General features: G+C 36.1%; 3 protein-coding genes across 3 annotated transcripts; 2 read left to right on the top strand and 1 right to left on the bottom strand.

Annotated features, from left to right (window-relative positions):
* Positions 1–4,068: 4,068 nt before the first annotated feature.
* On the top strand, positions 4,069–16,426 carry klhl20 (kelch-like family member 20). Its single transcript, XM_084120763.1, has 12 exons — positions 4,069–4,203; positions 5,381–5,747; positions 5,895–6,101; positions 8,306–8,464; positions 9,518–9,612; positions 11,913–12,028; positions 12,171–12,354; positions 12,481–12,624; positions 12,740–12,873; positions 14,299–14,507; positions 14,584–14,690; positions 15,147–16,426. Exons 1-12 carry the CDS (start codon positions 4,109–4,111, stop codon positions 15,229–15,231), a joined length of 1,902 nt encoding a protein of 633 aa, XP_083976889.1. The 5' UTR covers positions 4,069–4,108; the 3' UTR covers positions 15,232–16,426.
* A 212-nt stretch (positions 16,427–16,638) lies between these two features.
* Positions 16,639–20,918, bottom strand: cenpl (centromere protein L). Its single transcript, XM_084120764.1, has 5 exons — positions 20,870–20,918; positions 19,253–19,412; positions 18,913–19,164; positions 17,919–18,470; positions 16,639–17,828 (listed from the first exon to the last, which is right to left on the bottom strand). Exons 1-5 carry the CDS (start codon positions 20,884–20,886, stop codon positions 17,754–17,756), a joined length of 1,056 nt encoding a protein of 351 aa, XP_083976890.1. The 5' UTR covers positions 20,887–20,918; the 3' UTR covers positions 16,639–17,753.
* Positions 20,919–21,155: 237 nt separating this feature from the next.
* dars2 (aspartyl-tRNA synthetase 2, mitochondrial) lies at positions 21,156–42,277 on the top strand. The gene is made up of 17 exons (XM_084120762.1): positions 21,156–21,736; positions 21,819–21,918; positions 22,318–22,384; positions 22,509–22,610; positions 22,709–22,804; positions 25,316–25,439; positions 25,539–25,585; positions 28,130–28,236; positions 30,071–30,140; positions 31,418–31,597; positions 32,633–32,740; positions 33,276–33,338; positions 35,643–35,795; positions 37,154–37,372; positions 38,487–38,597; positions 39,069–39,144; positions 40,463–42,277. The coding sequence occupies exons 1-17, from the start codon at positions 21,559–21,561 to the stop codon at positions 40,657–40,659; spliced, it is 1,998 nt and encodes a 665-aa protein (XP_083976888.1). The 5' UTR covers positions 21,156–21,558; the 3' UTR covers positions 40,660–42,277.
* Positions 42,278–63,512: the final 21,235 nt, after the last annotated feature.

The raw sequence follows: 63,512 nt of genomic DNA, 5'->3' as shown, positions 1-63,512 counted from the left end.
GTAATTTTATTCAGAATTAAAGGCAAGTTATTCTGCTGTGATTCTACAGCCTGGTTGTCGACATAAGGTCATACTACAATGTGTATGTGTGTTACAGTTATTGATTATACACACTACTATTCAAAAGTCTGGGGTCAGTAAGATATTTCTTTTAAAGAAAATAATTCTTTCATGTTGCAAGAATGCATTCAACTGATCAAAGATGACAGTAAAGACATTTATAATGTTACAGAAGAGTTATATTTCAAAAAATTATGAAAACTCAGAATCAGTTGTATCAGTTCCATAAAAATACTAAGCAGCACAACTGTTTTCAACATGTGTTGAAAAGGATCATGTGTAAAGGCTGCTGAAAATTCAGCTTTGCCATCACAGAAATAGATGACATTTTAATATAGCTTTGAAGCTTGAAGATCCTGCCTTTCAGCATAATGAGCCTGGTTTCACACATCTGTGACTCCTGATTAATGATTGCCCTCTGGTGGGAGACTCAGACGATGCTTTCAGTAGCTTCATTCATATGATGCCTTAAAAGAAATGATAATCTCTTTTCTCTGTTATGATCTACAGTAAACTCAGGGTTCTCAACCAAGGTCCAGGGAAATGCATGGGGACATATCTATAACATTTCTGTAACACATTTCATGATATTTTAACTATTTGAATGAACATTATCTAAGTGTTAATGTAATATAATTTATTTGTTTAGGCTACTTTTTATTTATATACTTTTAAACTATTTATTAATTTAACATTTATTGTTTTTAACATCTCTGGCTCCTCTGGATATATTTCTATAGTCTTACACACACACTACCATTTGTAAGTTTTTAAATGCACCAGGGCTGCATTTATTTTGATCACAAATACAATAAAAGAAAGCAGTATTATTGTGAAAAAATTAAAATTAAAATAACTTTTCTATTTTAATACAATTTTAAATGTAATTTATCCCTGTGATGGCAAAGCTGAATTTTCAGCATCATTAGTCTTCAGTGTCACTTGATCCTTCAGAAAACATTCTAATATGCTGATATGGTGAGAAATATTTATTATTATTGTTAATGTTGAAAACAGTTGTGCTGCTTAATATTTTATGGAAACCGTGGTGCATTTTTAAGAATTCTTTAATAAATAGACAATTCAAAAGACCAGCATTTATTTGAAGTGGACTGTGGACATCTTTTGTAACGTTATAAACTTTTGATCAATTTAATGCATCCTTCCTAAATAAAAGTATTAATTTCTTTCAAAAAAAGAGAAAAGAAATATTCCTGAACCCAAACTTTTGAACAGTAAATGTCTTATTTCTTTGATATCTTGAATTTGCCACTTATTGTAACGTAGCTATAGCATATAGTGGAACAACCTGGTAAGAATAAGTCATTTGCCCAATTATAACTCAGCCCTTACGTCCTCTCAAGAGTGGGCCCTCCAGGTCCAGTGGCCCCTCCCCCCCACCCAAACCTCAGCTGCCCCACCTCCTCCTCCCGCTCACCCTCATGCTCTTTTCTCCTGGTTGCCTGGGCAATGCCTAACAAAGCCATCATTTCACCAATTTCCACAGAAACAGGTGCTGGTACAATGGCCGCTTCCTTCTGCACTGAAAGAGAAGGTTAGTGAGGTTCATGGGAACTCGGGCGGACAATCTCAGGGCTGTCCAAGTGTCGTCCTTAGGCTCTGACATAAAAGAAGGCTAATTTGTTGTCGCTGTTTTCCCAGGAGGGGGGGAAAGGAGGGGGACACACATTTTTTGGAGAAACAGACCTTGTGATATCAATCTCAGAGTAGCCGAGAGCTCTTTTTCTGATGTGCTTGACGTCCAGTGTTTTGCCTATGTAGAATGACACATGTTTTATGTGTATGGTTGTAAGTCACAGAAGCCAGGACAAAAGCAGAAGTGATGTCATTGCTATGAGATGTTTCGTTGGCTATTTGATGCTGGGATCCACCTGCATTGCACACTATTCCTGGTCTCTTCTGCCTTCCTCACACCTCAGAACTGAAATCCAGGCAGTACTGCAAAGTCTGGATATTTGGGGAAGGGGAGGATCCTTTTTGCATAGTCTTAAATTATGATTTGTGGAAAACATTTCAGAAAACTTTCACAACTGTATGAGACAATATTTGAAATACTTCTCTCTCTCTTTTTTTTCAGCAGTTGAAAGGCCCTTCAGGTAAAAGTGAAAATACTAATTAAACTTATTTTGCAATATGAAGATTCAAATGAATCACATTTTATTGTATTATAAAAATATATATTATGAACTCTATTTGTTTTATAAACATAAAAACTTCAGAAAATGTATGTATTATAAAACTCTCATGACTGTAATAAAAAAAAAATCAGTTTAATTTTCATCATGAACATTAAATTTGTTTTGTTTAACAATGTTTTGATTGATTGTTTGATTGTCTTATGAAATTCAGGCATAGTAACATCTCTTCTGTTCATTTATGGCATTTGCAGAGTTCAGGCTGATTAATGCAGTGTCTATTGAGAAGGTCTTGTTTACCTCTATTAGTGGTGTTGTTTCCCCCCACATCAGGCTCCAAAGCACTGCCTCCTATGGTTCAACTTGGGGGCCACCAATGCACAAAGTAAAACACACTACAAAAGAGTATAATAAAACATGCCACTGAACAGAAACGGGGAGAGAAAGAGAGAGACTGCAGGAGAGAGAAGCGAAGGGAGGGGAGAAGTCGAGCGAGTGTGTGTGTGTGAGACAAGGAGGGAGGGAGAGAGAGAGAGAGAGAGAGAGAGAGAGAGAGAGAGAGAGAGAGAGAGAGAGAGAGAGAGAGAGAGACACTTGTAAACCTGTCTGAAAACATTCCAATAAGAATGTAAGCTTATTTGAGTCTCGCCTATAGAATATCTTTCTACACACCTTAAAGACAGACAGACACAAACAAAGTGTAGCATATTCTTAAAAGGCAAACATCAAGTGCAAGTTGAAAATAAAAAACAACCCATGATCTTATAATGCCATAACACCGTTTAAAAGATGTTTCAGATTTAAATGTATAAATGTCCATTAACACAGCAACAACAGGAATTTCAAAAAGTAATTTTAGCAACAAAAATAACTGCACTGAACAAAATTATGTTGAATTTACTTAAAATATAAATGCACAATTTTTGCAACACACTTTTTAAGTAAAGCCAACTTGGACCAATTTTAGTTCAAATTAACAAGAAACCCTTTGTTATATATACTTAAATATATGATTGCACTCAATATTCTAACACAATAGAATATACTAAGTAATTGCAAGTTGTGTTAACTTAACATTTAAGGTCATTTACATTAAAAAAAGACAATTAATTGAGTTGAACCAACATAAAATTGAGCTATAGAATAAAACTGGTCTTGAAATGTGATTTTGCATTGACATCAGTGTAATTTGTGTGACTAGGTGTAAAATTATTCAAGTTTTATTCAGCTTATTCAAGTAGATAAAAATAAAGAATAAATAAATTTTTTAAATGAACTCTAGGGAATCTACCCAAAAGGCCACTTATATATCAAATAGCCACATAAAGAGAAAAAGTGTGATTTTACTGCAAACACTTGAATGTGCAACTAATATAAAGTGAAATTTGCTGAACCAAGCTCTGAAAACATTACACGTGAAGCAGTGTTATTTTATTATAATTACTCTATACTATTATGGTATTTATTAATATTTGAATTATCTTATTTTATTTCAGTTAGTTTGCCAAGTTCATCTAATATTTATGTTTTATTTCAATTAACAAAAATACTGACGTGATGAACATTCCCAAACAACTCCCCAAAAATCTACTGTAACTGTATATACAATAGATAGCTTTTTATTTGCTGTTTTAATATGGCTGGTAACAGGAGATTGCGATTTTTTTTAAAGTAAATTATCCAGTTGAAGTATTTGTAAATATTATATAAATATACAGGTGCAAATACCCCTATAAAGGTAAAAAAATAAATAAACTGTCTCTTAATTAAAAAAATATTTCTGGCACTTCTGGTACCGCAGTCGTGGGACAGGGTACTTGTATTTTAAAAAGCTTATTTCCGGTCTTGTCAGGAAACTCTCAGTCCTCGGGAAAATAAAAAAATAAAAGTGGATGGTGTCCCGTAAACCGAGCGGTTGTCTTGATATTATCTGGTTAAATCTCGACGACTTAAAATTCAACCTGGACCGATTAAATGGACAAATAAGGTGAGGGAATTACGCATCTTTTGCCATAGTCCCTACAATAAGTATCGCCACCTTTGAAAAGCTACTAAAACAAAACAAATCCAGCACTTCGATAAAGCTAAGCTAGAGCTAAGGGACACTCCGTTAGCCAGTGTGTAAACAGTGAGTCTCTCTCACAAATATAACTTACTCAAAACTTTGACGTTATGTGTATTAAAGCTGTCCAGTTATTTTCTTGGTTCTGCCTAAAGGAGATCTGCTAGTGCGTAAGGTTTGTAGCAAGGGATACTCTGGGCCCTGTCAAATTGGTTATCATTATCAACACCACGAGAGCAATATTTCGTACTTTAAAATGTCATTCCAACGTCCATAACATCGAGTTAGTTTGTGTATATATTTGCCTGATTGAAGTCACATTTCTATTTTGCTGCATTGTCTTAATTCAGCATTTCATTCTTCAGATCAACCATTTAACTCACACGAGTAGAAGTTGTGTCATGAAACTTAATTAAATAGGTTTTACACGGAAAGCACTGCGGTTAAATGTCAATTTATAACACGTCTACTCATATATTTTATTGTTAAGGAATGTTCATCACATTCCGATAGAGTCAGTGAATTAAATTGTGATGTATGCTATGGCGTGTGTTGCTGTCATATTTGCTTTTCGTGCTGTTTTCAAACTTGTTTGCATAGAGTTCAAACTGCTTGATCTCTAGATAATCATTTTTAGGTAACAACATTTTTGGTGCAATGTTTAGATTGCTCATGCATGCACAGATGTGCTTGCAATCATGTTGGTATGCTTTGAATGTATTTTTAAGTAAGGGTTTTATTAGGGAAGTATTTAAAGTCACCATGAAATCAAAATGGACAATTCGTATTTTTTATGGAATTTTGCAGTATTTATTAACTGAATGATTTATCCATGCACTTCCCCTCTCTCTTGTAATGACATTTCTTCTCTGATGATGTGTTTACTGGCGTGAGGGCGAGCACATGAGATCACAGCAATAGCAAACCACAACAATCCAATCAATTCCCGCCCTATGTTTTTTCTTCTATGAGAAGCAGTTACTTTTGGATGTACATCACAATAGTTTGTTTTCATTTAGCAGATACATCTGTTTAAATTGACTTCTTACAGCTTGTGAGTATCAAATTAGCATAAACAAAATAAATAAAATTTGTTCCTAAGGGGTACCAGTGCACGCCTAGATACCACAGGAATGGATATCACAAGTCGTTGCACCCTGGGTGACCCCAACAAGCTCCCAGAGGGAGTGCCTCAGCCTGCCCGGATGCCCTACATCTCGGACAAGCACCCTCGGCAGACCTTGGAAGTCATCAACCTGCTCCGCAAGCATCGAGAGCTGTGCGATGTGGTTTTGGTGGTGGGAGCCAAGAAGATTTATGCACACCGTGTGATCCTGTCCGCCTGCAGCCCCTATTTCAGAGCCATGTTCACGGGGGAACTGGCCGAGAGCCGGCAGACGGAAGTTGTCATCCGGGATATTGATGAACGAGCCATGGAGCTGCTCATCGACTTTGCCTATACCTCCCAGGTATGCATTTATATTGCTGTATGTTCAATATTAGAGCTGCACTAAATGTTCAACTGTTGTACATTTTTATATTAAGGTCCAGTGCTTGTATTGAAGTTCAATATTAAACTTTAAACCAGCTGATGTAAATTGTGTGGTGGCCTGCAGGTGACTGTGGAGGAGGGAAACGTGCAGACTTTGCTGCCCGCTGCTTGCTTGTTGCAGCTGGCAGAGATTCAGGAAGCCTGCTGTGAATTCCTCAAGCGACAACTTGACCCCTCCAACTGCTTAGGCATCAGGGCCTTCGCCGACACTCACTCCTGCAGAGAGCTGCTGCGTATTGCTGATAAGTTCACCCAGCATAACTTTCAGGAGGTAATGGCTGACCTCCACACACCCTCTATTGTTTTGACACTGAATGTACCATGACTTTGAACTTGAGTCTTTTTGTTTTCTTTTCTCATTTGTTTTTGCTGTCTTTTGTTGTCCAGTATAGGTCTTAATGTACTCTCTCTATTAATCATAAATGCAATGACAATGTAAACTGACAAACATAAATGCAATGACAATGGAGAGCCACCATCGTGATGCCACGCCCCCCACCCTGTCAGACCAGCACAGTCTCACGGCAGTTCGTGAAATGGTCACGTAATTTAATCTATTGATTCGTGTACACGGACGCGTTTATCTGTTTTTTTTTTTGTTTTTTTTTGTGATGGTCAGCACGATTCCGTAGCATTAAGAGCGACTATGGTAGCGAGTAGTATGAAAGGCCGAAAATCCGGTTGGTTGGGGTGGTAGATGGGTCAAACAACACAGGACTTTCACCCAGGAGACCGGGGAATCGTGTCCCGCGCGTCAAGTTTTCTAAACTCAACCGTCCCGTTGTTCTTTTACTAAACCCAACCATCCCGTTGTTGTTCCGCGTGTCATGGAAACGTAAGCCCACCCACAACCTTTTCCTTAACTTAAGGGCCCGTGTTCATTTCACAGAATTCTTCTGTGGGCCCATCACTGAATTTTCGGCGATTCTTACAAAGAAAAACCTATTGGAAAGCCCGGATGAGTAATTAGTTGGGTTCGTAAAATAACGAAATGATAGTTTTTAAGTAGAAAAAATATTTATGTAAAGAGATATAGTAAAATAAAAAGTGCTTACCCAACCCCCCCACCCCCCCGACGACATTATCATCGTCCATCACGATGTTTTACTGTAAACATTGTCAACTGCCAATTTAGGGGTCATCGCCCAACCCTACACTTTACTGTAAAGTTCAATAAGTTAATTTTAGTTAATAAATTAGGTCTCTGAACAACAATTTTAATCATTTAATCAATCATTTATTAATTTTGTTGTTGAAATTAATTTATAAATCTATTGTTCACTGAATCACTGCTAATTTATTTTGTTCATAATACGTTAATTTTAATTTATACAATGTAAAACACTTTTTAAAATATCTTTAAAATGTATTCTTTTTTTTTTTATTCAGAAGAAAAGAAAGAAATGAAATTAATCCTTTAATTCAGCAAGGATGCATTAAACTGATTAAAAGTGATAGTTAAAGACATTTATAATATTACAAAAAATATATTTCAAATAATTGCTGGTCATTTAAACTTAATGTTCATCAAAGTATCCTGAATAAAAAAAATACATATTAAGATATTAAAATAGAAAACGATTATTTTTACACACACACACACACACACACATATGATGTAAACAAAAACTTTTGTTAGAATTAATTGCGATTAATGATTATTTTAAATTAAATTAAATTAATATTAAATTAAATTAATTTTCCCAGAATATTGCTGTATTTTTGATAAAAAATGCAACCTTGGTGAGCATTAGAGGATTATTTCTAAAACATTTAAAAAATCTTACCGACCTCATACCTTTGATGTTATAAATGTTGTGTAAGTATTGTTCTTGTTAGTTCAAGATAGCTAGTGTTTGAACTGAAGTTAATGAAGCCTTACTGTACATTGATCTTGCATGGTTTTGTTTAAAAAAGAAAGCTAGATTCAAGAAGTAGTTCTGTTTGTAATCATAAGGATTGTCACAATCCTGGAATACCTGTACATTTCAGACATATTAGAAAAAAAGTTGATTTCCAGGCTTGGAGAAGTCATCGAAATAAATAGTCAATATAAATGTTTTCTAAAAATACTAATTGAAATATTTCTTTGGTTTTTACTTTGAAAATTACACTGATCAGAAAGAACCCTGTATGTGCCAAGTGTGACTTCCCTGTTACTAATTTTAGCCATGGACTTAACCTTTCCTTCAACTAGTTTAGGGTTTCCCTGATGGCCGTTTAACCCTGTTATTTTTGACTCATGGGAAGAACACCCATTGCTGGTATCAAATGAACACCCTCCTTATTTCTTTATTTAGTTTAAAAGGGTCATATTCACTGCTGGTGTTATGGGTTCAATTCCCAGGAAAAATATTAACTATATATGTGTGAAACTGTGAATGTGTTTTTACAAATAATTGTGATCTGCTTCTTGAAAGGAATTGATACCTGTCACGTGGCCTGTTCATGTTTTTAATCATTTCTACCTTTTAGGTGATGGAGAGTGAAGAGTTCATGCTGCTGCCAGCCAACCAGCTGATAGACATCATCTCCAGTGATGAGCTCAATGTTCGGAGTGAGGAGCAGGTGTTTAATGCTGTAATGGCCTGGGTTAAATACAGCATTCAGGAGCGCAGGCCTCAGCTGCCACAGGTCAGATATAAGCATATGAATCACTATAGACATACTGCTTGTTGTAAACATAATTTGGAAGAAAATTAAACTCAAGTAGTTTTGTATATGTAGTATATATCAATACATCTATCTAATATATATATATATATAAAACTGCATGCATTTTGTAGAAGAACATTGTTTTGGTTGTGCTTCGGCTCTGCGTGACTCTGCGGATGAATATAGCTCTTCCTTATTGCTAAAAAAAGAGAAGAGAGATTATCCTACTGCTCATAAAACATTTACTACTAGGCTTGAGAGATATAACCAGTGAGTTTAGATGGAAAGGATCTCAAGCTGACTAGCTGAAGATGTTACTATATCTATACCCATTAATAGTCACGGTACTTCCTTGAAAATAAATTCCAGCACAGCGCTACAACAACCACAATGAAATTACAGTTCACAATAGATAATGTTTTACAATGAACTCTGTTAAGAGCTACATATTGCAATTTATGTGGTCAATAAAATACCCTACTACCTGTTGAGTAATAAAAACACCATCTCTTCATCGCTATTTCAAATCCCTTAGTTCTCGCCATCTCTGAAAAGCCAAGCCAATGTAGATTCTGGTTTTATTACGAGCTCTGTCGCATTCTTTTTGCCAGCAGACTCTCCTCTGTTCTGCGTTTTTTTTTAAAACGGGTGATTCCCCAGAAGTTCGAGATTTAGCTAACCTATGCCACTCTCACACCATACATGCATCATAGTAGCCAGAGCAACTTTTTTTCTATTTATGGATATGAGGAGACATGCACAGGCGAGTGACGTACGTATGCAATTTCCTGCGAAAACCATCCCGCTAGGTCTAAAATATAAACACTCTTAATAGGCCATAGTAAATCAGGGTAAGACAAAAACACAATTTGGAAGAAAGATTGATGATGTATTGACTTATGTAATTTTTTTTCATTTTGAACAAAAAAAGGTTACATAGTGTACAAATTCTTCTCTTTTACATGTATATTATGTTATTATTTAGACTTAGAATAATTCATGAGACGTCATCCGTTTTTGTCATGGCAACAGGTTCTGCAACATGTGCGTCTTCCCCTCTTGAGCCCGAAGTTTCTGGTTGGGACAGTGGGTTCGGATCCTCTGATCAAGAGTGATGAGGAGTGTAGGTAAGTGTGAACAACAGTGCTATAAATTACTTCAATAATTGTACTATTGTAGTATTTACCATATAATCTACACTGGCCACTACAGATTAAATGTACGACTTTATGCCCCTTTTGCCAGAGTCCGATATCTAATAAAGAGCATAATTGAATTTTAACTGCTATAGTTCTCTTCATTTGTCAGTTCATTCTTATGAAAAAGTTTTTAATGTAGTGAGACCAGACTTTTCAAAGACAAATTTGAAAACCTTATGTTAATACTTAATACGATAGCTATTTTGACAAAATTGTGTGTGTATTCGACATTCAAGCGCAATAAGCCATGAAAGAGCACTGAACTGTCTGGGTTTATATAAACTGAATATTATGTTCAATAAATAGTATTTAAAACCTTGTGTTTTGTAGGTCATTTTGACGTAAATCTCTCCTATTAAAATATAATGTCTTACTGAGCCGTTTGCAATCAATCTGAACCATTCAAATATATATATATTATATATACAGTGGACATATATATTATATATTATATATACAGTATATATATATATATATATATATATATATATATATATATATATATAGTGAGGAAAATAAGTATTTGAACACCCTGCTATTTTGCAAGTTCTCCCACTTGGAAATCATGGAGGGGTCTGAAATTGTCATCGTAGGTGCATGTCCACTGTGAGAGACATAATCTAAAAAAAAAAATCCAGAAATCACAATATATGATTTTTTAACTATTTATTTGTATGATACAGCTGCAAATAAGTATTTGAACACCTGTCTATCAGCTAGAATTATGACCCTCAAAGACCTGTTAGTCTGCCTTTAAAATGTCCACCTCCACTCCATTTATTATCCTAAATTAGATGCACCTGTTTGAGGTCGTTAGCTGCATAAAGACACCTGTCCACCCCATACAATCAGTAAGAATCCAACTACTAACATGGCCAAGACCAAAGAGCTGTCCAAAGACACTAGAGACAAAATTGTACACCTCCACAAGGCTGGAAAGGGCTACGGGGAAATTGCCAAGCAGCTTGGTGAAAAAAGGTCCACTGTTGGAGCAATCATTAGAAAATGGAAGAAGCTAAACATGACTGTCAATCTCCCTCGGACTGGGGCTCCATGCAAGATCTCACCTCGTGGGGTCTCAATGATCCTAAGAAAGGTGAGAAATCAGCCCAGAACTACACGGGAGGAGCTGGTCAATGACCTGAAAAGAGCTGGGACCACCGTTTCCAAGGTTACTGTTGGTAATACACTAAGACGTCATGGTTTGAAATCATGCATGGCACAGAAGGTTCCCCTGCTTAAACCAGCACATGTCAAGGCCCGTCTTAAGTTTGCCAATGACCATTTGGATGATCCAGAGGAGTCATGGGAGAAAGTCATGTGGTCAGATGAGACCAAAATAGAACTTTTTGGTCATAATTCCACTAAACGTGTTTGGAGGAAGAAGAATGATGAGTACCATCCCAAGAACACCATCCCTACTGTGAAGCATGGGGGTGGTAGCATCATGCTTTGGGGGTGTTTTTCTGCACATGGGACAGGGCGACTGCACTGTATTAAGGAGAGGATGACCGGGGCCATGTATTGCGAGATTTTGGGGAACAACCTCCTTCCCTCAGTTAGAGCATTGAAGATGGGTCGAGGCTGGGTCTTCCAACATGACAATGACCCGAAGCACACAGCCAGGATAACCAAGGAGTGGCTCTGTAAGAAGCATTTCAAGGTTCTGGCGTGGCCTAGCCAGTCTCCAGACCTAAACCCAATAGAGAATCTTTGGAGGGAGCTCAAACTCCGTGTTTCTCAGCGACAGCCCAGAAACCTGACTGATCTAGAGAAGATCTGTGTGGAGGAGTGGGCCAAAATCCCTCCTGCAGTGTGTGCAAACCTGGTGAAAAACTACAGGAAACGTTTGACCTCTGTAATTGCAAACAAAGGCTACTGTACCAAATATTAACATTGATTTTCTCAGGTGTTCAAATACTTATTTGCAGCTGTATCATACAAATAAATAGTTAAAAAATCATACATTGTGATTTCTGGATTTTTTTTTTTAGATCATGTCTCTCACAGTGGACATGCACCTACGATGACAATTTCAGACCCCTCCATGATTTCTAAGTGGGAGAACTTGCAAAATAGCAGGGTGTTCAAATACTTATTTTCCTCACTGTATATATATATATAAAAAAAAAAATTTTTTATTCTCTATAAAACTTTAAATGTAAAATTTCCATTCCAGTCTCTAAATTGTGTCAGCACATATTAATCAACACTTCTTGCCCTTACAGGGACTTGGTCGATGAAGCAAAGAACTACCTTCTGCTACCCCAAGAGCGCCCCCTAATGCAGGGACCTAGAACCCGGCCCAGAAAGCCTATTCGTTGTGGAGAAGTACTGTTTGCTGGTGAGTGTTTTAGCAAACAGATCTTAGTTCTTATTCCATTGATTGATTTTTGTTCACTTTCCAAGATTTTCCCCTGCCACATCTGACTCAAGCAGTCGTGTGATGCGAGTTCTGTTTGTGTGACTGTTGTCCTGTCTGCCAGTGGGAGGTTGGTGCAGTGGTGACGCCATCTCAAGCGTTGAGCGCTACGACCCCCAGACCAATGAGTGGAGGATGGTGGCATCCATGAGCAAACGGCGCTGTGGAGTTGGTGTCAGTGTTCTGGATGATCTGTTGTATGCTGTTGGCGGACATGACGGCTCATCTTATCTCAATAGTGTGGAAAGGTGCTGCTTGAATTATACAAATGAATCAGCATTTATCTAGAATCTAATGAATAAATCTTCACAAAATGAAATAAATTAAATTTGTATGGATAAATACGAATGTCCGCCCTCTGCTGGCTCTGTCAGGTATGACCCAAAGACTAACCAGTGGAGTAGTGATGTCGCCCCTACTAGCACCTGCAGGACCAGTGTGGGTGTTGCTGTATTAGGGGGTTACCTGTATGCTGTGGGAGGTCAGGATGGCGTTTCCTGTCTCAACATTGTAGAAAGGTTAGTATTAAAATAATTAGATGATTATTATCTAAATATCTCCATGGGCATGGCTTGCATTTTCCTTTGGTAGGGGATATAATGAGATATGTACTTTTTTCCATTTTTTTTTCAGGTATGATCCGAAAGAGAATAAGTGGACTCGTGTTGCCTCAATGAGTACCAGACGGTTGGGTGTGGCTGTAGCCGTATTAGGAGGTTTTCTTTACGCAGTGGGCGGCTCAGATGGCACATCCCCACTAAATACAGGTAAATACAGGAAGATGTAGAGGCAAAACTCAGTAACATTGGAGTCAGACCAAAGTGATCAGATATTGCTATGATTGCAATTAATATTTTATGTGTCTTCTGTACTTCTAAGAATAAATGCAGTTGAGGAAGGTTTTGACAGTTTCATGTTGGCAGTATCAGATGCAATCCAATAAATGACAATTACTAAGTTTGAACTTGTCAGTTCAGGTAAATGTGTTATTGTTTAAAGTTGCAGTAGTTGTCTAGACCATACCAGTACCAAATATGATATGAATATAAAATCAATATGTAATTTCTCATTACAGATACCACAGATAAATTAATAAGCTATTGAATACAGTCCCTTTTTAAGTCAAATAGGAACATAAATATTTATTATTTTCAAGAATAGCTCAAGTAAAAATTGCTTCAAGTTTTTTCAAATAATTAAACAGTTATTAATAATATAAGAAGCAAATTAATGAATTATGAGAGGCGAGTAGTTTTCTCTTTTTTGTCAATATTGCTTGATTAATATTAACATGGTAATAGACCGGTTCATAAATGACTGTAATTACATTTAAAGGGATAGCTCACCCAAAAATTAAAATTATGTCATCATTTACTCACCCTCAAGCTGTTCCAAACCTGTATGAGTTTCTTTCTTCTGTTGAACACAAAATAAGATATTTTAAAGAATATGGGTTACCAAACAGTTGGGGAAAAAATCCATCAACTGTTTGGTTACCCATATTCTTCAAAATATCTTCTTTTAAGTTCAACAGACAAAAGAAATTCATACATCTTTGGAACATGAGGGTGAGTAAATTATAAATTTTCATTTTTGGGTGAACTATTACTTTTTCTGTTTAGTATCAAATTGATAAAGTGCTAGTATTTTTGTGATGACATTTTTTTTTAATACAAAAACTGCTCAAATGTTTGGGTTCAGTATGATTTTTTTATTATAAAAGAAATCAATGCTTTTATTCAGCAAGAATAAATAAATTGATCAAAGGTGACAGTAATTAATAATGTTACGAAGGATTTCTATTTTAAATAAATGTTGTTCCTTTGACCTTTCTATTTATGAAAGAATCTTGAAGAGATTTCAACATTGATAATAATAAAAGATGTTTCTGGCTGCTGAAAATTCAGCTTTACCATCACAAGAATAAATTACATTTTTAAATAACTGTTTTCTAGTTTATTATATTTTAAAATGTAATAATGTTTCACAAAAGTACAGTTTTTATTGTATATTTCATCAAGTACATATTTCATCAAGGCATATTTCATCATGCCTTGGTGAGCATGAGAGACTTTCAAAAACATTTAAAGAATCTGACTGATCCCAAACGTTTGAACAGTAGTGCTGATTGCTGAATTTCAGGTATTCTAAAGGAATTGCAGAATGTTTATTAACAGTTATTTTGTTGGCAGTGGAGCGGTATAACCCGCAAGAGAACCGCTGGCATACGGTGGCACCCATGGGGACCCGTCGGAAACACCTGGGCTGTGCCGTGTACCAGGACATGATCTACTCTGTGGGCGGCAGAGACGATACCACAGAACTGAGCAGCGCTGAGCGATACAATCCCAGAACCAATCAGTGGTCCCCTGTGGTCGCCATGACGTCCAGAAGGAGCGGGGTATGTGATTCTTTGATCTCGTTTCAGCCTCTTATAAAACAATTGCCCAACAAACAAATTCTCTCTTTTGTTCTAGGTTGGTTTAGCAGTAGTAAATGGCCAGTTGATGGCAGTTGGAGGTTTTGATGGTACCACATACCTGAAAACTATAGAAGTCTATGACCCTGATGCCAACACATGGAGGTAAATATGCACCGTTCAAAAGTTTGGGGTCAGTAAGATGATAAAAAAAAGGTTTATTCAACAAGGACGCATTAAATTGATCAAAAGTCATAGTAAAACGTTTATGTTGTTGTTTTTTTTACTTTCTATTCATCAAAGGATCCTGAAAATAAAAATGTATCAGCTTTTCATTACAATGATTTCTGAAGGGTCACGTGACATTGACAAATGGAGTAATGGCTGCTGAAAATTCAGCTTTGCCATCACAGGAATAAAATACATTTTAAAATATATTAAAGTAGTGAAAATTTTTATAATATTTCACAAGATCACTGTTTTACTGTATTTTTGATCAAATAAATGCAGCCTTGGTGAACATAAGAGACATTTAAAAACATAAAGACCCTAAATGTTTGAACCTGAATCACATCATATGTGATTTGCCAGTCACTAATTGTTTTTTCCCACTCCCTTAAGGCTCTATGGTGGAATGAACTACAGGAGGTTGGGAGGTGGCGTTGGTGTAATAAAAATGACTCATTGTGAATCACATATATGGTAACAACTACAGTATCCATCTCACAGATGCCTCACCATAGCTCGTTCCTCATAGAGACATTGTGCATCATGCAAGAGGAAATCCTGGTTAAAAACTGAGTATTGTCTCCAGTTACTGAGATGGCAAACCAAAGGTATACCATCTCTGGAAGCTGCTCTGAGGAGACTCACCTGTACGGCCATAGAGCATCACTCCATTTTGTTTTTACATTTGGTTTCTCTTTCGTACTTGAGCATAGCCAAAGGCAACGATTTGAAGAGAGAAACAGCAGCCGGGAAAAAAAGCATCAGCCAGTGCGTTTGTTTTTATGGATGGAACTAGGCTTCTGTCGGTCTGTTTGACTGCTTTGAAGAATGACAGTAACCTGAAACACATTACTGGGGATTAGTGTGAATGATGCTTGTGTTTCCCTGAATTGGATGCACTGTGATTTCTTTAACTTTAGTTTTTTTATGAGTTGTACACTGAGCATTATCTGTTTCTGCATTCTTACCAGATGTAAGCAGATTAGTTGGTCTTTTGTTTCAATCCTTGGTGTACTGAAAATGCAGTTCCTCCCTGAAACATTGCAATTTAACGAAGGCTGTTGCAGAAGAAAAGAAGTTATTTTTGAAGCAGTCAAAAACAGGTTTGACGTATTATCAATTTGTTTACTTTTATACAACCGAATGAATCAGTCCATGCACTTTAATCCACTAAGATTTTTTTCTATTGAAGTCTGTATTTTTTTTTTCTTTAAAATATAGTTGGATGTATTGCTGGGTTCCTCAAATCCAACCCTGGAGGGCCAGTCATGCAGAGGTTAGATCGAACTCGCCTACCTGCAATTTTCTAGTAACTCTGAAGACCTTGACAAGCTTGTTCAGGTGTGTTTGATTAGGGTTGGAACTCAACTCTGCAGGGCAGTGGCTCTCCAGGACCGGATTTGAAAAACCCTGATGTATTGTTTTATGCAAGTTTGAGGACTAAGGTAAAAAAGTTTCTGAAATTTCAGAACAAACAGGTTTCTAGTTTTAGCAGCCTGCACGTATGGTCAGAAATTTAATGTTAAACTTGTTACTGAATATGAGATATGAATCTCTTTGAAATGTACAACTACCCTTTCATTTTTTTTTTACAAACACTCATTTTCCCACAGGACAGTAATGCGTTCTATTTTGGTGTTGAAATACGGTTACATAAAGTATATCTTCCATGATCTTACCTTATTTAATTTTAAAGATGTCCAACTGTCTATACATTTCAAAACTTTTAAAAGTTGAAATAAAACAGGAAAAAAAATATTAAAATGCTTTCAGTCGATTCTGAAATTAACAACTGATCAACCTATTTAATGAGGTTTAGATCAGTGGTTCTCAACCTTATTGACTCTGGTACTTTTGCTGTAATGATGACACAGCTGCATGTTTTAAAATATTTTTATTTCTGAAACTAAGAGTGACAAATTAATTCGATTTAAAAAAAATATAAAAAAAAGGAATATCTTTAAAAAATAAATGTCAAAATATGTGTTGATCTGTTTACAGGTTAGACATTTAAAATGTTTATAGTGTTTTTTAACTTATTATTAGCATAAATTATTTGAAGTTAACTTTAGGTTGAGAACTACTGGTTTAGATTCTTCAAGTCTAGATTAGTAAAACGTGTTCATTTAAACCAAAAATGTGTTTCTCATAAAAATTGGGGATTTGTTAAAATATAAATAAAAAAATTCAACTTTAGATCTGTGCTTTATTGTAAGACAATTCAAAAACATTTTGTTATGCACATCCTAGGTCATTTTCTGATGTAAATGTTTAAATGAAGGATATGTCTTGAGTGCAGATGAATCAAAGTAATATCCAACAACAAAAACAATTAAATTTAAAATCCAAAATAACTTTTAACTATCCTTCCAACAAAAAATCTGCTTGCAAGTTCTACCTACATACTTTGTAAAACATTATACATTTCGACTGTTAGATGCTGACATTGTTGGCACCAAAAACAAAACTTAATAGGATAATTTCAGAAACCATGAATCCTGCCAAAACATAAACATCCAAAAATCAAGCTAGCCGCAACTCATTACTAAAAGATGACAACTGTCAAAGTAAGTGATTTACACATTTTTAAGGGTACAAAATGTTTGTATTAAATATCAACATATGTTACAATATACTAATTACAGATATTAACACATTTGTGTGAACTATTTATAAGCACCTATACATATAGTAGTGATACATTTACAAAGTTGACAATCAAATTTATTTGTGTTAAATGAGTTGTATCACATTAATATTAGCCTTATGGACCGATATAAATGTTATTTGTCTTGATAAACAGTCTTGGGAAAGAAAACGGGGATTCAAAAGCAGAATAAAAACTTAAATTTTAAAAGCTGGAAAACAGACATAGACATTTTACAGCACAAAAAAATAAATATGAGACGATAAGCCTTAAAAGATATAAAAGTTTAGATGTCATGAAAAAAAAAAAAAACAGTAACAAAAATATATTTACAAATCTAAAATAGAAAGATTTTAGGTTAGCATTTTAAGAAGGGCACATTCTGTCAGGAGGCTAAGTAAGGTGGTGATGTAGTCACTGTTTCCGATCTAAAAAAGAGAAAAATAGTTTAAAAAAATCGTAATAAGATATAACAAAAGCTAAATATACAATGAACAGATAGGACACATAGCAATTACCTTGATTTTCCCATCAAGCTGTGCTGATCCCAGAGCGGTAGATACTTTTACAAGCGTACCAGCAGACAGGTAGATCTTGAAGTGTCTGAAAAAATGAGTCTCCAGCCCGTTCATGAGAGAATGGACCTCTTTAATATCGATCCGGTCATCTGTACTCTCCTCTGAGTGAATACTGTTCCACAGCTCCCATGCATCCTGTGGATTCACCGTGTATGAGACATCCAGGGGTGGCTGTGTCGGAAGGCTCCAGGCCAGTTTCAGATACCTGATATTGCAGGTGGGATGGCAACCAGTCCACAAAGCAGCCAGCCAATTGAGAGTGGTGGAGTTTAAAGCCAAAGAACCAAAGTTGCAATCAAAAGCCCTCTCGAACCAGGATTTAACCAGGGTCGTAAGAGACTCCGCTCCACTCGTGCAAAACAAAGGCAAGCTGACAAAATCTGGAGGCAGCGACCTCAGGTACTCTGGATTCCCATTGACACACGTGAGCCAACCGCGCCAGACAACTTTCGGTGCATCTGCTGCTGCGGCAAACACCGGTTTGGATTGGATCTGAGGGAATAAGAATAAGAGAAAAGAAAAACAGCATGAATGCGGTGTATTTATACACTATTGTTCAAGAGTTTGTGGTTGGTGAGAAGTCTTAATGTTTTTAAAGATGTCTCATATTCATAAATGATGCATTTATTTTATTAAAAAAAACAACAAAAAAGTAATCAGTAATATTGTGAATTACACATTTTCTAAAATGTAATTTATTTCCATGATGGTAAAGATAAATTTCAGCAGTCATTATTATGCTGATTTGGTGTTCAAGATTTTTTGTTGTTGTTATTATTAATGTTGAAAATGGTTTTGCTGCTTAATATTTTTTATGGAAACCATAATGCAGGTTTGGAACAACTTAAGGGTAAGGGACCATTTTCATTTTTGGGTGAACTATCCCTTTCATTTTTTTAAAAACAACAACAAAATATTATCCTGTTAGACTTACCTGAATGAAAACAGTCTCAGCATCCTCATCTGTCTCAGCCAGTCCAAGAACTGCAGTAAATGTGACCTTAAATCCCGCCTCTAACCCGACTTCAACTGCAACTCCTTGCTGTTTCTCTGCTACGATGAAGGCTGAGAGATGCTTGGAATATGATTTCAGCTGTGTATGTCTGAAGCAATGCAAAGGAGTGACATATGACAGCTTCCACTCATTTTTCACCAGAAGAGCAATATGTTCAGGGTCAACCTTATTCTGTAGAAAGAATAAAGATATTTGTCACTCAAGCTACTCTATGTCAGAAACAGCATTTTTAGATGGAGTCATTTCCATGGTCTCTTACAGTGATGATTTGTGATTTGGCAGCCCCTCTACTGGTTGGGATCTTCAAGACTGTTAAATGTCCTGGTGTTTGCCAGAAATATGAGGGTGCTTCCACACAGCTCCGGCCATAACTTTTGCTTCTACGAGTTACAGGTCTGCTGGCAGGTGTACCGACGGCACTGCATTGGTAAAAGATGCAACAGAAAAGGGTTATTAACACAGACTCTACTACTACTAATGGGACATGCAAAGTTCAATCCCTTCAGTGTTATTTAATAAAATGTTAATGGGCTGGTTTCACAGACAGGGCTTAGATTAAGCCAGGATTAGTCAGGACCTTAGTTCAGTTAAGAGGTTTGTTCTCACGTGTCAAGCAGGTTCGGTTGAGCTTCTGTTTATGTTCGCTGATCGATGTTTACGTGAACAAAAGCCTAAATTCAATCCGTTCATCATTATATAAAGTGACCGAGTCTCTTCAGAGAATTTCGACTACATCACTCAATTCATATGGATTAGTTTTACAATCTCTTTATGAACTTTTTGAAGTGTTAATTGCGTAACATTAGCTGTCTATAAACATGGACAGAAAGCTCTCATGTTTCATTAAAAATAGCTTGATTTGTGTTCCGAAGATGAACGAAAGTCTTACGGGTTTGGGACGACATGAGGGTGAGTAAGTTAGGCTAATGGCGCTTTTCCACTACACAGTACCAGCTCGACTCGGCTCTGTTTGGTTTTCCACTGTGTAAAAGTTGTACCTGTACCTGCTTCCAGGTACTTTTTTTCGTACCACCTCCGGCGAGGTTGAGGCGATACTAAAATGTGACGTGAAAACACGGCAGACTGCTGATTGATCAGAGAGAATCGTCACTATTCACTGCGTCATCATTGCACGCGCCAGACGGAGTATCCTGAATAAAAAAACAGCAAAAACAAAAACAGCATACACTCGATTTCCTCCATTGTCCTGTGTGTGTGGGTAGCGGGTGTCTCGCGTAAAAGATTAAGTCATGGCAGTTTCCTGCGGCGTCGCTATGACGACCAGGTACTATTGTGGAGGTACTATCTGCAATGGAAAACGGAGCGAAAAGTGAGCCGAGCTGAGCTGAGCTGGTAACGTTACTGGTAATGGAAAAGCGCCATAAGACAGAATTTTTATTTTTGGGTGAACTAGCTAACCCTTTAAGTAGCTTTTATAAACGTGCCTTAGAAAAAATAAACATTACTGGTGTGCATCTTGAGACAAAATAATGGCACTGAGATATTTTAAGATATGTCAGTGCAAGTTGCTTTCAGTTAAACAGCTCAAACATGCACTTTAGTCTGGGACTAGGCTTAAGCCTTGTCTGTGAAACCGGGGCTATATGTCGTAACTATAATACGTTCAAAACATAGCCTACTTAAAATGTCATTTTGAGGTTTAAAGCATTTAATCAAACACAACTTGATCAGAAAACAAAAGACAACAGTTCAGACAATCGCGACTAGTATTAGCAGTTCGCTTCCACCACTAACTACGTTACAAGATCCATTTTCATCGTATTAAGTAAAATGCTAAAACGTGTTGTGTTTTAAATAAATCATTCTGCGTGGCAAATTTCTTTTTAAGACAAACTAAAACTTGAATCCGCCGTACCTGCCTCTCCCCTCCATGATGAACAAAAACACACCGAGCCAAAAAAAATCAGGAAGAGGATTTGAACATCCCGCTTTCCCATCGTGCAACGGGGCGGCGCAGGAACACTAATCGATTGCTGCTAGCGAGGGAAAATGTGTATCATATATTTCTACATTTAGTTGACTTTAGACCATATTTACCAAGATCAGTAATTGGCGGTGATCAAAGTAAAAGCATGGCACATAAATGTAATATAAGTAAGTAACTAGTTGCCATGTTACAATCGATTAGATCTTGTTTGATTAGTCGTGTCAAAGTATTCCATGCGCCTGACTTCATGTAACACACGGATACACTTCACAACTGTCATGATTCAGAATGTCATTGAAAATTCAACAGGATTTATTTTGATTCACTTATTGTTATACGCCATATTATCCTACTATTATATGTATTTGTATTTTGTAGATTGGCGTATGTGCTACAAGATTAACGAAAGGAAAGAAAAACAAAGGTGACCGCCAGTGTTACATTAACTGCAAAAATGTAACTGGATTTATAGAACTACAACCGCGTACACAAAGAAGACATGAACAAAACATGTACACAGTCAAGTGGAATAACAGCTCTGAAATGTATATTTTCATTTGTTAAAGAGAATAAAGGTTAAATGTAGCCAGAGACACTAAGACCTCTCATAACGGACAATGGCAAACAAATACAGATTATTTTTTCTTAGATCAGCCCAGCAGGTGTTGAGGTGTGTGTACAGCACGAGATCAGTACCTTCCATAAATCAAATTTACTCCACAAAACCATCTCTTCCTCCAAACTCTTTGGCATGGGCTTATGAATTCTCCAGAACCTGCTCTACTTACACTTCAGGTAATGTGACCTTGAACAAGACTTTGTATTTGTTATTGCCTTTTTTTTTTTTTTTTAATCTATTTTCTTCTTCTTCTTGTAGGTCAAAGCAGTTTTTCACAGAGAAGCCACACATGTGGAGAACTGTGCTCCAGTCAAATAGATGAAGAAGTTACTTTATGTGGCTGGATTCAGTACCTGAGGTTTGTATGGACGCTCGTTTCCATCACAGAATAGAAAAAAGGTAGTTGCAACGTTTTATCTCAAATTCTGACTTTTTTCCTCACAATTGCGAGTTTATAGCTCAACTCAGACATTTTTTTGTTCACAATTTTTAGAAAAAGCATCAGAAGCATATAAATAGACTTGTGACAAAAAAGTGAGAATTGTGAAATATATAATATAGCAGCAAAATTGCGAGAGGTAAACTCAGAATTTTGAGGGAAAAAAGTCACAATTGTGAGATAGAAAGTCACAATTACCATTTAATTTTTTTGTTCTATGGCAGAAACAATCTTCCATAGGTTAGAGACAAGGCTTATTCTTTTCGAATATCACTGGGCCACATCACTATAACACATTCTCTGTTCTTGACTTGTTAGGCAAGATCTTTTTGTGATCTTGAGAGACTTCAGTGGATTGGTGCAAATTCTTATCCCACAGGAAGAGGTAGCAAACCAATTCTCTTTCTTGTTTTGTATTTTATAAACTAATTCTGATGCTGTCCACATGTTGGTTTATTTGTTGGTGTTTTCACCATAACATTTTTCTTTTGACGCTTTAATTTTTTTAGTCTAAATCTGAACTGAAGAATGCTTTTCTTGGCCTCACGGTGGAGTCGGTCATCATGGTAAAAGGACGGGTCAGGCGTAGACCAGAGGGACAGGAGAATAAGGTTGTTATGCCTGTTCAATTGCACGTAAAGAGAAAAGTCTGACACTGTACTGTTTATTGTGAAATGTGTGTAAAATTGTCCTTTTTATTCAATATTAGACAATGTCCACTGGAGACATTGAGGTCTGTGCTGAGAGCATGAACGTGCTGAATACCTGCCGAAAGCTGCCGTTTGAGATTAAAGAATTTGTCAAAGTAAGTAAATATGATAAAACAAAGTGTTGCATGCATGACTTTTTAAAATAAAATTTTGCCTGCAATATTTCTAGGGTGAATCTCACGAAGAACAACATATCATTCAGAAGGAAAAATGATGTGCATCACCATTCAAAAATGTTGGTTCCTTCAAAAATATTATTTTAATGTTTTTGAAAGAAGGCTCTTATGCTTACCTATTCTTCATTTATTTGATCAAAAACACAGTAAAAACAGTAATATTGTGGATTGTTATTATTACAATTTACAATAGCTGTTTTCTATTTTAATATATTTTAAGTAAATATATTTTATTCCTGAGCTGAATGTTCAGGAGCCATTCTTCCAGTCTTCATTGTCAAATGATCCTTCAGAAATCATTCTAATATGCTGATTTGGTTCTCAAGAAACATTTCTTTCTATTGTCAATGTTAAAAACAGTTATGCTGCTTTATATTTTTGTAGAAACCGTGATAGATTTTTTTCATTTTTTTTATAACAATATCAAATAATTATTTTTATCAATTTAATGCATCCTTAATGAATAAAATTAATAATTTATTTTTCAAATCTTAGTGACCCCAAATGGTAGTGTATGTTTTGCAGAAAAAAATCATATTCAATCAAAAATATATTTTTAGGATTTTTTGTTGTTGTCATTTTTATAACCATTAAACAAATGTATATTGTAATACAGTAATTGTGTCTTGTCTGGAGACAGTGTTTTAATTTGTATTGCTATTATTATTAAAATTAGTGTTAATTAAAGGCTAGACCTATAGTGCAATTTTTTTGTTGCATTTTTTTGTTTCTATTGGCTTTAGCTAAAGGCTTCAGCCTACACCATTTTCAGTTATTACTGTATGTACAGTGAGGAAAATAAGTATTTGAAAACCCTGCTATTTTGCAAGTTCTCCCACTTGGAAATCATGGAGGGGTCTGAAATTGTCATCGTAGGTGCATGTCCACTGTGAGAGACATAATCTAAAAAAAAAAATCCAGAAATCACAATATATGATTTTTTAACTATTTATTTGTATGATACAGCTGCAAATAAGTATTTGAACACCTGTCTATCAGCTAGAATTCTGACCCTCAAAGACCTGTTAGTCTGCCTTTAAAATGTCCACCTCCACTCCATTTATTATCCTAAATTAGATGCACCTGTTTGAGGTCGTGAGCTGCATAAAGACACCTGTCCACCCCATACAATCAGTAAGAATCCAACTACTAACATGGCCAAGACCAAAGAGCTGTCCAAAGACACTAGAGACAAAATTGTACACCTCCACAAGGCTGGAAAGGGCTACGGGGAAATTGCAAAGCAGCTTGGTGAAAAAAGGTCCACTGTTGGAGCAATCATTAGAAAATGGAAGAAGCTAAACATGACTGTCAATCTGCCTCGAACTGGGGCTCCATGCAAGATCTCACCTCGTGGGGTCTCAATGATCCTAAGAAAGGTGAGAAATCAGCCCAGAACTACACGGGAGGAGCTGGTCAATGACCTGAAAAGAGCTGGGACCACCGTTTCCAAGGTTACTGTTGGTAATACACTAAGACGTCATAGTTTGAAATCATGCATGGCACGGAAGGTTCCCCTGCTTAAACCAGCACATGTCAAGGCCCGTCTTAAGTTTGCCAATGACCATTTGGATGATCCAGAGGAGTCACTGGAGAAAGTCATGTGGTCAGATGAGACCAAAATAGAACTTTTTGGTCATAATTCCACTAAACGTGTTTGGAGGAAGAAGAATGATGAGTACCATCCCAAGAACACCATCCCTACCGTGAAGCATGGGGCTGGTAGCATCATGCTTTGGGGATGTTTTTCTGCACATGGGACAGGGCGACTGCACTGTATTAAGGAGAGGATGACCGGGGCCATGTATTGCGAGATTTTGGGGAACAACCTCCTTCTCTCAGTTAGAGCATTGAAGATGGGTCGAGGCTGGGTCTTCCAACATGACAATGACCTGAAGCACACAGCCAGGATAACCAAGGAGTGGCTCTGTAAGAAGCATATCAAGGTTCTGGCGTGGCCTAGCCAGTCTCCAGACCTAAACCCAATAGAGAATCTTTGGAGGGAGCTCAAACTCTGTGTTTTTTTTTTTTAGATTATGTCTCTCACAGTGGACATGCACCTACGATGACAATTTCAGACCCCTCCATGATTTCTAAGTGGGAGAACTTGCAAAATAGCAGGGTGTTCAAATACTTATTTTCCTCACTGTATATTTTGTCATTTATCATGAAAAGTTGTCTGATTTTTTGTTGAATTGAAAAAATGTAATTAAATATGGCCCTGGAGTGTTTCTTGACAGTGTTTGATAGTCACTCTCTGTCATTTGCTGTGGAATAGCCAATGCATTTAATTCCAGATGGATGTTATTTTTATTATATGAGGTTCATTGACCAACAGTGTTTGTGATCCAGACAAAAATTGTTGTCCAAGCAGCATAAAAAAATCCATTGATACATTTCATCTTAATTCTTTTTTTGTTTTCCTTGAAGAAATCAGAATCCCTCAGGATGCAGTATCGTTATCTTGATCTTCGGTCACCCGGGATGCAGTATAATTTAAGACTGAGATCACAAATGGTGATGAAAATGAGGGAGTACCTTTGCAATTTGCATGGTGAGGATTAACAGTGGAATTTTCAAACTTGTGCATACAGTACATTTGCTTAGTTAATGTACCCCAATACTCACTGAGCATTACCTGTCTTTTCCCAAGGATTTGTGGATGTGGAAACACCAACGTTGTTTAAAAGAACACCTGGGGTAGGTATTTTTTTACGATATGAATTAGTTTAATTCGTATAACCAAAACCAAAGACTTTAGATATACAAAGACGGTACATTTATATCACTTACGAATGGGACAAAGTACAAAGTGCAATATGGTGGGATAAGTCCCATCCTCTAAACAAAAAAGTCAATCAGTATTGGTAAAGTCATCGAGTCACCGCTGCTGCTGTTAGAAGTTTCGGCATAGAAACAGTCAGTGATCTGAGACTGCTAAGGACTGCACATGCGCATTGGCTGGTCTAGCATGAAAAATAAGCTTTTTTAAATGCTATTTGAACAACATTTATGTGACAGTCCATGTCAGATGTTGTTTCTGATTTGAAATATGTTATTTAAATGCGGCAGTTTTTGAGATTTCAGGATACCCCTATTAAAATAAATAGGATGCCTGAAATAGCTGCCCAGAGGCATTGCAAATATGGCTGCCAAGTGAACAGACTTTCCTTGAAAGGGACTTTGCCAAAACTTAAGACCATTTGCTAATTCAGATACACAGTATTTTGTATTTCATAGGAATCTATGCTGTGCTACTCTGCACATTGTTTCAGTATGGAAATGTTCAGAAAATTATACATAAAGTTACAACAGCTGTGCTTATGATTCGGATGTACTCCAAGTTATTTCAGGAATTAAAAAACCTGGCACTAATGAGCACTAAGAATCTAAGAGTGTTTATTTATTTCTTAACTTCCAACATTGTAAATTGTATTTATAATCAAATAACACAAAAACAAATATAATACTTACTGAGCTAAATCCAAAAAATGAAGCTTGTATGCTTGACATACTAAGCATAAAAACATTTGTAATTGCAGAAACGTTTCATTCATGATAACTTATTTTCCAATGCTTCTATGGTGACTCATGCTTCTGTTTCTTGTTTCCTGCAAGACCCCCTTGTAAGGCTTGCCCAAACAACAAACTACAGCTGGTGCAAAATATTGCCAGATCATTACCCGAAATTTTGTGAGCAATCACATCACTCTGGCTTCCTCCCTCTGGCTTTGTTGTGCTGAGAACTTGTACATCTGTTTCAAAGTTTTATAACTTTTAAAGCTTTGACACATATGTATGATCGTTTGAATGCTACCCACTTTATCTGGTGTTACTGGAAACTTTAGGTTGTGGAATAAATGAATCATGGCTGAGTGAGAATAGTGAGTGAATTTATACAATGGCATCGGTACTAAAATAATTTATTATTATTTTCTAGCTTTTTTTACTTTTTTTGTCACGCATAATGTGTAACATGATAAAACACACTTAAAAACTATTGCATATTCCAACATTGAGATATGCATAACTACAGTGTTTTTTTCTATACTGTTGTCACTTTCATTTCAGTGCATCACAAGAAAGCATAGATAGATAGATAGATAGATCAATCGATCATTAACCCTCTGGTGCTCCTCATTTGGGTGTAGTTCAATTATATTTTTTCTTTTGTATTTTGAGAGGATTTGATGGTACTTATTAATATTTATGCAATAATTATGGTAATTTTTTGCCATTGAAAATAAAAAAAAATAAAAAATTCTAATTTTAAAAATATTTTTTCAATTAATGCAGAAGTCAGATTAGCGCCATCTGTTGAGAGAAAATAAAATAAAACATGTAATTTCATGGTGTAACCACTAGATGCCTGTATAGCTCTCTATGGAGAGGCTTGTGAATTCTCTAATAGTTTTTGGACAAAATGACTTGCTTTTAAGATGTGGATTTAAATTTTTAGAAATCCTCAAATAATACTTTTTGTCAAGGTTTATAAAAAGTGTACATGTTTTTGCATTAGACTATTTTTACAGTCAAACCTGAATACAGAGAAAGCATTTTGTTACACGTAACATTAAAATTCTATAAAAAATGTACAAAAATAGACAGGAATGCTTTATCACAGCTTAATCCATCTGGATCCGATCTCATTTCAACCTCTTATTTCAGTCTTCTGACTCAATTATGCTGCATGGTATTAGCCCTACCAGTTCATTTGTGTTTATAATTGTGTATGTATGTATGTGTGTGTGAGTGGGTGGGTCTGTTTTGCACTATTGATGTTTTAGAGTTTCACCCCTTCATTGCTGAGCACTTTTTTTCTGCATCGTGGCCGATTTGTAGATTGTACATTTTTGTCGATTTCCCATTCATTTCCAATGGTTGTAATTTTTGACCGAAGAGCACATGTGTGACTATTTGTTTTACAACCACTTAGCCTGCTCGAATCATGCCCTCATTTTTTGTGTGTGTTCACATTCCAAATGCCATAAAAGTCACCGATTTTTTTAAATAAAATTTTCCGAAAATGTTCCAGTCAGAAATGACCGAAGAGCACCTTAAAACACTTTTAAAAATATTTTCCCATGCTTTTTCTCACCCTGTGCTACATTATTTTTGCTTCTCTCTTTTATATTTCATAATGTGACTTTCATTTATCAGATTGGCTTGGGATATTCTGGCTGATTTAGTTCTCAGTCAGAGGCAGGAATACACACTGTTTATTCAAGTGTAACTGTTTTTCAGGGTGCCAAAGAGTTTGTGGTGCCATCTGGAGACCCTGGGAAGTTCTACTCTCTTCCACAAAGCCCACAGCAGTTCAAACAGCTTCTTATGGTGGCTGGCATAGACCGGTAAAAATCATATTTCTTATCACATTTTCTTGCCTTTTTCTAATTCCTTTATATTCATAGATTGTTGTCAGATGCTTGGCACATTCACTAAACTGCTTTCACTGAATGACAGCCCCTTGAAAACAACTTTTGGCCATTTTGGCCAACATACTCTTGGAATCAGATGGTATTATTCGTAGCTTTTAGCAGCTCTGGAATTTGCAGAACTGCATTTGTTCCAATGCTGTATGAAATGCCAAAACAGTGACATGTATGCGGCATGTACAGTGTGATATGCTTTAGAATGCAAGGACACGTTCATTTTAAACTCAAATGACGCTTCGCAGTCCAGCCAGTGAAACTCTAAATAAGATGTTGGAGCCCAGCATGTGTACTCAGATATGTAAACTGTTGTAATGAGCATAAGAAGAATTTTTGATCATCTAAAAAAATACACAGTGATTGTAAAAATTTTGTATTTTAAAGCAATACTTTTTTCTAAATAAATTAAAAGATAAAACACTGAAAATTTAAATCAATGTGTTTATCAATATATTGCTACAATATATTTACTAGAGATATGCTAAAGAGTATTTATATATAAATAAGTTATTATTGTTTTTTATAATTTACATTTTTTTTTATATACAATTTCAATAAATTAAGATAGTGAGATGATGGCAAATGTAATATGAATGTAAATTTGTAGGTTCATCTTTTATGATTTCTCCTTTTATTTGTATTTTTTATTATAAATACAAAAGTTTGTAAATATTGTTTTTAGTTTGTAATTTAAAGTTTAAGTTTGTAAATTGTAAATATACAAAAATTTAACTATTCAAAAGTTTAATTTGATCAAAAGAGACTGAACAATGTTACAGAAAGTTACTTTGAAAAGTAATAAAAAATAACTAATTGTGTTACTTAGTTCCTTTTTTACTTTTTACTTAGTTAAACTTTTTCTCATCTGGGCTGGGCTTGCTTGTTTAGTTTTTAATAAAAAAATTGATTCTATTGAAAATGATTCTATTTATTAAATTTTTTTGCAAATGTATCAGCCTAAAGGCCCCAATATACCCACAGCGAAGTTCTTTTTCTTTCTTAAGTTGATGTAAATGTATCATGGCTTACAACATTTTCTAACATTGACAATAATGAATGTTAATATTAGAATTATTTCTGAAGGCTCATGTGACACTAAAGACTGGAATAATGGCTGCTGAAAATTCAGCTTTCCATCACAGGAATAAATTACATTTAGCAATATAATGAAATCAATAAAAAAAAAGTTATTTTAATTTGTAATAATATATCATAATTTTACTTATTTTACTGTATTTTCGGTCAAATAAATTAGCTGTGGAGAGCATAAGAGACTTAAATCTTACCAACTCCAAACATTTGAATGGTAGTGTAAATTATTTATGAATTTATTATAAATATTAAATGATTTTTCTGAGTGCACCTTTTAAATACTTAAAAAGTTCTTCGTGAAATAAAGTTGGAGTGAAATCAGGCAAACAAAAGTGTGAGAGAGGGTGGCAACCACCCAGAACACACTAGCATTGTGTTAACATTTTTATACAGGCAAGCAACTCTGTCATTGTCAAATCAGAAAATGCATAAGTCTGGTTTCTATTAGATTTTGAAAAATGATAATGACCACAATAGAACCATTTTCATTTAAATTTTGGCAGCACGTCTCTTTGGATTAATAGTTGCGCTAAGCCAGGACTGCGGGCTAGTTCTATGAAAAGTCTGTCAAAGGAAAATGATATGCTATGCATGATTTAAAAATGTCATTCAATATTTGGCCCACAGTCACTTGCGTGTTGGTTATCTCCTGCAATCTCAGGTACTTTCAGCTCGCTCGCTGCTACAGAGATGAGGGCTCCAAGCCTGACAGACAGCCTGAATTCACACAGGTAATGATGTGCTAAAGGTTGGGAGGAAACATGTAGCACATCTGACGATATCTGTGAAGCTGGGGCTCGCTTCTGATGTAGATGAATATTGAGTGTTTTAATGACGTGACTTGCTCTAACTCCCATTCATGAGGGTTAGAGCTGCTAATAGGCTCACTCATGAACCCCAAAAGACCATTTTGGTTTTGTTCAGACAGGCAGCAAAAATCTGATTTTTTTTTGGTTGGTGCATTTAAGTCAAATCCGATTAGTTGTTGATGATCTGAATTGCAAAAAAAACACAAACATATAGGGCCCTATCTTGCACCCAGCGCAATTGACTTTGTACACCGACGCATGTATCATTCCTATTTTGCACCCACGCACAGCGGACTTTTCCCTCCACAGACGCATGTCGGTAAATTAGGAAATGAACTTGTGCGCAAAACGTTCCCTGGTGCTATTTTGCAGGTTTAGAAAACAATTCCGCCACTGACCAGGAAAAACCTAGTTGCGCATGTATTCATATGCTATTTTAAGGGCGCATGCTTGGCCATAATCAATGTAGCGTCTACACAACGCGCATGCACTTTGCTTATCTCATCTACACACAGACACAGCAGTTCTCATTTTTAGAAAACCATACATTATTACATGGAAAAATATTAAGACACGAGGGAAATCATTGTTGTGTCCATGAAGATGTGAAAAAATAGGCATAAATCTAGCTTACACATTTACCCAAATTTTTATACGCCTGTTTAACCGAAGCTAATTTGGGTGAGTTTCTCCCATCCCCATACAATGTCACTTCTCTGTCTTTTACGGCCCTGACGAGAACGTTGTTCTCCTCGGCTGTGAACCGCTCCTGGCGTGCGCCTGGCAAATCCGCCGTTATAATAGCAATCCGCCATGGAACAAGCGCGCCTGCTCTTAAATGGAATGTGAGATGTCGCTCTGATTGGTTTATTTCACGTTACGCCCAAACCACACCTATGAGTAATGAAGCTACTTCAGACCAACCCATTTTAGATTTGCGTCGGGCACAAGAGTCATTTATCCCGCCGGTATAATAGCAACAGCGCCCAAGACCCTCCCACAAAGTTACTTGCGTTTCATGCTTGATACTTGCTTTTCAGATCGTTAGAATAGGGCCCACAATGTCTTAAACCCTTAAAATCAGGTTTTATACACTGTCTGAGCAAAAGAATTAGATTTGAAAAACAAATCAGATTCATTTGCAGTGTGAACAAAGCATTTTGGCTTATTTCTCTCTTCTGTGTTGACACATCTCTTAGGTGGATATTGAGATATCCTTTGTAGACCAGGCTGGAGTCATGAGTTTGATTGAAGGCTTGGTCCAGTACTCCTGGCCAGAGGACAAAGGACAGATTAATGTTCCCTTTCCCTCCATGACTTATGAGGAAGCCATGAGAGACTACGGAGTTGACAAACCAGACACTAGATTTGGGATGAAGGTGACTGCACTTTCTTTCTTTGTACACATCATCCTAGATTGGACGTAAGACATCAATGAGGTTGTTTGCATGCTGGCCGTCCTTGGCGTCACTCTGTGCTGGCATCCTGTTTCCCCACACATCACAGATTTTCACGCGGTGCTCAACAATTAAAAATGAATCTCTCGTGATGCGTTCTCTTGGACCGTTGTGCGTCCTGAATGCATTCAGTTCTGCTTGTAGATTTAGAGCCCTTTGCTGAATCTGTGATGTTTTAGCATTTAGAAAAATAACAGATGAATATTAAATACACTACTGTTAAAAAGTTTGGAATGAATAAAAAGAAATTAATACTTTTATTCAGCAGGATGCATTCAACTGATTAAAATTGAGCGTGACATTTATAACATAACATTTTTCCTGAGAAACAAAGTATTACAGGTTTCAAGTAGATTTTAAACAACTCAACAGTTTTTGGTTTTTACATAAATTTGAAACAGCTCAACAGTTTTCAACATTGATTATTGTAAGAAATATTTTTTGAAAACCAAATCAGCTTATTAGAATGATTTCTGAAGGATCATGTGACACTGAAAACTGGAGTAATGGCTGCTGAAAATTCAGCTTTGCCATCTTATAATTAAATTTTACATTTTATATTAAAATAGAAAACAGTTATTTTAATAGTAATAATATTATACGTTATTACTGTTTTTCTGTATTTTTGATCATATAAATGCAGCCTTGGTGAGCATAAGAGACTTCTTTCACCCCAAACTTTTGAATGGTAGTGTATGTATTTTAACTACATTTTCTTTTATATTTTTACTTTTCTATTTGTTTGTTATATTTTGATTTTTAAAATACATCTATCTTTATTTCATAAGATATTATTAAAGTACTAAATTTACAAGTAAATTTTAAATGTTAAAGTAAATTTGCACAAATGATCTTGTTAATACAAGTCTTAATACAAATCTCTTTGTGTATTGCCTTCTTAAGGCTGATGTAATAGTTGTGGCCTGAGTTAATTCTGATGTGTTTTCTTGTATTCAGCTTGTGGATGTCACCACGGCATTCCAGGAAACGCAAATCGAGTTCATCAAAGATGCACTTCTTGAACCTGGTGGCTGCATTCAGGCTATCTGTGTCCCAGAAGGAATGGTGAGGATAGAATCCGGAGATTCTGTTACTGATGCCCTAACACTGAATCAACACTATTTAATCAACAGCACAGTGTAGTCTGATTTCCAAACAAAATAATCTTTTGAGTTTATTTCAGTGATTCAAAACTGACAGTGCAATTAGTGTAGCCTGGTTTATGAACAAACAATTATTATCATAGGCATACTATAGTGATTCAGGTTAAGACAAAAACATGTTTTGGAAGATGGATTCATGATGTACTCACTCATTATATAAATTTAGTAAATTCCTTAGAACTCTCATCAGGAAGGCACCACACCAGAAATGTGTTCCTTTTAATTCGTATTATACTGGAAACCAATGAACATAATCATTAATATAAATCACATTATTGTATTTAATCACTTATAAGATGACATTCTTTAAAAAGTTGTTACTGAATGTGTTGAGGATCACAATTTCTGCCATTCATATTTCTATGAGAGGCCGATCTCTTCCCCCTTATACTGTCTCTGGAACAGGTGAAGCTAACTGTGTGACATTTCTTCCACAGAAACACCTGAAGGGCAAAGACTTAGAGTTCCTCAAACAAGCAGCGAAGGCCCAGTATGGTCAGGTGAGTTTCGTGTCTGTTTGCTGATGGAACACTACCAGCATTCAGTGTGTGCACATCATGGGAGGTCTCCTGAAATATTTATCTGAAAGTAATCAATAAGTCAGGATGATTTGGTGGCAAAACAGTCAAATGTAACACACTCCATATACTTACCCTGAGGCAAGTATCGACCTCACTGAGGGTCATGTGTTGAACGTGTGTTGTAGGCCGTCCATGGAGTCTTATAAAAGGAATGTTAGATGTATTTTTTTCCTCCACCGCATATGTAGTACATTCACAATTTTTAGCTTGTAATGATTTATATAATATAAAATGGTTTGATCAATTTTTCATGTTAATTCATGTTAAATGCTTTGTACTGAGATACAAATTAATACTAATTTGCATTTTGTCTCAGTCTGCTCTTGTTAGTGATGATGCTAAGCCAAGAATCGCTATTGCTCATCCCCTATGAGCCATTTTAAGTGGATACAAAACATATCACTCAACCAGTGTAGTGTGTAGCCCGACTCCCAAACAACTGACTCTTATGAGTTATTTTTAGTAAATCAAAACCATACAGTAGTTGACTGACTACCTGGATGAATGACTGATGAGCTGGTACTTTTTAGTAAATCAAACAACTTGCAAGCTGCAAACTGCAACTTACTGTGTAATATACTTAAGGCTTGTGAGGCTTAAATCAGTGTAGTTTTGCCAGTAGTATATTATAAAACAATTATTGATAAAATATGTTGCCATATTTTTTGTTTGTTTAGTATTATTTAACATAACCCCAAACTTGAAGTGTATAGTAATATAGTACATTTAATTTAAAGGGTTAGTCCACCCAAAAATGAAAAAACAAATAATCTTTTACTCGCTCTCATGTCGTTCCAAAAACGTAAGCCTTTTGTTCATCTTCAAAACAAAATTGAAGATATTTTAATGAAATCTGAAAGGTTTCTGTCCCTCCGTTGACAGCTACGCAACTACCTCTTTGACTTTTTAAAAGTTCCTAAAGAGATCATAAAACTAATCCATATGAATTGAGCTGTTTAGTCCAAATTTTCTGAAGAGACGCTATCGCATTATATGATGAACAGATTGAATTTAGGTTTTTATTCACATATAAACACTCATCATCAAACATAAACAGAAGCTGAACTGTTCTTGCTTGACGGACAAGGACTTCTTGCAGAAGCTCAAACATGCTGCGTAACACTCGAGATTGAACCTCATTGGTTCTCGCACTTCAAGCAAGCGTGCTTCAGCTTCCATTTACCATAACTGATGTGACATGACATGACTTGAAGGCCAAGTATGGTAACTCATACTTGGAATTTGTCCTCTGCATTTAACCCAGTGAGTAGTGAACACACACACCACACTGCAAACCGTGGACACACACCCGGAGCAGTGGGCAGCCATTTGCTTGAGAATCGAACCCGCAACCTTCGGGTTACCAGTCTGACACTGTCTGACTCGCTCTGTGCATTTATCAGTGTTTATATGTGAATAAAAGCCTAAATTCAATCTGTTCATCAGAGGATGCAATCGTGTCTCTTAAGAAAATTTGGACTGAACCGTTCAATTAATATGGATTCATTTTACGATTTCTTTATGATCAAAGTGGTAGATGCGTAGCTGTCAATGGAGGGACAGAAATCTCTCAAATTTCATTGAAATATCTTCATTTGTATTCTAAAGTTGAACGAACTTCTTACGGGGTTTGGAATTTTTGGGTGAACTAACCCTTTAATATCCTTCCTAAAAAGTACATCTTGATAATTTTTTTACTGATTATCTAATTCCTGTCAAAAGGGGAACGTTGTGTTAATAATAGTCTCCTATAACAGTCAAGAGTAATGATGAGGGACATAACTTTTTAATGTTTAATGTGGACACCACTTCAGGTGACTCAAGTTAGATTTTTTTTTTCCTGTCAAGTCTCTACTATCCAATAAAATAAAGGCAACTTACCAAAAAAAAAAAAAGAAAAAAGTTATTTAAAACTTATGATAGCTGCTTAGTTTTCCCACTGAAAACACTTTATATATTCTTCTGTCTGTATGTATAAATGTAAAGTGAACTTTGAGCTAGTGTTCTTGGCTTGAACTAAATGGCATCGTCAAAGGTGATTCTCCATTGCTATCCATTTTAGTTCAGGCCTTGGCTTGGTTTGTGTCTGGGAAACCAGCCCGCAGAGTTCTCGAAACTGATGATTGCTCAAGAGTTTGTGCCCTATGCTGTCAATTGCAATTGAATATGGTCCGGTGGAGGAAATGGATGATCATTGCTGTGCTTGCGCCGTGTGTCGTACAGGAGGTGAGCGTGGCTCCAGTAAGGGCAGATGGTTCACTGAAATCCCCTCTCAGCCGGCTGCTCTCGGACACGGCCAAACAGCAGCTGCTCCAGATGGCCCAGGCCAATGCTGGAGACCTGATCTTCATCACGGCCGGACCCCGGGAGGACGTGGTGCGTATCCGCCTCCATTTTGTTCCCTGTCTTCACAGATTGATATAACCATGTTGATTCAGTTTCTTAGATGCATCATGAGAGCTCAGCGAGCATATATTTAAATAAAACTACAGTTGGACTACAAGTACATCAAGACATTTTGCGTTGGAGTAAATAATTCAATGATCAGCATCCTTATTTGTGGTCCTCAAGTACCTTCCCATCAGTATTTGTGCCCTAAAGTGATTGATGACTAGGGTTTTTTAGAAAATATGGCTTCAGAGGAATGCTGACATGATCTAATCACTTTAAAAGAATAGTCATCTTTTCCATGCCTCAGCTCTCGCTCAGGGCTGGTGCAGATGGTGAGCTTGGCACAAAGTGAGACACTGTTTAGTCACAAAGCAGAGGAGTGGGAGATGGCTAGGGATAACTGGCGAGCTTTGTGTGCTGAGGTTGTGGGATGAATGGTGATGCTAGCTCAGAAAGCAAGAGAAATGAGAGCTGAGGGAGATCTTTCTCCTCAAATATAGTTTTAGAGATCTTGGCATTCATTAACATGTACCTGCCCCTAAATGCATGATTTTTTTTTTTTTTTTTAGCTGTTCCATGAATGATCAAAAAACTACTAGTCAGATTTTTTAATTTTTAAAATGACAAATCCATGGTTAGAAGTGACTCTCAAATTTTCTGTAGCACTTCAGTATGCTTCCTAAGGCTATCATAAAGTTTCTGGTTCTTAACCTGAAACATTCATAATCTTTTATGTATCTCAAAGGGATAGATCAAACAAATATATTTTTTTTTATCATTTTCTCAACATCATATTGTTCCAAACCTGTATGATTTACTTTCTTCTGTAAAACACAAAAGAAGATAGTATGAAGAATGTTTCAACTGTTTTTGTTCATACTATGAAAGTCAATGGGCTCCAAAATAACACTGGATCCCTTTGACTTTCATTGTATGGACAAAAAATATTATAAACTAAAACTATTAATTTCAGTTTTCAGTAATTAAAATAATGCTGAAATAAAATATTAATATTAGATGAAAAACCTAAACTTAGAAAATTGTCAACTATCTGAAATAAAGTTACTAATGACTAAAACTAAAATAAAAATAAACCTATATAGAAATATACCCCCCAAAATAAAACAAAAATAAAATGCCAAAAGCATGTAAAATTACTAAAACTTAATCTAAAATGAAAATTAAAATATAAAAATAAAAGCTAATTCATGTCGGTGATGCAGGTTCGAGTCCAGCCTGCAACATGTCTTGAACATGACCTCTTTCTGATAATTTCTTGTCACTGTTGACTGTTGTGTTTAGCTATAAAGTAAAAAATGTAAATTAATTTTGTCATGTTGTAGCGTCCTCTGCTGGGGAAGCTGAGACTGCAGTGCGCTGAGCTGCTTGAGCACTACGGCGTGCCTGTTCGTGACCCCTCTGTCTTTCACTTCTTGTGGGTGGTGGACTTTCCCCTCTTCTTACCCAAAGAGGATAATCCAGAGATGCTTGAGTCTGCCCACCATCCCTTCACGGCTCCAGTCCCCGAGGACGTCCATCTGCTCTGCACCCAGCCCCACAACGTATGTAGTGTCACATCACAGATAGTGGATCATCACAGATTGTCTTTTTTAACCTTACAGAATCATAGCATTGCATTTTGATGAGGACAGGACAGGACAGGACATCTTGACAGTCATGAAGATTAAAATAGTAAATAATATACACTATTATTAAAATTATTCTTCTGATAGCAAAGCTGAATTTTCAGCAGCCATCAGTGTCACGTGATACTTCAGATATCATTGTAATATGATTTGGTGCTAAAGAAACATAATATTATTATCACTCTTGAAAACAGCTGCTATACATTTTTGTGAAAACAGTCATGCATTATGCTCAGGATTCATTGACATTGATGAATAGAAATGTAAAAAAGAACAGCATTTATTTTAAATAACTTTATAAATGGTTTCACTGTCACATTTAATGCGATCTTGCTGAATAAAAGTATGGTTTCCTTTAAAAAACACTTTTGAAACCAAGTGTGCGTTTTTCTAGTTTTGCTGTTCTCTAAAATTTGCTCATAGTGATGATTGTCTGATATATGAGTAAATCAATCTTTGGAGTCATTTTATTCCAATGAATTAGTCAAATTGGTCTAAATTACTCATTAGCGAGTTAGTCTGAATCAAAACAATTAAAACAAATCCTTATCCAGTAGTCACAATAATCACAAAAGGGTTGATTAGTTTTGTAACCAACCAATCAAATGAACCGACCTCTGACATCAAATGAAGTTTCAGATGTGATTAGCATGATATCATCATTGTTCGCAATGTGACATACAGTAGGTTCCAAAAGACATAAAAAATTTGATCTTTAAAAAAAAAAAATTTTGACGAAAATACATGAAGCATTAGATAACATATGGTAGAATCTGTAATGAAAAATTGTGTATTAAATGAAAAGAACAATACAAAATAGAAGCATTTTTACTGGTGGTCTCAGGCATTTAGACCCCACTATGTATTTTGATGTGCATTGTACCGTGAGGTTGTTGTTGACACCCAGCACTAGTCTATGCTTTTATCACTTTGTAAGTCTACATTGATGAGCCAGGTTTATCATAGAGGAAATGTATGATCTCGTTCTAAATTCCACATGCTTCCCCTACCTGTTTATCTGCTTTCTCAGGTGCGTGGCCAGCATTATGACTTGGTGCTGAATGGCTGTGAGATCGGAGGAGGTTCAATTCGTATCCACAATGCCTCTCAGCAGCTGTATATCCTGGACACGATTCTCAAGGTAATGGAACAAGAGTGAAAAATTACATAGCAAGCGAAGTGCATCATTTAATGCTACTCTGACAGCGAGTTAAAGCACCTGTAATAGATGTGTCCAGATACCCGACTGCACCATTTTCTTATTTGTGACTCTTACTTAACACCCCCGCACCACCGACAACCCATTCGGTCGCTGTGGCAACCCATTAAGCTATATTTAACCGTCTTTTAAGAGCACAGATGCTTTGGATCTTAAGAGCCAGGGAGAAGAAAGATCACATTAGGGTGTTTTTACCCAAGTTGAGTGTGCTATCATAAGATTTGTATCTACAAAGGAAATCTTTTTGAAGGTCCATTTACTCTCTTGGCACTAAAGTAGATGTATGGATCTGTACGATTTATACATACTGAGACTATGAACAATTCCCTTTCAAGCTGAAAAGGCTGTGAACAAGGTCCACTGTGTCTTTTTTCCATGCTGTCTGTGTTAAAGGAAGACCCATCACTTCTTTCTCATCTATTGGAGGCTCTGGACTCCGGGGCCCCTCCTCACGGTGGAATTGCGTTAGGTGAGTGAGCATTCAATACATGCTACCTTGGACTTTCGCAAGGTTGTTGGGTACCACTGTGACGAAAGGCCTTGTTGATTACATTCTCCTGTTGGTTAAAGTGGAACGGTCATGCTCAGAAACTGAAATTGCTTGCCCAGCCAAGAAATTTTGGCAGCTTTGTTTCAGTTTGAGACTGTAAACTGAAGCATGAAGTGCCCTTGATCATTCGAGAACTTCTGTTTGGGTTTATTTCTGTGTATGGCAGAACTAGAGCTGTTTTTACAGCTTGCATAACCTGTGATACACAAAATTACCATGTTCTTGTTTACATTATAAAGATTAAAGAGTATAAAATATGTCTTTAACATCTGAGAGAAATATGTATAATTATTAGGGATACACTGATTTTAAAATTTGTATTATTTTTATGCGATGGCCAATAATGGTTTAATAGCAGATATTATAATGATATACTACTTTGTTCCAAAAAAATAAAAAATAAAATTAGTTGTTTTAAATGTCTAACAAGTGAATTTCTACAAGTGAATTTAGGCATCACAATATTATAATGTACAGTATGACAAATGGATATTCATTTTGAGATTTGCTAAATATTACATTTACAGTGTTGTTTAATTATGTGTTTTAAAGATTAAGTTAAAGTGAGCATTTGTTGTCATTTAAATGTAAAAATATGGGAAATGAGCATGCATGAATAAATTAATTAAATATCTATTATTAAATATTGTAATATAAATACACTACCATTCAAAGTTTTGTGCTCCATATGATTATTTTTTAAAGAATTTAAGATTTTTATAAAATAGATTCATCGATGCATTAAATTGAACAAAAGTAAAGATAAAGATATTTATAATGTTACAAAAAAATCTATTTTTAATACATGCTGATCCTATGAACTTTCTATTCAGCAAAGTATCCTGAACAAATATATCATGGTTTCCATAAAAATATTAAAACAGCACAACTGTTTTCAACGCTGATAATAAGAAATTGTTCTTGAGCTCCAAATTAGCATATTGGAATATTCTGGATCATGTGACACCGAAGATGAGTAATGAGTGCTGAAGATTCAGCTAATACTTCACAATATGTTTTTTTTTTTACTTTGATCAAATAAATGCAGCCTTGGTGAGCAGAAGAGACTTCTTTCAAAAATATTTAAAATTCTCACCAACCCCAAACTTTTGACCGTTAGTGTATATTAATTATATGAAAAAATTACACATAAAAAATCACTATGCATAATCAATAATGTAACCGAAAAGTTGTGCATTCCTAATAATTATAAAATTGCTATTTTTCTTCTGAACAGGACTGGATCGACTGGTGTCCATCATTGTAGGAGCTCCCAGTATCAGAGACGTCATAGCTTTTCCAAAATCCTTCAGGGGTCATGACCTCATGAGTCACGCTCCAGACTTCGTCTCTGAAGAAGATCTGAAGCCGTACCATATTTCTGTGGTCTGGCCAAGCACAGATTCAGGGGGTCAGCAGGACAACTCAATGTAAGCACTAATATGTGTATTAAGTTCAGTGTTGCCATCTGTGCCCACACTGGTGATGGACTTCAGAGCAGAAGCAGCAGGATCACTTCCTGTCCTGAGAGAATTGAGCACCATCTTCAGAGTGAAGGCCATGTCTGTGTCCTCTACATCACGAAACTCTTCTCATCTGCTGCTTGAACAGATCAGTCATGCATTTTCTTATCATATACATGCTCTGTAATTAGTGTTTTCAACTACATTTTTTAATTAAATTTGTTTTCGTGAAAAAACAGAGAGAGCATGGCATTTCAGTAGGGGGCAGTGTTGTTCCATTCCATCTGTTTACATTGCTTCTCCCCCCTCTCCACATGCCCTGTGTTGAAGTCAGCATGCATCATATCCTACATTTTTTCCCCCACCACCAGACATACCAAATAAAGCTACATTTCATTTTTTTTTAGCGATGCCTTATCTGCAAAAGCAGATGCTCATTTTTCATGCCCAGGTACAGCTACTCATTACAGCCAGTGTTGTTTTAAAACAGACCTGTGAGCTGGCCGCCATGCTGTGAACACAGTTCTTTGTGTATGACATGCTGTTTTTGCTGCTCTTCCAATGACTTTTCCTTAAGTACCCACTCTATTTACATTACCGTGTTTACCTGGAAGTACCTGCCCACGTTCGGTATGTTTCTGTTAGTGCTTTAGAGACAATTTCAGTACCGAAGCTCAGCTGTTTGATATAGAGCTCTTTGGACTATTGGACTATTGGCCCTCAAAACAATTTTAACATTCTGGTTTGCCCTTTTAACCTGTAGTCCTCTTAAAGGGGGATAGTTTAATTGTTATCATTTACTTAAGGTTCCTAACCGATTGATTTTCTTTCTCATGTGGAACACAAAAGAAGATATTTTCAGCAACCAATTTTCAAAATTTCAGCAACCAAAAATACTCGCCTGAAACGGCACAAAAATGAATTTTCAATTTCAGCCAAAAAAGATTTGGAGGGCTGAAATCAGCGCTTCTCAGATGACACATTGTGACCTCTTCTATTTTATGCAGCATGCATAAGTTACATTACGTAAACATGTTAGCAGTGTGTACCCACTTCATTGTGCCTAAAAATAACGCTAGAGTTGCAATAAGTGAAATTTGTTCAGCTGAAATTTAGAGTTGCCGAAGAATTTTTCTACGACTGGTTTAATTTATTATCTGAGAACATGACACTCTGAACTGCACATGGAGTTTAGTTCCCCAAATTTAATCACCAAATCATTGGCTAACTGTAAAACTTTTGGTGTTTTGGTAAAATAAAATAAAAAAATAAACAATTGGTGGATTACTACAGGTTTGGAACAACGTAAAAGCGAGTAAATGATGAGCATTTTGGGTGTTCGCTATGTGGCACTGATTTATATTTCACAAATAAAACGAGTATGTAAATATGCAGCTGTAGCCTTTTTTGGTTATCCTAAGTTTGGTTACGGTTGCAACACAAAACTGCAGCGCTTGCATTATAATCAACAGGCCTGTCTACACCGTTAACTGATGGCCTATTTCTATTTTTAAACACACTGCAGCTACTCAAGCTATTTTATTTTGCCGTCCAAAATAAAATGATTTACAAATAAAATGTTTGAATTGCTTGTGTATTGATCGTGTTAAATCTTCACAATCAGCGCTTCAATCTTTCAGTCTTTATTTATGTTCAAGTAACTTGACCTTTACATCAAAGAAAGTGCGATTTTCTCATCTCTTAATAGAGCTGCTATTTCCCTGATCTGCAAGACGAAAATTGCAGCTTTCAAAGAATGCGATCTCAGGCATCATTACTCCACTCAGCATGCGGTGCAGTCTGTTAGGTATGAGTCTGAGATGAACTGCTCAACTCCAAAAAGATCTAACCATGCATCATTAATTGTATATAGTTAAAATCCATAGTTGTAAAACCCTGTTGCCTGGTTTCACAGACGAGGCTTAAGCTAGTCCCAAAATAAAGTGTATGTTTGAACTGTCTTACCTGAAAGCAGCTTGCACTGACATATCTTAAAATGTGTAAGTGCCATTCTGCCCTACAAAGGCAAAAGACAGTAACTTCATTTTTGGTCAAAAATTAGTTACTGATATTTTTGGGACATTCAAGACCTCCTTTATCCTGTGGATAAGTATCTTGAGTCAAATCCGTTGTTTTTTTATTTTTAGTTGAGAAAATAATGGGTTGTCTTAACAGTAACTTCTAAAAGCACAGGAGAAACCAAGGCAGAACACCGTAACACCAGTTACCCTTCTTTGCCTTTTTTTTTTTTTTTTGAATGCTCAGATTGAGTTAGGATACTCTGCTATGTTTTGCCTTTGTTTAGAAGTCACTGTGCCATCCTGGAGTTATGGTATTCTGCCTTTGATTTACTGTCCATTAACGTTTGCTGCATTTAAATTACGGTGTAGCCTGTGTCATACATCTGTCACTGAAGCACTTCTGAATAAAAGTGTAGGTAAAGCAAATAATACTAATATTTACTAATAGCATTTAAGTATGGCCCATTGCTCTTGAAGGGAAATTATGGTTGAGATGGCTTTGAAACGCAGACATCAAGGTCAAGGTAAGAAATTGTGTAACACAAAAGATGCATTAGACAAACAAATTAGATAGATCGCACTCTTCTTCATTTAGCTGCACTTTTTGCAGACAATACAAAGGCAGAGTACAGTAACTTCTTAAAAGTGATCAAAAGTCAAGTTTGAGCTCAATATTTTTTTGTGTAGATCATTTTCATTACTAAACCATCTAATTGCCCGATTTCCAGTGTCCTACCTATGATTAATTTGGCTGGACAACAAAAAAATCGGACATCGGCAGACCGTCATGGTTACGGACATCGGCACAGACACCAACACGAAATCCAGCACGGACACCGGCACAGACTTGGACATAGGCATGACGAGACTCTGGTGTAGCGACCACAATGTGAGAGGACTCTGGCTTGGTTGGTACTGCAGGGTTCCTCAGTTGCTTCTCCCACAAAATGGATTTTTCCACTTGGCATCCCAGAGCGAATGGGTTCATGGACACAGACACACCCAAAATGCATCTAACTACTATTTACATTGCAAAGAAAATATTGCTATTTTTATACAGTAAAAAATTGCTATTTTTCCACAGTGTAAATAGTTGCTACTTACACTTAAACAAATAGCCGCTGCGTTAAAAACATTTACGCACAATTAGAGAAGAAAGCTGCCTTATGAATGGACCAGAATGGCAATGGTGGGCCTGGCACGGACATTGGACACCGGACACATTTTGGAGGCCTGCCTGAGCAATGCTGCAGTGAATTGAATGCCTAAGAAACCTACCTGATCACTATCAATAGAATTAACTGGCTATCTCCGGTCAACTCCATTCTTATCTTTTTTTTCAACGCATCTACTTCTCTGGTTTGTCTCTAATTGGCCTACATAACCAAGAAATGGCCCATGTTTGTGGATGATATACACAGCAAACATAAAAGTCAAATAAAGGACAATGAAAATTTCTTCTGGATAAGCCATGTTGTTTTGCAGTACATGACTTTCAATGATGGAAAGGTAATTATAATGTATTCCACCACAAGACACTTTTAGGCCTTCCTAATTTGTTTCTTTATAATTCTTCCTGTTTTGTAATCTCGAGGGATAGTGCTCTGTGGAGAATAAACCAAGCGATTTGACGGGAAGACCCTTTAGGTAACTTGCTAACATGGTGGGGGATAATGAGCTCACTGGCTTTATACCTTTTGTTCAAATTTCTTTCTTTTTTTAAAGCACTCAGACGAAGGAAATAATTGGCTTGTTCTTGTATCTGTTCATCAGTAAAGGAATATAGGTTGCCTTGCCAGTGAAATTCCCAATATTTATTTCTGAAAATGTGTGACTCACAGATTTTTTTGGTATTTTTGTTGTTTTCAACCAACAAACTATTAGCGATTGTTCATGTTTTGGTCTGCAGTGTAAATGGAGTTGCATGTAGGCTATTCAACATATAGGCCCCGTTTCACAGGCAGGGCTAGATAAAGCCAGGATTAGACCTTTTTCAATTAGGGCATTTAAGGATAGCTTTTATAAACGTGCCTTAGAAAAAAACACTACTGTGTGTCTTGAGACAAAACAATGGCACTGATATATTTTAAGATATGCTAGTGCAAGTTTCTTTCAGGTATAACAGCTCAGACATTCATTTTATTATGGGCACGGACATCGTGGACACCGGAACGGGCAGCGGTGTTGTTTCGACCGAATTTCGACCCCCGCCAAATTATTACCCCCCTAGTATTGGTTAGGTTTAGGATTAGTTGTGGGGGTGGGGTTGATTAGGCAATCAGGTGAGGGGGTTAATAATTTGGCTGGGGGTCGAAATTCGGCGCAACACCGGCACGAGTTTGCTGGCTTAAGCCTTGTTTGTCTGTGAGTGAAACCGGGGGATACGTTATTAAACTAGTATCATACATGGGAGAGCTCCGCCCACATCGGAATCTGATTGGTCCGAAGTATAAACTTAACTATGAAGAAAATAAGAAATGAGAAACAGTTTGAGATCGAATTAACGCTAGATGTTTTGATATAAATTACAGACATGGCATCTGAAGACTATAATTTCTCTCTTTTTTTTATTTATTCATAATCAAATGCAGCCTTGGTGAGCAAGAGACTTATTTTAAAAACATTAAAAACTTACCGATCCCAAACTTTTGAACGGCAGTAACTGTTACATCCTGGTCTATACAGATGTGTTAGTATCAATTAAATTGTCTCTAAATAGTCCTGACGAGCACATTTCCTGTGAGTATATAGCTAAAGACCAACGTCAGGCCAATCTGCCCTTTCAAAAATGACGCATTTCCTTTTTATGTCAGTCAGGATTTAATGTCGCCTAAGACCAAGACATATAGGCTACTGACATTAGGCTATGCTTTCTATTTGATTGGTCGACGCTGTTCATTCCCAGTGGTGCTGAAAGTCTGCATTATTTAAATAAGTAGAAACTTTAAACTTCGCTATGCTATTGTCTTTTATATAATAAGTTTCAGATTATTGTGTCTGATTATTGTATAGTGTGACTGCCCAAATTAGTCAGGAGATAGCCTGGGTCGAATATTAATTATTTTATTGTCAACTAGAAATGAGAGAGAGAGAGGTGAGAAAGATCACAACCACCTATTGGGTTGAGACGTTCAATGTCCTGTAATAATAATACGTTAATATACCATTTGTTTTGTGAAGAACAAAAATATCGTACTCGAGTCTACTCCGAAAATGGGGCTAGTCAGATCAGGAAATCGACTCTTTTAGAGTCGACTCTCCCCATAACGACTGCGCATGTGCTTTCAAAGATCCTCACCACATCACACAAGTGGAAGACGCCTGTCCCAGCGGGAAAACTAGGTACGTAGCCTATTATATGATTAATATGTATGGTCAGTCAAAAATATTTGATTTTATATCAAACAAATGTAACAGATAAAGTAACTATGTGTTACTTAAAGTGACGAATATGTGTTTCTGTGGTTTAATCGAGCAATGTTTAGCGTTTGCGGTAACGGTTGATTTTGTGGTTTGTTGAAGTGGATTAGGTCTAACGTTACACCTTTAAGTTCTAACAAACTGTTCTTTAAATTTAAAAGAGTAAATACTGCGTGACGACAGACTTGCTGTAAAATATTACGAATAAATTACTAAACGTGCACACATGCCTTATAATTCAACGGTTATTCTTCACTTATCATCAGTTATTGTTTTACCTCATGAATGCCCGAATGTCGAAACAAATGTTTCCATATCTAAAACACTCATGAGTCTGTAAAACAACATTTTACACCGTTTAATTAAACAGCATATGACTGTTATATTATATATATATAAAATATATATATATTTGTAAGACATTTTGGACGTACCTATTAAGAGTGCTTCTATATTTGTTTTCCTTATCCCTCGCTTTTTTCCCCATCCGCACCAGGGTAGGGTTGCACCAGTCGTTCGTAAGTTCTTTCTTAAATTGGAACGTAAAGTCCACACTAGAGGCTTAGTAACTACTAGCTAGTTTGTAACTAACTCTGAACTTTATTCCGTTGCACCATTTGTTCGTAAGGCAGAACATAGCTAGTAGGTCGTAAGCTCTCCGTAAAGTAATGCGTAGTCGCATAATATGACGTTTAGCCTCGATGATCCAATAGCAGCCTTCAAATACGTGAGCAGATGTTGTGTTGAAATGCTGTGAATTTCAGTTTATCCTTCATTCTTTTGCCTCACGTTACTAACGGTAAAAATAAGTTTCCATTAAATACGATACTTGATCATGAATAGCATAAGTGTTTTTATATGTAAATAACATTCAGAAACTGTATTTGAAATGAAATGAATAAGGATCAATAAATAAATATTGATGCAAAAAGCATAAGAAATTACGTTTATTGATTATGACTGATATTTGACATGCACAACATGGACCGATGCGCACAGCGGCGTGCTGTTTAAGACGGGTTCGTGTTAAAGATAGCCGCTAACAAAGTAATCTTTTCACATAATGTTCTCTCTCTTAAAATGTAAGCGAGTGTAAATGTCAGCATAATCATATATGTCTAAAGAATTGAAGTCTGTCAGGTAAAAGAAGAGCTTATTGATGCAGTTCAGTCTGCCTGATATTTTATTCCATCCGTTACTCCTGATCGGAGGCTGCCGTAAATATTTAGTTTATACGTAGAGTTACGATTCAACTAAGTTTAATGGTGCAACGCAAAAATATTTAGAAGTGCGTAAGTCGTAACTTAGTGTCCATTTACGTCAAAACTAGGCTAAGTTATAACTTACGCACAGCTGGTGCAACTGGCCCCAGTTCAGTTGTTTGGCTACAGGACAAAAAACCTTGAACAGATTCTCCATATTGTTTTTTTCATGGTGTGTCCCTCCACTGATGGATAATCTGTTCACCTTAAAAAATAAAAGGTAATATCAGAACAAAACACAAATAATATACTTTTTTTCAATATTTGCTTCATTACAATTGTTAAACCTACAAATGTCAATGATTCTTACCATCTTTTGCATCATCCCTCTTTCAGATAGGCTAATTGTCTTTCCAGATTGTCTAGTTCTTCCATGAATGTGAGAGGAAAGACATCATCCTCACTGTCCACCACCAGCATTGGAACATTGGAACGGCTGTTATCTGCAAGGGACTGGACCACTGAAGTCAGGTGATTGATCTTTATGTCCAGTTCATGTAGTGTCTCCAGAATTGCCCTCTCAACAGCTGCAATACAGTAGGTTTATCTGGGAGAGTATCTTTATTAAACTTAAAAATGTATAATTTTACAAATTTAGAACTTCAATTTAACGTACGTGTACATTGATCAGAGATGCAACTCCATCGTCTCACACCAGAAGCACCTGCAAGCACAAAAAGCTCTTAACAGGGTTCCTACACATTTTCCATTTCAAAATTACATACTTTTCCAGCCTCAAATTTCCAAACCTTTCTGTAGATTTTCAGACCATATTTAAAGTGCCCCATTATGTTATTCGAATATTCCCTTTGATGCAATGTGTAATGCAGCTTTCTGCAAAGTTATGAAGACGAAAGAGCACGTGATAAATAAAGTTATTGTTTCTCAAAAGAAAGAATTGACTCTGAACCGCCTAAACGAGTCGTCAGGAATTCGAATTCGAATCGGGACAGTACCCACTTTATCACTAAGTATGATTATTTAATGATGTATATATTTCTACCGGGTGTTCAAAATATGTAGTTTTGTGTTTTATATTGTGTAGTTCTCCGGCTAACCGGCTAACTCGCGTTAATGTTACATTAGTCATTCGGCTAACATATGCAGTATTATTAATACAGTTAATGATACAGTTCCCACATGTGCACCACAATAAATTAAAAATATAATCGGTTTGTTGATGGACATACACTTGTTAATGCTTATGGTGAGGAATTACAGCTGCAACATCTCATAATGTACCTCAAACTGAGTAGTGTATCACTGAGAAACGTCCTGCTCGAGTCGTCCTTGCGATGGATTTTCGAGTTGAATAACTAGTTCTTCCAATGTCTCATCATCAGAATCGTGCTCGGATTGATATGGTAAAATCGACGTCAAAGTTACTGTCTTTACAGTGTGTACAATCGCTGAGGACTGAGGAAGCCTCCGGAGCTGGAATTCAGTTATGGTAATAATAAGACAATATAGGGCTGTTACCTAGGTTGGGCTGATCAAATTAAATCATTTAAACTGAAAAATTACAATTGCATTACAAAATGTTAGGAGATTGTTTTAAATATACAAATAGGAAACGTTTGAAAGAATGATCCTTTTAAACATAACACTAAACCGCCAGCAGGAGGCAATAGGCAACCGTCTTAATGAGCAGGTCATTGATTCATTCATTTAAACGATTCGTTCAAACGACTGATTCATTCATAAATGAGACAGGTGTTATGAATGGGTCATTGAATCTTTGACTCAACCGATTCTTTCAAAATGCTGACTCATTCAGTAAAGAAAAAACACGGCTGAGTGTTGCTGTGAGATGCGTTATGGTTCTGCTGTGATCTTTGTTTGGAACTATTTTCGCTGCTGAAACAGAACAAAAACAGTCAATGTTGCATCTAAAATGTAAGTGACTTAATTTGAACTGTTTATTGAACTGTTGTATGAAATCAATGTCACATTTTCACTCGTGATGGTATCAAGGTTATAATCGTTAACGAAAACGAACGAAAAAACGAAAACTAGGTGCGAAAAAACATTGTTGTTAACTGAAATAAAAATAAAAACGAGGCATTACAAAAAAACGATAACTAACTAAAACTGTAATGTGTGTTTGGCAAAACTAACTAAAATAAAATAAAATTATAGAGTAAATGTCCTTAGTTTTCGTCTTTGTCAAGGTCTTTCATTTTTTAATGCTATTTAAAACACGCAGCGTATTCCCTGCTCACCCTCCGTCTCTCTGTCACTCATGCGTCTCTCACATGCGCGCGCACACACACACACACACACACACACACACAGCCCCTCCCCTCCGTGCACACCGTCTCCATGAGAACGAGTGTTCGTTCGACGTTGCAAGTACGCGAAAGGTTGGTATCTCCATCTCGTGAACACCTTTACACAATCACACATTAAAAAGTGGTATAAAAATATTTTAAATTCTGAATATAATTTTGTCAGTGTGTTAATGTTGACCCGAGAAGCGATTGCGCCTTCTTTAGAAAGTTAACTAGTCGCAAGTTTAAAGTAAAATGCACTTTTTGGTTGTGGTTGTCGATGTCAAAACACTATAGGCTATAAGCTGTGATTCAAATATTAAATAATGTTACGTCATTTTTTTACTTTTACACTGAATGTTTGCTGCTTCAATCCAGATGAGTAGGCTATTGACTATATAGGATAAATTAAGTATAGGGTGTGAAAATTGTACAGCTGTGGTATTTGTATAGGGTGTGATTTCTGTATAGAAGATGTGTAGATTTCTGGTACGGCGTGTTGATTTTGTAAGAGGTGAAGGAATTCCAATGGGGTGTGAATTTTTTCCTAAAATTGTATGACATTTTTGTTGAGTTAGTATTACACAATACTTTTTCTGACCTTTTTGAATCTTGCCCCTGACAAATAACCCAAATTACAAAAAAAGACTAAAACTAACACTAAAACTAATAAAAACTAAACTAAAACTAAGCATTTTCAAAAAATAAAAACTAAACTAAACTAGCAAACCCACTTTAAAAACTAATTAAAACTAAACTAAATTTGAAAACAAAAAGTCAAAACGAAATAAAAATAAAAACTAATGAAAAATGCAAAACTATAATAACCCTGGATGGTATTCATCTGCAGGCTGCAATCAAGTGCATGACAATCACAGAAAATCACAGAATTTAATCTCTAAAAGCATAAAAAGCTTTCTTGTCCTATGCTGCATTATAGAAGTACAGGGGATATTCACTAAGGTTTAGCGATGAATAGTATGCCTCATGCTACAGTGTTATAAAAGATAACAGGGAAGGTTCAAAAAGGCAATAGGAAAAATAAAAAGTTTGATCGCTTTAATGATGTCTCCGAAAGCTAACTGTAGCCTTGTAGTCTGTAAAGTCTCACACAACCAAATTAGCTTTAGTCCACTGGTGTTTTGAGGTAGTTCTTAGAAGATGAACCATACAATTGGTTGGTTAGGATGCAAATATTCAAATATACCCCATAGGGAAAAGGCATGAATGTCTGTAGTCATATAATTGTGTTTCCCAAATGATACTTGACACTGTAACAAGTGTAGCAGTGTTGACATGAAGTCAGTGATGTCAGCTGCATTTCTTTCTAGCAAAAGAGATTGAGTATTTGTCCTCTGTCCTTAAATCCATCAAATTGCATTGACTTGAATAATAGATTGTCTGTCAGGCGTCCTGATGTCATTTTTTTTTGTCAATATTGAAGCAGCTTGTGTGTTGTGGTACGCTATGGGAGTTGCTGCTCAGTACATGCCTGCTGAATTATTCTGAGCACAAAGATAAACGCATCCAAAATGTCTAATTTGGAGGCATGCTGACTGGTTTGGTAAGGAAGCATGAATGTTGATCAATGGGAGCTGTGTTGCTAAAATAGAAAGAGGATCAATAAAGTAAGCAATGTTTGCTTACAGAAGCTGCACGGTTTTGCGGTACAGTTTGAATATGTCAAAAAGAGACCAATGGAGGTTTTTCTTATGATATTTGTTTGATTGATGTGCATTGTGAAGGTCACAAGACCTTGAATGCTTGTAAACAGGTACTCTAGCTGGAGAGTGCTTGTTCTCTAGCCATACTAGGAACCAGCCACTTTCCATTTGTAATGTACAACAAAAAATGAGATGGAGCTCTGAAAGCCTAACCTCATGGGCAACATCCATTTCAAGTGCATGTTAAATTTATTCCCTCCTGCTATATGTGAAATTTTGCTTGTAAATTTAAACTGATAACACCTACAGCCGTTTACCGTTTTTTTCTCAGTTTCAGTCCCAAATGTCTGAAACTAGCAAGGAAGAACACTTTTAGGGCCGGTTCACACAGAACGTGTTTTTGCTGTTAAAACTGCGAGACGCAGGTCAGTGGAACGGAAAAAAGCGAAAGGTCTAGAAATGCGGTTTAAAAAATAAAGTTGAACTTATTTTAACTTGAGAATCGAATCATGACCCGAATCAATTTTAATCAAATCATGAGATTCCAAAAGATTCTCACCCCTATAAATTATTCATATTAATAAATTATTAAATACAATTAATAATCAAATTAAATAATAATATAAAATAAATTATTGAATAAATCACATTTTATTCTCATTCTTGTTTTAAAAAAACTGCTAAACAGGTCATTTTATAACTTCAACTGTATAATAATGAAATGCTAAAGGTTGTTGGAATTTAGTATGTCTGCTATTATGGGCCGAATATAACTTGGATAGAAAGAAACTAAATTCTCAGAAAACAAGTGAAATATGAAACTGAATAAAGGCCATATACTGAACCATGAAAAATGAGAGTGCAGAACATTTAATATTCCTCTGGTGTGTCATTCATTTCAGTGCAAGACCTGGTGACAAAAGACATTTTAGGTATTTGTCAAAAGCTTTAGGGATTGCAGTGTCCCCACCGACCTGCAATAGTTCCCAAGCATCAGAGAACAAGCTTGCTGGAATCACTTACTCCATTCACAGCTGGTGGTCTAGTCATGCTACGTTTAAGGCGAGACACCCTAGATGAATAGGGTAAAAAGATAACTAATAAATATCACCATTCTTCACCAGTTGATTGATTACAACAATAACTGCAAACATTTTTTGTTTTACAAGTTTTCTGAAATGTTATGTTTAAATATGCAAATTAGGGGTTATCTAATTAAATATGCACTAATTTGCATACATTTCTAGAACAAAAATCTGAATACCAGGTTCAGAATTCATGTTTCTTTTTTTATATATTAGTCAAAGGGTTTTACAGAGGGAATTTTGGATATCTCTATTTATCACAAATTAGAAAATACTGTCAACAGCCAAAAATAAATACATTTTCGCAATTTTTTTAGGAATAAAATGTTGTATAAAATCAGGAAAATTATATATGAACAAACCCCTCAGTGAAAACCTTCAGAATATAGACTGTAAAGTTTGGTGTATGTAAGTGTTACTGAAGTGGAGATTTCTGGCTCAATGTAGGAGGAAAAACTCATTTTGAGAAAGCGGCCTTTAAAGATATACAGTATACTGTAGTTGAAATCTACTGACGCAAATAGATGAAGTGCTCTAAAAGATACAGTTAAAAGTGTATTTTGGATGTTTTCTGTCCACAAGTCTGAAAAAACAATTTTTGAAAAGCACAAAAAACCCCAAATCTCAAAATTGACAGATGGATGAAAAAACACAGTTTTTGCCTGTGATGTCTCGCCTTAATTTTAGAAAGAGCACATTCTTTGTTGCATCGAGCCAGCAGATAGATAGATGTTTTCGCTTAGGTGAGGAACTGCTGCTGTTGTTATTTTCAAGCCATTATACAAGCTCAAGTTTTGATGGTGTCCTTAAAATTGAAGTGTATATTTTTTGTGATATTAAAATGCTTTCTCCTCTGCTTTATTTTACCCCAAACTGTTGAAATATTGTGGTGCTGTCTCCTTCCAGACACAGCAGGTGTACATGATTTCACCAATAACATCATGTTAGGGATAGGGGTAACTCATGGGTAGGTGTAGGGATTTTTCAGACTTTTCTGAAAAATATTTTGATTTTTCAAAATAGGTTGATCCAGGAACATGACCTGGAAAAATCACAGTGACCAGACACAGCAACATATTTTTAAGCAATGTTGTGGCAGAACTAGGGCTGCAGCTATCGACTATTTTAGTAATCGTGTATTCTACCGACTTTTCCATCGATTAATCGGATAAAAAAAAATTGTATTAATAAAAATAGATCCAAGTGAACAACAGCCTTTAAAATGACTTTGTTGGCATTGGCAAATCTAACTAACTCTGTCTGACATTTCTTTATACCTTTAGTACAAATAGCATATTATGTAGTATAAAAGTAGTATAAACAAAATGCTATTTCTTGCTGTTCATTCCTAGTGCTAACAGTATCTTCCTCTATTTACACTGTGTAAATAGCACCATTCATAAAAAGGCAACTGTCTTTTTTTTTTTTTTTTTCAAACCTGTCTTTTGCAAATTTAAAATTAAATTGTTTCTAAAGATTTTCACATCATGTTGCTTTGTCGAGGAGAATTTCTGGTAACACTTTACAATAAGCACCTATTATTTAACATTATAGTTGATCCATTAACTTACATTAATACGTAATACATTTGTTACAGTAATTATTAATCTGTTAACATTATTTAATAAAAATACCACTGTTCATTGTTAGTTCATGCTCAAGTCTGTTAAATATTAACCGATAAAACATTTGATTTTAAACATATATTAGTAAACGTTGGAATAATAATAAATGCTTTAGAATATTTTTTTCATTAGTGACCTACATTTGTTATTACAAATGTGACCCTGGATCACAAAACCAGTCATAAGTCGCACGGGTATATTTGTGGCAATAGCCAACAATACATTGTATGGGTCAAAATTATCGATTTTTCTTTTATGCCAAAAATAATTAGGATATTAAGTAAAGATCATGTTCCATGAAGGTATTTTGTAAATTTCCTACCGTAAATATATAAAACATGTATTTTTGTGAGTGAATGCAGCACAACCGTGAACATAAATTAACAACTTTAAAGGAGATTTTCTCAATGTTTCGATTTTTTTGCACCCTCAGATTCCAGATTCTCAAATAGTTGTATCTCGACCAAATATTGTCCTATCATAACAAACCATACATCAATGGAAATTACTTCACCATGGCATTACTTCACTCATTTATTCAGCTTTCAGATGATGTATAAATCTCAATTTCAACAAATTGACCCATGTGTGTGGTTTTGTGGTCCAGGGTCACAAATTAACAATTTGTGGGTAACGCTTTACAATAAGGTCTCATTAGTTAACAATAGTTAATGTATTAGTTAACATGAACTAACTATGAGAAATATACTTTTACAGCATTTATTAACCTTTGTTAATGTTAGTTAATAAAAAAATAATATTCATGTTAGTTCACAATGCATTAACTAATGTTAACAGGTACAACTTTTGATTTTAAAAATGTTGAGATTGACATTAATTTAAGATTAATATATGCTGTAGAAGTATTGTTCATTGATAGTTCTTGTTAACTAATGTTAACAAATGAAACCTTGTGCGTTACCAAATTACCATATGTAGTGCCTTGAAGATCAATCTGCGAAGGGCAGTCCAGATCAAAGTCAATGTCGTTTTGAAAAAAAGTGTTTTTTTCCACACTTCATAATTCCGTGTTTGCATATATGCTCTCAAAAATGCATTATAAATAAGATGGACTTCATAGAGGTAACCACAAAGCAGTTTGAGGTAATTTAATTAGCCTTTTGCGCGATTGCTCGCTCATGAACAGAATAAACAAGTAAAGCGCTCCAGGGATGAGATGGAGATTGCGAAAGGTGCCTGCACTGAAGTGGGCCCCGCTTCAGAATCACGATGACTATTCATCGATAGCGGCCCCTGAGCAGTGAAGGGTAAGAGCAGTGCACTCTGGGAAGGAAAACCATCCACCCCAGAATTGGAATATTATTCCGCTGCATGCCTCCAATAGACTGCAGTTTCCTTTCTGAAGTGCGTTAAGCCTCACAGCCTCTCTGAATTCAATCAGTCATCAGGGCTGGTGGCAGGTTAGTGCTTCTCTCTATTGATTTCAACTGGGAAGTCAGCAGCTGACAACATGCATTTTCAATCTCGACGGCTCTTGTGCTTCTGTGAAAAGTTGCATAAATAATACATCCAATGAGTTTTCATCAGCCGCTGTATTTCTGTGGGCGCAACGCATGCCGTGACGAAGCCAAAAGATGTGCATCTAGAATGGTTGAAAAGAGCTTCACTTTTTCTGCCACCATCAAGATCATGTACTGCAGCGATGTTTTTGTTTTAAGATACATCAATACTTAATTTCTGAGGTGTGAAGAGGGGTAATGAATAGTTAATATTTCTTCCATTCACTGACAGTGATTAACTAGAATTATTACTAGAGTCCTTTACCACCACATGCAACACTCTCCGTCTGCGGATGATGGATGACAGATTCATTCGGAGACTTAAACGCCCCAGACATCCGTTCAATGAGATTTCATCTGCCAAAGGCATCCTCTTCTATTTCTCCATTATAAGTGGACATTTTTCATATTGGTCTGATTTGTCTATGGAAGATGCATTAACTCATTGAGATTTACAATGGAATACAAACGGTAAGAGCGATGACCCCGGGGACATGCTGGATTTCTATACACACTATAAATCTGGTGGTGGGAACAGCGTGGCAGACAATATTAAAACACTGCTGAAGCCATCACACCTTATCTGGGTTAACCTTGATGTTGTGTCATCTTCCTCGCCATTCTGGTTGCCGTTAATGAAAACTTCAACAGCAAGCTAAATTGTGAATGTGTGTTTGTCACATTCTGTCTGTTTCTAATTTACATGTTCTGCTTTATCACTTCTTTAATGGTGTAACATTCATGTGTTTTAACATAACTGTGGTATGAAGCAGGTCGAGATTGCTAATGAGAGACGGATATCAGCGCGAGTCCCGCGAATATAAAGGAATGAGGACACTTCATTCGACCAAACTACACGCAAGTGCTGAATTAATACTCACACAGGTCAGTTTATTTGACGAATTAAACTTGTGAGGTAACGCAGCGCTGTTTCACTTGGTCTAACGTTACACTATCATACTAAATGGCATTTGAGTGTGTTGAAAGTTATAATGTTATTCTATGTGTAGGTTTGTTGGCTATATGCGACTAGCAGTAAGCTAGATCAACATTAGAATAACATGCTGACATCATATTCTAACATTTCATCATGTTGAGCAATATAACATTGATTTGTAAATTTGCTCACCTTTCTAATAAAGTACATGCAAGAGCCGCATCTCTGTCAAGTCATGAAGCTCTGTCAAGTCTAAGTTTGCCGCGAAGCTCTCACCATCTCGAAAACGCCACGCCAATATTGATCCTCGCTTTAGTTCTCCTTTTGTCCTAAAGGCTGCTTGTCATGATCCATAATGTTTGAACGAAACAACAACAGCGTGCCGCTAAACATTACGCAGTTGTCCACATATGTTGCCATGGTTACTATGGCAGTACAAGCGGAAACCATAGGCGGAAACCAGGGATAACGCGGCTATTACATCATTGACAGGCGACAAGTGACAAGGGACGGGCACTATTTAAAACTGTGAATTTCTCTGAATTTACAAATTCTTGGAAACATTTAGGATAATGTAAGTACACAATTGAAAGAAATGTATAACACTGTGCAAGTGGTTTTTGGATATTTTGATACAAAATTCTTACATATTGTACTTTAATTTACACAATTTAAAATATGTTAGTATTCACTGCTATTCAAAGTATAGTATCCAATATATGCCATTCATATATTTTTTAGTTTTTTTTTTTCTTTATCACTTTTTTAAACAGAAAATCATCACATGCAAATTGCATTTTTTTTTTCTATGCAAGTAGCATAATAAATTATTCCTTTAAATTGCTGTCTCGAATTACTATAGAAAAATCTGCACTATATATATATATATATATATATATATATATATATCTCACATGCTGCCCACAGTCACTAATTACTAGACAACCTAATCCCCATATCTAATCCTCCTGCCATTTTCTCTGGTAGGGTTGACCTCTATCACAGATAAAGAGGCCACCTGATTTTCCATTCCTCATTAATAGTCCTGAGCCCTGATAAACTCTCTGTTTTAAGACAGTTCAGACGGTTCAGACAGTGAACCTTGACCTGTGGAACACAGTATTCAAGTGTTCACGTTTACCAGATGAATCAGAGAGGTCTCAGGGGAGCGATGCATTATCTATAGAGGGCAGTATTGACCTGGTGACAGCCATTGAAAGAGGGATTCTGAGTGGCTCAATGAGTAATGTAATTTTTATTCTACATTGTCAGCAATGAAAGGACTGAAGGTACTGTGATGGTGCCATGGTGAAGTAATGGTATCATCAGATGGTAATGGACGCAGGATTGACGCCATTTTTAATGACTTTCAATTGGTCGTACGGTCTAAGACTAACCAGGCACAGGCGTGATAGGTTTTCAGTATTTTGTCCACAGTCCACACATAGTACTTTTTTTTGCTTGTACTGTTTCAGCTATTCACTGCAGGTTCCTTAGTGGCCTTTACCTTAAGCTTTAAGATCTTGGGGGAGAATCTGCTAGGCTTTCCATAATAATGCATAGGCTTGCATCATAAAGCAGAACCACCACAACTCCCAGTGATGATGTCCGAAGTGCTAATTAAGCTAATAAATCACTGACACATTGTGCAGTAGTTGAGACAGTGAGACAGCTTTTGCCATTAAGCATGCAGTCTGTTGGTGTTATCTGGTAAGGTCACTTGAAATTAATTTTTGTCACGAGTTGTTGTATATCTCCCAACATGATTTGATGTTAGCTTGAAGAATTGAAGGTGCAGGAAATGCTAATACAAAATTATTAGTTCAATTTGAAACTGTACTAAAATGTTTAGATTGTAATATAATTGGTTAATTGTACTAAAATAAAATGGCAGGCTATAAGTCTAACAAAATTAATTCAGGTTTAGGCTTAAAAGAAGAGCAAAAAACTAAAAATAACAATAACCTTCAGTAAGATTTTGAAAGACATTAATACTTCAGCAAGGACACATTAAATTGATCAAGAGTGACACTGAAGACATTTATAATTTCCCATAAGGTTTTCATTTCAAAGGAATGCTGTTATTCATAAAAGAAAAATGTATCACAGTTTCCTCACATTTTAGGCAGCACATCAACATGATAATAATATGATAATAATAAGAAATGTTTATTCAGCACCAAATCAGCATATTAGAATGATTTAATACTGGAGTAATACGGTAGTGTATAGTTTCAGAAATATATTTTCTTTAAACAAGTATCATCTTTTACACAATTTTTGCATCTCAAAAGTTTCTTTTCTAACTATATTTATATTCTATCATAGTGGTTCTCAACGGGGGTGGTACCGCCCCCCAGGGGGCGTTCAGAGAACAACGGGGGGCGTTGGAAGCAATATTTTTGAAAGGGGGGCGTTCAGGCGTTAATGGGGGGCGTTCGCGAGTTTAAATATGTAACGCAAATTTTTGTTCATTTACTTTTATTCATTTTAAGCATTTAGTAATTTAGCTGTAATAAACACTTTAAGTGGGCTATTTAAAAAGTGTTAGGACTGTCGGTACACGATCCGCAGGTGGAACGGATCGTGTACCGACAAGGACTATGTTTTTGTTAAATTATGTTGTAAAACATATGCGCAGAGTGTGATATCCATCATATTGTGTGTGCACGCGCATCTATGGTGCGCGTGAAAGAATACCTCAGCAGCACAAAAAAAAAAAAAAAACATTCGTCCGCACCCGCTCTAGTCCTGACCGCAAGTCGACCGTCAGTGTTGTTGGTAGGCACTACGCAGGTTTTTTTGTATTCATTTCTATTGCATTACGATTGAAAGCAGTATCAATAATGTCAAAAATATGATGTGCAGTCAAGTTCGGGTATGTGCTGTGAGTGTTCTCACCGCGCGCGCTTGTTTTTTTTGACGACTTGATATTATTTCTTATTCAAAAGTTTAGAATGCCTAACATTCTAAAATCTTCCAGTTAAATGCGACATGTAGCCTATCGTTAATTTTGCAACGACTCTATTATTTGTCCAGTCATAGACCAGCGCTCAAGCACTGACTAGAATCCAGCGCTGACAAGAATCAGCATTCACGCGCTCAGAAATGTGTTTCGCGCTGACAACAATCCGGTGGTGCAGAATCACGCAGCGGAGGAATGGAAAGTTGACAAGCCATTAAAAAGTATTGACTTAAGAAACACTTATATTTTTTTCTAATATTTTCAATAAATCATGTTCCCATTCACTCTGCGACGGATTTTAAAATTAATTAAACTTTATTCTATTTATAAGGTAAAACTTTTACATTTTTAGGCATTAACTAATTCAAATCCCTAATGCCAAAATGTTTTCTTTGTTCACCAAGTAATTTACTGGTCAGGCATTATTGTTAACTGGCAAGACAGTAAGGAGAAAATGACAATTTGATGGATAATTTAAATATATTCTGCAATCACATTTTGGTAATTTATTCATTCTGCCATCACATCTGAGCACGAAACGCTGCTTGGGTAGTTTCAAGATATAAAAATAATTAATAATATAATAATAATTGAATTGTTCATATGCGTTTTATCTTGTTAGAAGATTTTTTACCGATTATGAACACAAATTAATCACAACAAACCAAATTAATTGTAATTGTATTAATTATACCATTGATGAAAACAAGCTGATACCAAGGTATTTTAGGCCTACAATTCTAACATAATTTTTCATGAAAAATCATGATTGTATTTATTTATTTTTCGAAAGTAAGGTTAATGTAAGCAGCTTCTTGCAATACTCTCCTAAATGCGTAATTAAACCTAAGTGCAAACATTACCGCTTTAATGACCGTCCTTTATTTTTCAGTGCATTTGTTTTACAACATATGGCTATTACTGTCATGTGATTAATATTATAACTATTATGTAGTAGTGTAATGTAGACAGACACAACTAAAAGAGGTTTGAATTTTTCTTTGTTTAATTTGCACACTGAATATGGGTTGGCACTTTTAATTTTGAACTCTCAAAGTGCACCAGATTGATGAATTTAACATTAAAATGCACAAAATTTTCTTAGGGGGGGCATGCCCCCGAAACCCCGTAGAAGGCCTGAGGTCCACTCACCACAGATTTACCAAAAATCCTGTGAGAAACACTGGTATTGCTATGCCAATGCAGTTTATAACTTCTTTTTGGATTAATCACTGTGGAGTACAGTTCAATTGTATTAATAAAAGACAATTTTGCACTTATTTCATCTGTTAACTCTCACTCGTTCCAGGTCACTCATTATTTTGGGGGTGGGGGGCGTTCAGGGATTTGGATATTGGATAGGGGGCGCTGGCCCAAAAAAGGTTGAGAACCACTGTTCTATCACTAGAAAACGGTACAAAAATACTGATTAAGATGTTTTTTTTTGCAGTGTGCACAGACTCAACAACAGTACTGTGGATAACAATGCAGAGGAGAGCTTTTCTTGTTTGTGATGACAGGTGCTTGGACTGTTAATAGAGAGCTTGGGCACTGTCAGACACATTTCAAGGCCACGTGGTCCACTGATGAGTATCTTGGGAGCTTTCAATGCCTTCCAACAAAGCCTTCCCTACACCATCTAAAGCACCACACATCCACATCCTGTTAGCGGTCATTGGCAGCTAAAGATCACTGGTTTTCTGTTGTAAACAACACATTGATTTCTCACCAAAACAATTTGCATAAGTGACAAATCCAGGACAGGTGTCAGATAAGAGTAAAAATCATATAACCTACTGAGCTTAAGGCTAAAAAAAACAAAAACAAAGGAGAACACAAACGAAATGATACAGGCATTTGCATATACATTGAAATCTTGTTTTCCCAGACGAGTCTTAGACAATGGGCACAATATAATTTAGATTTTTAAATTAGCATTATTTGTATTTTTCTGAACTTTTGTTATCAATTTTGTTTGAAGAAAGTGAGTTTCATAATTAAAATATATTTTTTTATAAGCATTAGGCCCTTTCTGGCCACGAGAGAAGTGAAAGGCAGATACAGAATGACAATAAGATGTATTTTCAGCGTGGCTCTAAATGTAATGTTGAGTTTTGTTTTCCCATATTCTGCCATTCCAAGAGAATAAAAGGTGAATTTATTGTTGTGTACTAAAGGGAGACTGATAGAGGAATAAAGTCCAGAGAGTAAAAGGGCAAACGGTAAGAGCAGAGAGAGTAATGAGGTCCAAAGGTCCTACATATTCTCATGGCGAAGATAATTATCTGGCTGCATGGACAAATCTCTCATTTAGGGATTTCTAATAGGTGAATTCTGCTTACATTAAAAGTATATCAATGCTGTAAATAATTCCCTGACATTACTGTGTTAATTGGATGCTGTAAAGGTGAGGTTACTCATTTTAAATTATCTGCGGCTTAAAGAAAGCATTCATTAGAGGTTTGGCAATTTCAGACCCCCCCCCCCCCCCCCCCCCCCAAAAAAAAAACTGTAATACAAACATCTATATAGTGTAATAGTGTAACCATTTTCTAAGCACATAAAGAACACATCAAAATTATGAAAGCAGATTAATTTTTAAATTTGTCGTCTTTCACTCAAGCATTAAGCCATTCAAACACATTTCCTGACAACTGTTTCAATATTTAGATGTAGTGATAAGCTTAATCAAGCCTCTACACTGAAAATGCTTTCAATGACATCTAAAATCTTACAAACAATGTCCCTCTCTTCTCTTGACAGTTTTTCAATAAGGCGGTTTATTGGAGAGCTTATAACAAACTCATTATCATTATCTTTTATAATCGCAAATGTTTATTCTGCTTAGTTGAGCCACATTCCTCTATGTAAGCTGTTACATTTACACAGGAGTCCGTTGCAGAGCGACAACGGTCCCTGCTGGCATCTGTTAGAGAGGCTTTTAAAAGTAGAAAAAAATGGTACAAAGTGAGTTTTAAACTCATTAGGCATTTATTTCAGAGCTCCCTTTCCCTCCCATCAACTTCACATCCCCTCAGTCCAACCCAAGACAGGCAGGTATGAGCGAGGGGGACTAGAAGCCTTTCATCGACTGCTTATAGGGATCAGATTGGAGAGAAGTATTTAGAAATCTCAATGGGCCTTGACTCCCGGGAGGGGGCGGGGATTGGTTAGCCGTGAAGGCTTTTGTTATTGTTGATGTTTTTAGAAGGTTTTTTTGATGTTCTTTTCTTTTTTTTGCCCTCCGTCTCAACATGAGATGCAGGCATCCATCATGGCTGTTCTCTCATATTGAGAGCAGACTCTTGTTTGATGGAGCAAAAAGATGTAGTCAGTTTGTGAAAATTGGTCACGTAGTATTTTCGTAGACGATGCAACCCGAGGTGTGCTAACTCTCTTTTCTCGTCATTTCTCTTTCCATCAGTGTTTGAGCATTTTAATTGGCTCTGTGGGGTATATGGAGAGTCAGAGTACAGCTCATTTAAAGAAGATTGCATTCTATAGGTTTATAGTAAAGTGTAAAATGGCTGTGAACGATTTTAGAAGAATGAACACACACTGTGTTGGTTTCAACATTGGTGGAACTGCAGCTGGTCATTTACACCGTGTGCTAATCAGATGCAACAAGGACATTTTAGGTGCATTTACACTGCAGGTCTTGATGCCAAATTCCGATTTAAAACATTTTGATGACCAGCTTACATCTTCTTTTAAAAGTGACCCATATCCAATATCTGCATTTACACTATACACTTGGCGAAACAACCCAAGGTAGACATATCAACTCGGAAAATCTTAGGCTGAAAAGGAAGTAAAAAATTACATGATTTGCAATGGACGCAGATTTATTCATAAGCTTTTGCTTTCCGTACCATCTTTAAAGGTCAGCAAAACATTGTTGTCTTAAGTGGGTTGAGTGTTTGAACCGCACTGAATTTTTCAGTCTTTACTCTAAATGACTCAGAGAAACTTCACTATATGCTCGGAAAGGATGAGCTGCAAAATACCTTACACACCATACCAATCCATTGTATTTGTTTTTATTGTTTTTATTT

This window comes from Abramis brama (genome assembly GCF_963993115.1).
Source record: "Abramis brama genome assembly, chromosome: 7".
Taxonomy (NCBI): domain Eukaryota; kingdom Metazoa; phylum Chordata; class Actinopteri; order Cypriniformes; family Leuciscidae; genus Abramis; species Abramis brama.
This window is presented reverse-complemented; position numbering and strand designations above follow the sequence as displayed.

Coding starts and splice junctions, on each gene's coding strand:
- cenpl (XM_084120764.1), bottom strand. Junction 19,165..19,252: donor CCAAATCACAAATCATCACT/GTAAGAGACCAT, acceptor TTCTTTCTACAG/AATAAGGTTGACCCTGAACA. Junction 18,471..18,912: donor CTGAGACTGTTTTCATTCAG/GTAAGTCTAACA, acceptor TTATTCCCTCAG/ATCCAATCCAAACCGGTGTT.
- dars2 (XM_084120762.1), top strand. CDS start 21,559: ATGGCAAACAAATACAGATTATTTTTTCTTAGATCAGCCCAGCAGGTG. Junction 25,440..25,538: donor GTACCTTTGCAATTTGCATG/GTGAGGATTAAC, acceptor TCTTTTCCCAAG/GATTTGTGGATGTGGAAACA. Junction 32,741..33,275: donor TCTGTGTCCCAGAAGGAATG/GTGAGGATAGAA, acceptor TTTCTTCCACAG/AAACACCTGAAGGGCAAAGA.
- klhl20 (XM_084120763.1), top strand. CDS start 4,109: ATGGTGTCCCGTAAACCGAGCGGTTGTCTTGATATTATCTGGTTAAAT. Junction 4,204..5,380: donor CGATTAAATGGACAAATAAG/GTGAGGGAATTA, acceptor TTTGTTCCTAAG/GGGTACCAGTGCACGCCTAG. Junction 12,625..12,739: donor TGTCTCAACATTGTAGAAAG/GTTAGTATTAAA, acceptor TTTTTTTTTCAG/GTATGATCCGAAAGAGAATA.